The sequence below is a fragment of the Bos javanicus genome, chromosome 20 (genome assembly GCF_032452875.1).
Source record: "Bos javanicus breed banteng chromosome 20, ARS-OSU_banteng_1.0, whole genome shotgun sequence".
Classification (NCBI taxonomy): domain Eukaryota; kingdom Metazoa; phylum Chordata; class Mammalia; order Artiodactyla; family Bovidae; genus Bos; species Bos javanicus.
The window spans coordinates 37,828,238-37,892,498 of record NC_083887.1 but is presented as its reverse complement, the minus strand read 5'-3'; the positions used below and the strand labels follow the sequence as shown (position 1 = coordinate 37,892,498).

The 64,261-nt window shown below is 38.0% G+C and overlaps 1 protein-coding gene across 6 annotated transcripts; it reads right to left on the bottom strand.

Moving 5' to 3' along the window:
* Positions 1 to 5,182: 5,182 nt before the first annotated feature.
* RANBP3L (RAN binding protein 3 like) lies at positions 5,183 to 61,741 on the bottom strand. Of its 6 annotated transcripts, XM_061393724.1 has the most exons (15): positions 61,426 to 61,736; positions 61,143 to 61,294; positions 34,305 to 34,363; positions 33,594 to 33,633; positions 33,016 to 33,093; positions 27,259 to 27,330; positions 26,364 to 26,503; positions 21,989 to 22,092; positions 20,815 to 20,899; positions 17,970 to 18,072; positions 17,484 to 17,614; positions 15,490 to 15,610; positions 13,513 to 13,655; positions 9,574 to 9,763; positions 5,183 to 7,528 (listed from the first exon to the last, which is right to left on the bottom strand). In XM_061393724.1, exons 2-15 carry the CDS (start codon positions 61,222 to 61,224, stop codon positions 7,485 to 7,487), a joined length of 1,392 nt encoding a protein of 463 aa, XP_061249708.1. In that variant the 5' UTR covers positions 61,225 to 61,294; positions 61,426 to 61,736; the 3' UTR covers positions 5,183 to 7,484. The 6 variants fall into 6 exon arrangements, with proteins under 6 accessions (XP_061249708.1, XP_061249707.1, XP_061249710.1 ...); XM_061393723.1 differs by having other exon boundaries at positions 61,143 to 61,736; XM_061393725.1 differs by lacking the exon at positions 5,183 to 7,528 and adding an exon at positions 7,706 to 7,881 and having other exon boundaries at positions 61,143 to 61,737.
* Positions 61,742 to 64,261: the final 2,520 nt, after the last annotated feature.

Sequence of the window (64,261 nt, the reverse complement as noted above, 5' to 3'; positions counted from 1 at the left end):
TGCGGCCGCAACTCCTTGCTCTGGATTCTGTTTCGTTATTGCAGATAGACCCTTTGTTCCATCCTGCAGTATCGCGTGGCTAATGTGTCCGGCTCCGGGCTAGGGTCTGAGAACACCGACTCAGGAATCGCTCCCCTATTTGCGGGGCCTACTGCAGAATGAAAACGCAGAGTCCCTTGTTGAGAAATTGTTAACAATTGCAAGGGAGAAGGAGAGCAGTAAGCCGAGTACCAGGCTCGGCTAAGCATGGGCTGCGCAGGTGGCAGCTACTGCTAACCTACAAAAAAAAAAAAAAAAAAACTATAACCTCTTCCTACCCTCCCCCTGCCACCCTGGGGGCGAGGGCGGGGTTAGCCTTTGAGACAGAGGTTGATTGATAGACGAGTCTGGCCAAATGGAACATTTCTAGATGGGGAGATACGGTTGTAAAAGTAGATAGGAAAAGAGTGAAGGGTTAAGAATGTTAATAATTTGGATCTTACTCTGTAGGCAGTGAAAGGAAAGTCGCTCAGTCATGTCCGACTCTTTGAGACCCCATGGAATAGTCCATGGAATTCTCCAGCTCGGAATACTGGAGTGGGTAGTTCCCTTCTCCAGGTGATCTTCCCAACCCAGAGATGGAACCCAGGTTTCCCGCATTGCGGCGGATTCTTTACCAGGAGAGGCACCAGGAAAGCCTAGTAGGCAGTAGTTGACCTTTTGGAGGCTTTTAACTGAAAAGAAGTGAGTCCTGAGAGCATTGTTTGATGATTACTCATCTGGCTTTGGAATGTGGAACAAACTAGTAGGCAAGAGAAGGAAGGGCGACTTGGGCACTTTTGGCATAGTTACACTTAGATCCGAGCTATAGAGTAAAAGTAATGAAAATGGAAGAAAATGCCCCTATTACAAGAGGGGAATCAAGTGGCAGTGCAGACCCTAGTTTTCGTCCCTCCTGCTCTTTAGATCTATTTGTTTTGGCACCCTCTTTGCTTCTTTGTAGTCCTAGCACTATCGGTAACTAGCTCCTGGACTTTGAGCAGGTTGCTTCATCTTTCTGGGCCTCAGATTCCTCATCTTAAAATGAGGGAGTTGAGCTAGAGTGATTCCAAGGTTCTGCCAAGCACAAATTGATTCCAAATCTGTGACTTTTAGTTTTCAGCTAACCACTACCGCCAGCATTCATTCATGGATTCACCGAATACTCATTGAGTCCCTACTATGTGCCATGTAGTATATTAGACTGAGAAATACACAATGGAGTCTGATAGATGTTTGCTTTCAGTAGGTCACTTACCCCTTCTGACCAGAAGCTTTGCCTCACAGCAGCTGCTAATAGTGATTTGCAGGGCACACTTAAGCATATGTCTTAACTTCTGTAGGATGTTACTCATTTGTAACTGAACATTCTCAAGGTCCTTTCTAGTCGTACTGTTTCAATACTTTATAATTACTTAGCCATCAGGAAGAAAGAAAAGGGAGAGGTCATAGATGACACTGCAGTTTGAAGCTTGGGTGACTAGCAGAATGTCAGTCGATCCATTTGATAGAAAAAAATGAATCTAGAAAACCTCTTTTGGATCAAAATCTATGAGTTTTGTTATGCATATGCAAAATTTCAGACCCCGTCTCTTCGGATTTCACCATTAAGTACTCAAATTTTTACATCTCCCCCATTTCCAGCTACAAACTTGTCTACACTGACATCTTCTCATTTGATAGATCCTCCTCTTTGTCCATTGTTATTTTTGGATCCCATCTTCTTCCACCTGCTCAAAAATAATACTCCATCAAGTTATCACCTTTATTATACCTTTATCTTTCTCTATTGGACTTTCCTCTTCACTATTTAAACATACTCATGTCTCAGACATCTTAAAATTAAAAAAACAAACAAACAGCCATCTAAGCCCTAGCTCTTTATATATTGCTGGTGGCTCAGGTGGTAAAAAAATTTGTCTGTAGTGTGGGAAACCTGGGTTCAATCCCCAGGTTGGAAACATCCCCTGGAGAAGGGAATGGCAACCCATTCCAGTACTCTTGCCTGGACAATCCCCATGGACAGAGAATCCTGGTGTGCTACAGTCCATGGAGTCACAAAGAGTCAAACACGATTGAGTGACTTTCACACACGTGTCTTCTCTTTATAGCTAAGATTCTTAGAGTCAAACACGATTGAGTGACTTTCACACACGTGTCTTCTCTTTATAGCTAAGATTCTTGAACGAGTCATTGGTTCATTATTGGTCAGCATCCCTGCCTCCTACTCATCCATCATTCTGTTGTAATCTGGTTTCTCCCAACCACTTTACTAATTACTGCTATTTCCAAGGTGACCAAATATCTGTTTGTAAACTTGTAAGACATTTATCAGCCTTTAAATGACTTGGTCCTTCTCCATTTGAAATGGTTATCATTTTCTTTAGAAATTTTTACTCTGGTTCACAATGCACCAATCCCTAATGGTGTTCTGCCCATCCCTCTGTCCTCTTTCTGAGTTCTTTCCGAGCTCATCTTTAGGATCTATCCTTCCCTTTCCTTTCCTTCCATTTTGTCTCTGTCTATCTCCTTCTCCACTCTTCTGCATGAGCTTATTTAATCTTGTGTAATGAAAAGAGCCTGGGTTTGGGATTTTAAAAGACCTTGGTTCAAATCACAGCTTTACTATTTATTACTTTTGTCAACCTTGAACTATTCCCTTAACCTTTGTGAGCCTACTTCTTCATTTACAAAATATAACAGCTTCCTTGTAAAGTTATAAATAATATGTACAAATGCCTAGCCACATGCCCCTTATGAGGTATACACTTGATAAATATTAGCTCTCTTCACCTTCCATGACTTCAGCTACTACCAGTATCTTTAGACCAGCCTCTGTCCAGAGCTTTAGATCCTTGTTTCTAGCTTCCTGTTGGATAACACTTCTTGAGTCTTATATATACAACATGTGTTAATAGAGATCAAATTATATTTGATTACCTGCTATAGGTGAGGCACCCTGCTAAGTGCTAATGATAAATAAAAGATAGTCTCTCCCCTTGAAGAACATACAGTCTGTACAATGGTAAAATTATACACAGGGTGTTATAGAAATTTGAAGGAACACAGCTTAGCTTAGCCTAAGAGGAGTTAGGGAAAGCTTTCTGGGAATGTCTCAAGCTAAGTCGTGAAGAATAAGCTAGGTATTAGGCAGAATCAGCAAGAGTAAGAAAGGAATTCCACAGAGTAAACAGTGTGTGCAAAGGTATGAAGTAATAAAATAACAATTCTGAAAACCTAGAACATTTAGAGGGAGGCAGGCAATGGTGGGAGGTGAGGCTAGAGATTTAAGACAGAGGAAAGACATTAAATGTTATATCCATGCTTAGGAACTTGACATTTATCTTCTGTATGCTAGGAAGCCATTGCAAAGATTAGGAACAAATTTATTAGAAGAAATACAAGCAGTGAGTACATATCTAAAGGATCCTCAGCCTTATTAGAAATCAGAAAAATGCAAATTAAGGTAATAGTGAAATCGTCTTTTATGTCCATCAGATTGGCAGATAGCAAGAAATTTTGGTGATCCACTGTTTGAAATTATTATATTATCAAGTGTTTATTAGGCTAAACATTTGCCAGTTATTTCAGTAACTCCTCCAAGGCTGTAGTTTCCAAATATCATCTTAGAAATTTCAACTACATTCAAGTATTCACATCTCTGAATTCCACATATGATGTCAAAAATTACCATTGTGAATTCCATGTATGATGTCAAAAATTACCAGTACTGTGGGTATAATCTGGCCATGCAAAACAAACTAAAGTGTTGGCATTTGTGGATTTAATATCAGTTTCAGCTACCCTCAAACAACTAAAATAATCTGTTTGAGTTTCGTACTCAGACCCCATCTATGACAAGGCTGGTGTTCTTTTCTAGTGAATAAATTTACCCAGTTAGCCACATCTCAAGCAAGCTGTATTGTTCTCAACGTTTTATGGGGGAGAAATTATCATTGTGATGTTCACAACTTGAAGGTTTATAAAACTTAAGATTTATGCTTCCCAATCATTACAACCCCTCCAGCTCACTTCATGTACATTCTAATTCTGAAAGATATATACCACCACCCTCTGGCTTTTTGAAACATGACATCCACATACTCTAATATAAGGTATTAGTCCCTGATAACTAAGGGTTCCTGGTTTTGGCAGTAATGGATGTAACATATTTGAGAATATTTTGCTGGTTTATAATTAAGCTGAATAACTTGGTATAAAATTACTCTTGACAGGCTTCCCTGGTGGCTCAGTGGTGAAGAGTTCACCTGCCAATGCAGGAGACATGAGTTCTAGCTCTAGTTCAGAAAGATCCCACACACCATAGCCCATGAGCCTGTCCTCCAGAGCCCGGTAGCCACAACTGCTGAGCCACACACCTAGAGCCCATGCTCCCCAACAAGAGAAGCCACTGCAGTGAGAAGCCCATGCACCTCAGCTAGAGAGTAGCCCCTGCTCCCCTCAACTAGAGAGAACCCAGGTAGCAATGAAGACCCAGCACAGCCAAAAAATTAAATAATTAAACACTACTATTGATAGATAAGAATGTTTTCTATCAGAATGTTTAGATTAAAAGAAAAGAATTTGTATTTAGAAATCTAAATTTAGAAAATTTAGAAAAGAATGTTTAGATTAAATGTATGATTGGATATCATATTAAATATATCTAGAATATATTTAGAATAATTAATATTCTAAAATATATTTATCTAAGTAATTTTTAATAAAAGCTGGTTCTATGAGAGAAGATGTGTGCTTTGGAGTCACCTACCTAATAACTTGTGAAAATAACTATCATTATATGATTGATCTCTTCACATTAAAGAGAAGGACGACAAAGGATACAGAAAAGTCAAAAAGAAGTAGGCTAGATGAAGATATCAGGGAGATCCCCCAGAGAAGGGAATGGCAACCCCCTCCAGTATTCTTGCCTGAAGAATTCCATGGACAGAGGAGCCTGGTGGGCTATGGTCCATAGGGTTGCAAAGAGTCAGACAGGACTGAGTGACTGACACTTTCACAGAGCAGAGATGAAGATATAGGACAAGGAGAAACTATAAGATGTCCCTATTTCTATTATCACTCCAAAATATTACTAAATATATGCATAGAGAGTATCAGGAGGAATAGCAGAGTGGAAATGGGTTGAAAATCATAAGGTAAATATGTTTCTACTTTTAATAGCCATGCCATAATCCTCAGATAAAACATTTGAAGCATTGAGAAAGTTCCTCTTTACACTAAACACGGGGCAAGGAAGAACATGTCAGGAAGGTAAAGAAAATCTGTTTCTCTGCTTTACTTCAACAATTTAGTATAATCCTAGTGTTCCCATACCAGCTAAGGTCTTAGAACCAATTCTTTAATATCTTCTCAGATGTCTCCCAATTTATGTTATGCTTCTAAAGAAAAATTTCCTCTGAATTTGTTCTGCATCAGAGTCACTCTTTTAGAATTAAAAAAAAAACAACTTAAAATTCCTGATTTTCCATTCTTTTGACTTTTCCTTCATGTTAGAGCTCTTCTTTATTGTTTTTTTCCTTCTCTAGACATTTTCTCTCTTCCTCTCTCTCATTAACTTCTCTTCAGTTCCTGAGTCATTGCTTAATTTAGAAGTAAAGGATTTTATTTACTGTATTTCTTCTATAGTCACTGGAAGAATAAATGAAAGTTAGATACTCTTAGTAGTTACAGAGTTACAGGGAAAAAGTAAAACTTGCAACAGTTGTAACATACTACCTAAATTATAGTCTAAAAGAGTAATTCAACTTTCATATGCTAAGCTTTCGAGCCTGAGTTCAGATTTGACAATAAATGCACATATATAATTGCTTTTACTATTATATATGGTACTATAATAAAATAATGTCGCTTTTTTTTAAAAGTATATTCAAATGTATATTTCCAAATGAATATTATTCTCCAACAAAGAAATGAAACTGTAATGTTATGCCAAATATGTTTGTTTAGAACTTTTTAAGAAATAATTTTGTAAGTGTGAGTTATTCCTTATTATGGACTAAATGTTTGTGTTCTTTCAAAATTCATCTGTTGAAGGCTACTTACAATGTGGTGATATTTGGAGATGGGGCTTTAGGAGGTAATTAGGGTTAGAAGAGATTATGAGGCCCTGGTCTAATGTGATCACTGTTCTTGTAAAAAAAAGACACCAAATAACTTGCTCTCTTTTTCTCCCCACTCACTCCCTGTGCTCCCACAACAAAGAGGTCATGTCAGGTGGTAGACCCTACAAGCCAAGAGAAGAGGTCTCAGGATGAAACCAACCTGTCAGCATCTTGATTTTAGACTTCCCAGCCTCTAAAACAGTGAAAAATAAATTTCTGTTGTCTAAGTCACCCAATTTGGTATTTTGTTATGGCAGCCTGAGTAGATTAAGATGCCTTTAAAGGAATATTGTTTAAGGGAGATAATCAGAAGTCATTTTGCCATGGGGTGATCATACTGGATTGAAAAGTAACATGTGGCCATAAGTAGTGATACTGATTTTCCTGTGTAACTCCTGAAGTATCTCTGAAGCACATCTCAAAGGAGAAGCATCAAAATTCTGTTGTGTGCAATTATTGAAATTACTGTGGCTTACCTTAATAATGGCATTTAAGAAAAAAATTAATTTGGCTACATATGATATATTTGTTTTTTAAAAGGTCTTTGTACAGCCACACCTACTAGAATATTAATGGAAATTTAATTATATAAGTAAAGCAAAGAACACATTAACATATTTCACTTTTTGTATACTTACTATTTTAATATATAGGTAATGTATTTTGCTCATTCCTTCAACAAAAATTGGATACTGACCTTGAACCAAGCATATATCAAAGTGCAATAGACATAAATGCAATAATAGATATTCTCTTTAAAAGAATTTACACCGTGAATAAATAATCTTTTAGAATTAGGGAATCCAAAGGTTAAACAAAAACATACATTTCCCAGAAGAAAAAACATGATAGAACATGTTATCATGCAGTTATAATGTTTTTCAAAGAAATGACTCTGGAACTTTTGTAAAATATGTTTTATGGCCAGACAAAATATGACTGAAAAATAAATACCTTAGTGAGATATTTATCAAATCACAATTTACTGTATTAACTATTGTATCCATCAATGTGATGAACAGCCCAAATTAGTAATCAAATCTTATTCTAAATTAACTTCTTTTAAAATAATAAATTTTGAACTTTCATAGGCCATGTGTTTCTTAAAGTCTGTCATTTTCTTCACAATAATCAAAATACAAAACCTCAGAATTATTATACTACATCAGAGAAACATTTTAATTGCAACAAATTATATTTCTTAAATTTTTCTGTTAAATTGTTCAAGGAATGAATAGGATCTTCTCATTTAGTGATTAGGATGGTCTAGTTTTTTTCAGTAAAGTGATTTTTTTCAATGAGGTGTTTTCTTTGTAGATGTTGTCATGTTCATAGCAGTATTCATGAACAGGCAACAGACTGTCTGTGGGTCCACCTATAAGAATCTGTGATATAAATGTAAAATTGAATACAATTGAACATGAATATTCATGAATATGCATGCTATCAAGGAAATGAAACATATAGAATCTATATTTTTAAGTAATATTTGGAAATGTTCCTAATTATAAACATAATATTTTCATATAATTAAACCTTCCCTTAATTCACAGGCAACAAAGTTTAAAAAGTCAGACATTTTATTGCTTCCATTACATTTAGCATTTATGTGCAACACTCCTGGAGAAAGTGCTAGAAAAGTTAGCAAGAAAAGATGGGTTCATATGATTGACATTTACTTTCCCTTATTCCCACTGTTTCTCATTTTGTTTGAAGATAGTCACATATCACCCCTTTCCTGAAATGAAATATGGTAGAATACAGGATCTATTCATGAACATGACATTTGTTGATGAAATAATTTTGCAACTTAATCTTAATTACAAGTTAACATTTTTAATGGATCAGTTCAATCGTTCAGCCATGTCCAACTCTTTGCAACCCAATGGACTACAACATGCCGGGCTCTGTCCACCACCAACTCCCAAATCATGCTCAAACTCATGTCCATCGAGTTAGTGATGCCATCCAACCATCTCACCCTCTATCATCCCCTTCTCCTGCCTTCAGTCTTTCCTACCATCAGGGTCTTTTCCAATGTGTCAGTTCTTTGCATCAGGTGGCCAAAGTTTTGGAGTTTAGCTTCAGCATCAGTCCTTCCAATGAATATTTAGGACTGATTTCCTTTAGGATGGGCTTCCCTGGTAGCTCACCTGGTAAAGAATCTGCCTGCAATGCAGGAGACCCCAGTTCAGTTCCTGGGTCGGGAAGATCCCCCTGGAGAAATGAATAGCTACCCACTCCAGTATTCTTGCCTGGAGAATTCCATGGACAGAGGAGCATGGCAGGTTACAATCCATGGGATCACAATTGGATATGACTGAGTGATTTTCACTTTCACTTTTAATGGATACCAGCTCATTTTCTAAAAGACCTCATTCTATTGTTGACAATATAAATGTTATAATGATTTTAATTTATAAATTTCATGCAGTTAAAAAATAATTAAACCTTTTATTTGATAGTAACAAGAAAAGTCATATTTGCTTAGGTCTCTGGCTCACTGAGTCTAGCAGTTTATGATCCTGCTCTGCATGTTTCGTGTATTCTTCCTTTTGATTACATTTTTAGTACTAGGCCAAGGAAGCTATTTCATCAAGTTTTGCACATGTTCTTTGATAGATTCTTAAATTATGTATGATTAAAATAGCTTTAAGATTTAAATGATCAAAAATTGGGGAAATGCCTGCTAATACACTATTTTTGTAAGTCCTTTGTCAGTCCTCCTTAAAGCAAAATTCAGGGCTAAATGAAACTATTACTGAAAATACTCGGATGACTTTATTGGAATAGCTATATCTGTATAATAAAGCTGGGCTTATTGTTTCCTTGACAAGGTTTTTCTCCAAATATAATGATGGATTTTAGTTTTAAATTCACTCATCAGGACAAGCACTAAAACCTAAAAATCCATTAATCAGTGGTTCCACTGCTTGTTCAATTTACCAATCCTGATGTAATAAAAGAAACAGCACTTTTTGCCCTAAGTAAAGAAGGTCTTTGAAAGAGAATAAACAGGGTTTATCTGTCTTTCAAACCAGATTTGCCTGTTGGCTCCATTACTAGTATTTATAATTTCTCTTATAATGGCCAATAATAGGAGAATGAGAACAAGTGAAGAGAAATATGAATATATGATTAGTTTCAGTGTAGCAATGAATACTTTACATTGTAAATATGGTTTTTTATGAGATGTATATGCAGATGATATGCAGGTATTGCAATAAGCCTGACTTTTGGTGAAATCCCAAAACAGGCCTCTGTAGAAGTCTGATTTTCAGACCTGCTTCTCAGATCCAAACATCTAGGGCTCTAACCCCCACCCACTTTGAGCAGACAAGTTCCACTTTCTAAAAATCTGTTTCCTATAAAGGGTTGTGAATAAGATCTCCTTCTTAAACCTCAAACCAACAGAAGAAAAGTCCTTTACCTGATCTAGCTTTAGTAGCTTGGATGAGATCCTCTTCATCCTCATCACAGCTATCATAGTTACACTGTTGGAGGACTGTCTCTGACTGGCTTTCAGTTTGATTTGCATCTGTCCGCTTGTTGAAGCTTCGAAGCGCAACAACACGGTGATGGATGGCTGCGTGCATACGTCCTGTGTCTTTGGCACTGGCCTACAAGAGGTAAATTAAATTTGTTAAGAATATAAGTAACTCAGTGATAGCCACACTTTACAAATTTGTAATCTTTCACTTTTAATAAGGAAAGAATTATATGACACAAATCTAGAATGTAAATAAGCCTAGAAACAAAAGGGTAAAGAGCCAATTCATCTTGAACCAAATTGAATCCTAACATAGATAATTTGATAAGAGGTCCCAATCTGTGCCTTTTAAACTGAGAAAATGCAATTTTGTGATTTGAAGTTTATATTTGAGTTTGTTTATTAAGACCATTCTTCCTCCAAACTATGTTATGGTGTATAAAATTAGAGAGTTAGCTGGGGAAAAAAAGACTTTCATTTCCTTTACATCACTTGCTTAGACAGCCCTGAAAGCTGCATTTGGTGGTTTAGTCACTAAGTCGCCCACCAGGCTCTTCTGTCCATGGGGTTTTCCAGTCAAGAATACTGGAGTGGGTTGTCATTTTCTTCTCCGGGGTACACAGGGGATCTTCCTGACCCAGGGTTGGGACCAGAGTCTCCTGCATTGCAGGCAGATTCTTTACTGACTGAGCCCCCAGGGAAGCAAGCTGCATAGCTCTGCAGAAAGGTCATTCAAATGGTCTATGATGTTGTACCATAAATACATCAGAGGTCGTTGCTTTCTATACTTTTCTATTTTTCCTTTTCAATACTTTTTCTATTTTTACTTTTGCTATTAATATAAAAAATAACAGTGAGAATAACATTGGTATAACATTCGCTGTTGTTATATTTTTATTTTTTTCAATCCTTATAATAAAACTGTAGGTTAATTATTTAACAATAATTTATTTGCTAATTTTTATATTAATGAAAGCATATAGTACAGATATTAAATAAATACTTGTTTTGCTTTCCCTTTACAGATAAGAAAATTATGGCTCAGAAATGCACAGCTTGTCTGAGTCTACACAGCTAGTTGACGGATTGGCTGGGACTTGGTTTTCGTCATCAAAGTCAGCACTCCTTAAGTTAACATGTCAGTGGCTTACATTTTTGGATCTTTTCACAGTTTCAAAGAAAATCTGGGAAAAGTTTTCTCTTTGCTAATCTTTCGAAGAGCTACCAAATATTTCAAATCCAAGAACTGAGGAATGAACCAACTACATGCCAACTTTTTGGGAGAAGAGTCTTAAATATAGTTTTTTGTTAGTATGTTGCTAAGCTGCCTTAATTATTTTTAGGGAAAAAGTACAAATGAAATAAAATACTTTTGTGTCTCATATTGTATTAGATATATAGCAGGTGTTGAGTAAATATTTGTTGACTTTTCACTAATTTAATTTTTTGTATTATGTGAAGTGAAAGTCGCTCAGTCGTGTCTGACTCTTTGCAACCCCATGGACTATACAGTTCATGGAATTCTCTAGGCCAGAATACTGGAATGGGTAGCCTTTCCCTTCCCCAGGGGATCTTCCCAACACAGGGATGGAACCCAGGTCTCCCTCACTGCAGGTGGCTTCTTTACCAGCTGAGCCACAAGGGAAGCCAAAGGTATAATTTTTCTTCAGTAAATTAATTAACAAAAAATATTGACAGAGTATTTGTAATTGAAACATAAATACTGTCCTGCTGCCTTGATTTTTTTTTTACATTAAAATTTAAATATGTCTTTCACTGGTGTAGAGTGTATATATACATATATATGCATATTGCCAAATTTATTCATGTATTTTCATTCAAGAAATTCAAAACAAGAAGTAAAAGCACAATGATATATATTTTTTGAACAAATCTCCAAAGCTTAAAAAATTTTTCCAGGAAGTATCATAAGAAAATGCTAGTGAGAATGAAAATTGGTTAAGTCTTTATAGAGATAAATTTGTTAAGACAGTCAAAACCTTTTCCCAAGAAAAATAACATGTATGTACATAGAGGATTCTTTGCAGAATTTATAATAATGAACACATTGAATTACCTAAGTATTTAACAAAGTGGAATTAGTGGAAAAAATTATGGCATATAATAGAACAAATTATTTTCACCTATAAAAGAATTCTTGAATGGACTACAATTTAATAACAGAAAACACTCATTTTCATTGATAAGTGAAAAGGTTACATATGTGTATTTCACAATCAAATGTTAGCTATTTAATCTTCTCCATCAGTTTATCAAGTACATTGTCTTCCATTGGCAGATGAGTAAAATCAGGTTGAGGAAGGTTAAATTACTTGTCTGAAAGTCATACAGTATGTACAATATGGTACACGTGTATATAAACGTATCGACACATATATATATTATAACATAAATATATATTATAAAACTAAAATATAAGACCAAAATGTTAATAGTGACCATCTCTAGGAGTGGAATTTGGGGTGATTTTTATTGCATTTTGTTTGCTAATATCTAAAAATTACCCTACAGTTTAAAAAGTCAGAATGAGCCAGATATTGAGCAGCAGAATCTAGTCATAGTTTAATCTAATCTAATCATAGTATCAGACTTGGTCTCAGGCAGGGTGCTTTAGCCACTCAAAGCCAGGGGCATCTGGTCTAGCAGAGTATCCAATATTATCTGCCTAAATGGTAAACAGGATTTAGGCATTTTACTCTAAGATTTTAATACTCAACATCACTTATGCCTAACACTGCACTAAAATCGTTAGTTTTTCACCAGTGGCCTCTTGCCAACTTTTTTTACCATTATTATGTGGAAGCCAGTTTACTTGTATTATCGTCTTCTACCTGAGTCACTTGGATACTCAGGCTTCTCACATCTTCTGATTCTCAGCATGTGGGGGATATCCAGCCTTTTTTCTCACCTGACTCATGTCAGCTTTGTCTCTTTTGCCTGGATCTTATATTTGAGGTCAAGCATTCCTGCTGCCAGGATAGCTAAAGCTGTTGTGAACCTGTTACCTTGGAGATTGACTCAAGTCCAGAATTGGAAATTGCTATTGGACTGGTTCTTTTAACTTGCTAGCCCTGTGTTTTTCCACTTCTCACTGGTTCCTTTCCAGTGATCTCAAAGCCTCAATTTCAGCACACAGTGTAAGCACTGGGGTGTGGATTGTGCTGGCCTCCTAGGAGCCAATCCTGACGGTAGTATCTCTGGTAATTTAGTAAGATTCCTGACATAATTTTAACAGTAAAGAAAAATGGAGACATTTGAAAGCATATACCAATACAGCTGTCTTAAGACTAGTACCAACTGACTACTTTAAATTGGTGTTAATCTCTAAACTTCATATCAAATTTAGGTCTGGTATAGACTGGCATGCTGCAGTCCATGGGGTCGCAAAGAGTCGGACACGACTGAGCAACTGAACTGAACTGAATTGAACTGATTAGACTATGCTATGCTATGCTAAGTCACTTCAGTCGTGTCCGACTCTGTGCGACCCCATAGACGGCAGCCCACCAGGCTCCCCTGTCCCTGGGATTCTCCAGGCAAGAACACTGGAGTGGGCTGCCATTTCCTTCTCCAATGCACGAAAGTGAAAAGTGAAAGGGAAGTCGCTCAGTCGTGTCCAACTCTTAGTGACCCCATGGACTGCAGCCTAACAGGCTCCTCCGTCCATGGGATTTTCCAAGCAAGAGTACTGGAGTGGGGTGCCGTTGCCTTCTCTGGATTAGACTATAAACAACCATAATAAATGGCTGATTTTTTGCCAGTGGTACAGGTTAGTACAATAAAATGGAAAAAAAATTAGTGACTGCAGAAATCTATAAATAGTAGGATAATCCTCTATCACTGAAATTTGTCACTTACCTGAATTAAAAACACTTTGATGTTACAGTCTTCTAAATCAGTAGCTGTTATTTGTAAATTTTTGTGATTTGCTCTTTGAATCTCCATCTGAGCCCAGAGTTTGCTGTTGAGAATCAGCCTCAGGCTGCCTTGATTGCGCATAACTAAAATAGGAAGGTGAATTTATCAGGCTTTAGAACAGTTGATTCCTTAGCCTTTCAGAGGAATTTGCCATTATGAAAGCAAATAAATCTGGTAGTTGTTTTTCAGACTCTGTTTTCACTACTAAATTGACATTTAATTGACTAGATTATAATTTGGTTTCCAAACTGAGCTTTTATTTTGTTGGAAGACTCTTTAGCTTAAGTGCTAAAAATGCAATATTCTTTCACTGTAATATTTTAAAATGGTTAAATTTTAGAATTCCATTGAGGACCTAATGGTGAGAAGAATATTTACCCAAGAATTGCTCACAATGGACAAAACTGAAACAAAAGCTTGAAGCATTCAAAAAATGAAATTACTTAAATGATGGTACAGCTATTGAAGATATTATGACCTCATTAAGAATACTGAAAAAAGGTAATTATTAATGTGGAAAGATGACCATGGTATACTATATAAAAGAAAAAAATCAGATTAGAGAGGAATATAAACACCATGTATCACAAATTTTTCAATGTTGTGTATAGATTAGTAGTAGTGTTAGGCACTCAGTTGTGTCCAACTCTTTGTGACTCCATGGACTGCAGCCTGCCAGGCTCCTCTCTCCCTGGAATTCTCCAGGCAGAATACTGGAGTGGATTGTCATGTCCTTCTCCAGGGGATCTTCCCAACTCAGGGATCGAACCCAGGTCCCCTGCATTGCAGGCAGATTTTTTACCATTTGAGCTACCCAGGGAGCCCCACATTCATTGTATACAAAGTCCTTAAGAATATATTTTGTTAGCAAAGGCTAGCTACTACAGGAAGACAGGCCTATGAGTAATTTAATTTTTTTTTCCTTTTTGTCAGTCTATATTTTCTGTCTTCTGTAATGGACATGTATTCCCTGTATAGTTTTTTTAAAAAGGTGTTTTGTCCATTTTTTGGCAGGTAGTGGAAAGACAGAAATTAAACCAGAGTAGAAAACAACTAATACCTGCCTTGGGAATTATACTTAGGTCATTTAGAAACCTGTTTCCCCATGATCCTACTCTCTTAGTCTGAATTCTATTCCTTACTCCCTTCTTGAGCTTGCTATCTGAAACTCAACAAATATCCATTTACCAGCTTCTGCTTGTAGTCTCCCCCACAAGCTTTGACTGTTTAATATTGACCAGTAAACCCATCCCTGCCCAGATCTCTGCCTGTGCTCACTTTCAGTCTGGACCTCTGAACAATGCCCAGTGTGTCTCTTGGATGCCAGAAACCTCCTCAACCTTGCAGTTTGGCTGACCAGATTCTGACCAACACTCTGCCTACAGGATTCGATAACCACACACCTTTATTTACTTAGAAATTGACCTTTCATCCCAACCCACATTCTGCACTTAGAATGCCAAGAATGAATTACAGGACAAATACTCTCTTTAGAAAAACTATTCCACTTCAAAACTAAATCCATCATATTCCTTTAAATAATAATGGGATCACTATTTAGGTGTGTGCTGGGCTGGTCAAAGGTGCTTTATATGCATTTTCTCACTGAATTCTCACACTCACTCACTAATTCATGGACTTGCTGTTATCTGCATTTTTAACTGATGCAACTAGAGTAGAAGGAGATTAAGTAATTTATCCAAGGTCACTAGTTAGTAATGGAGCCAGACCTGGAAACTGTGTGGTCTGACGCCAGAGCCTCCTTTAAACAGGAAGCTCCTATAGTACCTTAAAAATAATATTGTGTTCAGCAGTCTAATCTATTGACACATAACACACCTCTAGAAAATGATGTGTATCTATATTGGGAAATCTTCCCTGAAAATTAGTGACTTGCTTTACAAAATGATTCCTTACTTAATCTTGACTGGAATGTTCCGCAATCACTGCGTGCTGTGTCATTCAGTCTCAAAGCTCCTCTGCCCCTTTCAGTCCAGGACTGTGTTGTTTTGTTGAATCTAAAAAGCTTGCAGTTGATCTAAAGGAAATTTTTTTTTAATGTCAAAATATGAAACATTTTTCAAAGTGATTTCTTTCCTTTGCTATAACACTTTTGTCTGATATCTTATCAGGATAGCCTTTGTTAATGATTTCTAAACCAGCTTGAAAATTTTATTTAGTTTCTAAAACAATACAATTTTTGAATAGTTCAAACATTAAAAAGCAAAAAGATGTACAAAGTGAAAAGTAGCTCCACCAATACTAGTTCCCATCTACCAATTTTCACGCCCTACAACAGTTGATCACTGTTGCTAAATATTTTGTTTATCTAATATCTAGATATTAGATATTATATTAGATAAATTAGAAAAATTAGATAAATATTATCTAAATATTTCTAGAGATATTTGTATGTATATACATGTCAATATATATATATTTTCCTGTTTTTTTTTCTATAAATGGTAGAATACATATGTCTGCATGTTGCTTTTTCACTTAACGATTTATCTATGTATACCAACTTTTAAAATAAACAGTGTTATTTGAATCAGGTAATTTATCTGAAAATTAAGAAATCATGGAACTATTTGTGTGCTTTAAAAATTTTAATAAATATAGCATCAGAACTAGAATGTGATACCACAGAGTACCATACTATAATTTAATGCTTACCAGTGGCTCTCAAATACTACTGCGTACAAGAATCCCCTAGATGACTTGTTAAAAATATAACATGTCAGGGCCTCACCCCTAGTGACTACCTCAGTGAATCTGGGATTAATCTGATCTGAGAGTTATGCTGTGAGACACATTTGTACAGTAAATGTATCAGTAGATCAAGGGGGAAGAAAACAGGAATGAAGAGAGTTTGGGGTAAAGCAGATGGAGAAAGCCTAAGGGAAATCTGTGCTTTGTTGAACATGATTGAGGTGTAGTAATTACATTTCATATGCGGAGACTGATAGCTACGCCACTCATTGTTCAAATCCTATGCTGCTGCTACTAAGTTGCTTCAGTCGTGTCCAACTCTGTGCAACCCCATAGACGGCTCCAGGCTCCCGCGTCCCTGGGGTTCTCCAGGCAAGAACACTGGAGTGGGTTGCCATTTCCTTCTCCAATGCATGAAAGTGAAAAGTGAAAGTGAAGTCACTCAGTCATGTCCGACTCTTAGCGACCCCATGGACTGCAGCCTACCAGGCTCCTCCATCCATGGGGTTTTCCAGGTAAGAGTACCGGAGTGGATTGCCATTGCCATATTCTATGTGTGATACTATATACCACATCTTTGAAATTCTTGATTCATGTGCAATTCAAAACTTACTTAAAAGAACTTTTAGGATAAACAAGGTCCTACTATATAGCACAGAAAGAACTATAGTAAATATCCTGAGATAAACTATAATAGAAAATAATATAAAAAAGAAAGTATATATATGTATGAGTCACTTTTCTATACAGCAGAAATTACCTCAACATCGTAAATCAACTTTACTTCAATTTAAAAAAAGAGCTTTTAAAGGAAAAAGAAAATTTTTATTATCTTGAACTGAAATCAGTTTATCTCTCTGCATTTTTAATGTTCAGTGTAAATAGAATTTTAAGCCATTTGATAATAACTGATAATAAAGCTGACATGAAAAGTATAAAATATAGGTCTGGAGTTACTTTAAGACTGAGTCCTTGGCTGTCTTCTTTCTAAGGGACTAACATGAATGTGAAGCCTGTAATCCATTTTCCTGCAAATTACACACACAAATGTAAGAATACAACAAAATGTTGGTTTAATATTTGAAAGCCTCAAACATTTTGCCAGGTCTTTATGAAAACTATACTTCTGCCTTTATCTTTAAAGTTGTCTCTGTTGAGCGTAACTTTATTCCAGAAAGAGCAATACACAATATACAGACCTCTAACACATTGTGTTCTGCCTCCTCCCCTGTTATAATATCAATTTTCTCCAGCAAACATTTTGGTGATGGTTTAAAAGAGAAAGCAGTAGCTGATTCAATTAGGGATATATTTTCAATAGTGTCTGTTCCTAAGAGAAAATAGGGGGAAAGAACATGTAAAATGCCCCATTTTATCCACTGTGAAAGTTCTTTTTTGCCCCTGTTAACATGCACGTCTCCTTAGCTTTTTATAACAATGACTGTTTCCAAAAAATCAAACTGCTCGTGTTTAGGCATATCTCTTCAATGATCCCCCATATCATGAAGTCCAAAAATTATGCAGGCTTTTATATCATGTAACCAAATTTATATGCTTTAATCTTCACTAAAGATTTTAAACAATGGATTTTGGCTTTTGTATTTTACAGATATTAAACAAATGACATGGAAAAACAAGAAATATACTAGTTGAATCAGATGTTTTACAAATGAAATAATTCTTACTTGAGTTTGGAGAGTTGATAGGAATTTTTAGAGTGAATTTGAATGGTTTTTCCTTGATGTATAAATCACTTTCAAGTTGAGGCTGAGTGAGTTTTTGAGTACCCTACGTGGAAGAAAAAGATGTCTTGCTTAATTTTATTTCCATATATTTGCAGTAACCCAAGAGATACTTTTGTTCTTCTGTCTCAATGTGGCAAACAAACCCAACAGCTCTGTTTTTGTTTTGGGATCCTCTTGTGCTGAATGGGAACTCCTCCCCATTGTTAGAAAACCTTGGTTCTGATCTAAGGAAACAATCTAGTCACCACCAGCCTACTTCAGGTGGCATCTAGTTCCAGGGACAATGGGAAACCTTTCAGAGACACACAGGGAGGTAGCAGCTGTTCCAAGCTACCACTACAACAACCTAATGCCTTGAAGGAAGTGCAACTGATGTCACTTTTTCAAATTATTTCAGTATTCCCAACAGTCCATTCTTTCTATCCTTTTAATGTAAAAAATTAAAAAGTTGTCCAAAGAACCCACTAGCTATCTCATCAGATCATTATTACAGAATGAATCCTAACTTTTCCTCTGACACAGCAATGGCTTTTAAGGCTGCACACCTGGGGCTTTTGCACATGTGCTGTAATCGACACCTGTATGAAAAAAAAGACCAAGTAATTGCCAGAATATTTACAACCTCCCACACAGTGCTTGTATAGCTCCCTGCAGAACAGGGAGAATTGAAGGATACTTCAGAGCTTAGTTTTATATCTTTTCCCTTATGAATCAAGATTCTTTCATTTTATTTAACTGGGCCTCAGGATAATCTGTTAAAATTGGTAGAGATGGGTATAATTATTTCCATTTTAAGAAAACAGAAACTAAAGCACAGAAAGTCTAATGACTCACTCTAAAAGCACATAACCAGCAAACAAATCAGGAGGCATCATGGCCTTCAAATCATAGGGCCACAGGATTACAGGATTAACTAAAGGACAAACACAGGTGATCTCTTATAGCTCCTGCCATCCTAGAATGTTATCCACTTAAGAAGACAGGAAGCTCAGGTTCCTTTGTAAGCCAGCCTTGAAGTGCTCATAGGAAATGCACACAGGTACCTACCTCCTCACGCCAAATCTATAATCCCCATCGTCGTTCATTTGTACTGGTATCTCTCTCTCTCCGTTCTAGACTGTAGACAACTCTAGAGGACAAGGTCTTCTTTAGCTTTGTGTAACCGGATGGTTTTCAATCCTGTCTGTACGTTCAAATCACTTGACATCTGACCTTACCCACAGAGATCCTGATCTAATCGGTTTGGGGAGATGACCAGGCATAAAAAGTCCTCTGAAGGCTCACCAGATGATTGTAATATGCCACCAAACTTGAGACCAGTGCCAATGCTTTATGTACCATAAAAACACAGATGGTGTGTTAACCATGTGTTAAGTGAGTCAAATGTTAAAGTTGATCCCATGAGGTTTGAAGAGTATTGTATTTGTGACTGTGACATCTTACAGAAGCTATGACTAATCTAGAATAAATGTGCTTAAACATACTGCCTGCAACTTCACTTGGAAGTTGGTCCATTCTGGTTCAAATCCAAAGATGTGGGTCAACAGCTCTAGGATTGCTGGAGCCGACCTTCATCTTGGGAGTGACAGAAAGGCACTGCTAAGCTGAAGAACTGTGATGCTTCTCTTGGAATTGGCGTTGAGCCTGAGGCAGGTGTAGAATAAGCGAGATCTTAAAAGTGACTGGTTTGATTAAAATCTTGGAATAAACAGACCTCAGGAGTTGGTCCTTTTGTTATTCTGAGTCATAGCACAGGTTTTAAAATCTGTGCATCTTCCATGGGATTCTTCATGTAGCTAAAGCCCTAAGACAAGATAGCATCCTTGTCTTATCTCAGCTAAGATTCTGGTCTGGATGAAAGTGCAAAGAGTATTAAGATGTGTTGGGCCAAATAAAACCATGGGCATGCTTGCTCCACAGCTTCCATTTGACTATATAATTCTCCACTCTACATCTTGCTCTGTTTTAGAAACACACCCTGCGGAGGACAAAGCAGCAACTGCCTCACACAGGAGGATTGTTGTTTAGTCGCTCAGTCGTGTCTGACTCTGCTGTCAGACTCTGCTGACCCCATGTACTGGAGCCTGCCAGGCTCCTCTGTCCTTGGAAATTTCCAGGCAAGAATACTGGAGTAGGTTGCCATTTCCTCCTCCAGGGGATCTTCCTGTCCCAGGGATCAAACTCATGTCTCCTGCATTAGTAGGTGGATTCTTTACCACATGGGATGCCCCATGTAGGAGGATGCTTAAGGAAGATGGTAATAATAGTCAGGTTCCACTTGGCAAGTATATTCCCATAAGCAAGTAAAATACTATGATTCCCTCCTATAGCTAGCAAGAAAAACATCTGTCAGTGTAAAAACTTGACAGGGGAAGTTTGTGATTAATGAGAAAAAATGCAAATCATTTTAAATCCATCTTGTTATGAAAATGCTATTGAAAAACTACATTAAAATATCATGACCAATTGAGCTTACTTAACCATTGCATATAATTCTAGGATTTCCTTGGTTTCCTTTGATTTAATGCAAATCAAAGAAGTATTTAATATTTCTCATCAGTAATAATGTTATAATTAGACAATTCCCTTCCTCTGTGGGCTCTTGTCTATTATTCTAACAACTAGAACTTGCTTCCCAGGAGAATCTCTCCAGTTAAAGATAGGAAAATGTGCCTTTGAACTCAGTAGTTAAAAAGTATGCTCCAGTTTAACATTGTTTTAATTAATTTGCCTTTAGAAGTGACAGCTCTCTATATAGTAATAGAAACATTTGCCAAAATCTTACCAAAACTCTTTCTACCATGTTTTCTCCAAAAACAAAATCAGAACTGCAGCTTTTCATAGAATATTTATCTTCACTTGGTTGACATCTGTGGAAAAGAAATAAGCATTTGCTATTTTAAATGTAGTAGCAATGGATATAGCCATATTAAACCTTAGTGAAATGATCAGATGATTTAATAGATTTATGTAAAGCATAAAAACATCTGCTAACTTTTGTTTATCTGAAGTTAATGAGAAATGAAGAAAAAGATGAAATAGGTACTTCTGATGATGAAAGTCAAAATATCTGACAGCTGTTACAACACTGGCCAAGACCAGTGCAGAGAGGCTGTGTGATCAGCCGGGGAGCTGCCCAGTCATTATCTTTGTGCTTTTTCAGCGCTGACTCTCTGGTCTCCAGTCTCCACTCTCCTTTTCCCCAACTGGCCAGTGCTTTTAGCCATGCAAGGTCTAAGGGCAACAGCAAAGCCCATCTCTTTTCTCGGTTACACTTGAGTGTGCAGTGGTTTAGTTTAATTTTTACCTTCCAGAAACTTGAATGTTTAAAGTGTTTTGCATAGCGACAAACTCAAAGACATGCAGCCCTCTGTTGGCAGACATGCTTCAGGATCCCTACTGCACCCACAGCATGCACAGTAGGTAAGTGCTGAGGTACCTGTATGGGCTCCGGTCATGAGACCAGTATGTCCACAGCTAGTTGCATTCCTCTCTCAGATCAAACATGCCCCCATCACTGGCAATGCTAATAAATATTCACTTTCACTTTGCATATTTCTACTGCTTTCTTTGTTGTCTGTCCGATTTATGTTAATACATTATAATGCCAGAAATAATTTAAAAGAGGGAAAGAAAGAATACCAGGGAAGAGGAGGAAAGGCTAATTGAGTAGCCAGATATTTAATGCCTAACTAAATAAAAAGTTTAGCTCTACCTAATTTAAACATTCTTACCCAAGTCAATGAAACAGTAGGGACAATCCAGTACCAGGATGATAATATACAAATATTAGAGACATTTTTAAAAGCATTTTAAACTTGTATTTTATAAAATCTCCTCTCAAGCAGAAATCTTAGCAATTTGTCTGTACAATGTCAGAAAATTATTTTCCGTAAATAATTTTATTGACAAAAGAAAGAAAATGAAAGAACATTTCCGTTTTCTCGTCGTTAACTTACCGTAGTGATGTAGTACCTAAAGCATTCTGATTAGTAGACAGCTGGATTGAAATTCTGGCATTTGGTAAGTTTTCACTTAGCAAATAGGAGTTCCCCTCATAAATCTGAAAGAAAAAAAGTCCATCAAAAAGTTCATTTAAACTGCCTTACTATATATAAGAGTATTAGACAAGGAAACAATAGCTATAGTTAAATTCTGTAGGCAAGAATCCTGGAGTGGGTTGCCATTTTCTTCTCCAGGGGATCTTCCCATCCCAGGGATTGAACCCAGCTCTCCTGCACTGCAGGCAGATGCTTTAACCTCTGAGCCACCAGGGAAGCCTTAGCTATAGTTAAATGAATAGAAAACTTACTATGTTCAAGTACAGTCCTAAACATATTCTATACACTATCTCATATACTCCTCAAAACAACTCTCTACACTTTGTACTTCTATTATCCACACTTCAGGTGAGCAGACTGACCTAATAAGCTTAAATAATGGTCAGAACTGGGCAATCAGAAGAGGGCTGACATTCAAACATCGGTCTGCCTAAAACCAAGGATTGTGCACTAGCATTCAGAAATCCCACCTTCTTTTGTTACTTTTACCTTTTTAGGCAGCGGACTTAAATCTCATTTCTAGACTAGTAAATATGTGTTTCAGGACTATTTAGCCCATGGAAACCCCTAAGAGCTTCACCATCATTGCCACCCAATTGTGAGGGGAAATTCCTTCTCTTCCTCTAGAAACTTTTGTGATCTAATCAGTCATTCCGTCTGCTGTGTATATACATATGCACCTTATCTGCATTAATGTGTAAATGAAGGAGTGTGCAGTTTTAGAACTGGAAGGAACCCAGTTATCTGATGTGGTGTCCTCAATGATTGTGGACATATCCCTTCCTCCACCAGGAATTTTCAAAGATGTTGCAAGGACGCCTAGTCTTTAAATAGGGTTGTTTCCACTTTAATTTTATATCAATCAAAAATAATTTTGAGTAGTTTTCCATATATAACAGAATTTGAGAGCTGAGAAATGTGTGTCAAGAGAGTATGTGTCATCGGTTAGCAACGAGCAAAGTACATGCTTATGACTCAGTCACTCAGATGATTTATCTGTCAACCAAAATGGTAGTTTTAAACTCTTTAGGTTGCTTGGAATAGTTTATTAGGAATTTGTTATCTACAACAAGTAACCACTGATTAATGACAGAATGAAAGAAAATTGCTCTAATTTTGATGTACAAATTTGAAAGGAACATAAAAATAAGGATTCTGTAAACTTTACCTGGAGATCATTTTCACTGTATCTATACATTATATCATTGTGTCAGAATTCTGACATAGTGTCTTATACATAGCTTACCTTTAGATCTTCAAAAATCATTATTAAACAGAGAAAATTCAATGATGGGCATATCCAATTAGACTTTTCACCAATTAGGAATAAATTCTATTCATGCCCTAAATAAGTTATTTGAAAATAAATTTTTGCAAATGATAGTCTAGTAATTTCTCTTATGTTTTATTATTGAGGAAGAAAATACAAGAAATATATTAATAAATTTTATTTTAAAACCATGCAATGCAAGATCTTAAAAAATCATGCCAAGGAATAAATATTAATCAGCTTTTGATATAATGTGTAAGTAAAAATTTTCATCTGTAATTTATAGAACATGCTATTCCAAAATCAAATTCAATATAACATTTCAGAAATTAGTCAACACATCATAGTTTTTCTTATACACTTTAAAACAAATTAAACAACATGCATCACTTTTAAAATAGGTAAATAATTTATATAATATGGTGATTATTATACTTAAATGAAAATATTTAATAATATACTGATTTGACATTTTTAAATATTTTAATTTAAAATCACATATATAACATAAATGATTAAATGATTTTTTATTTTTTATTAATTTATTTATTTTAATTGGAGGCTAAATACTTTATAATATTGTAGTGGTTTTTGCCATACATTGACGTGAGTCAGCCATAGGTTTACATGTGTTCCCATCCTGAACCCCCTCCCACCTCCCTCCCCATCCCATCCCTCTGGGTCATCCCTGTGCACCAGCCCTGAGCACCCTGTTTCATGCATCAAACCTGGACTGGCGATCTGTTTCACATATGATATTATACATGTTTCAATGCCATTCTCCCAAACCATCCCACCCTCTCCCTCTCCCACAGGGTCCAAAAGACTGTTCTATACATCTCTGTCTCTTTTGCTGTCTCGCATACAGGGTTATTGTTATCATCTTTCTAAATTCCATATATATGCATTAGTATACTGTATTGGTGTTTTTCGTTCTGGCTTACTTCACTCTGTATAATAGGCTCCAGTTTCATCTACCTCATTAGAACTGATTCAAATGTATTCTTTTTAATGGCTGAGTAATACTCCATTGTGTATATGTACCACAGCTTTCTTTATCCATTCGTCTGCTGATGAACATCTAGGTTGCTTCCATGTCCTGGCTATTATAAACAGTGCTGTGATGAACATTGGGGTACACGCGTCTCTTTCAATTCTGGTTTCCTTGGTGTATATGCCTAGCAGTGGGATTGCTGGGTCATATGGCAGTTCTATTTCCAGTTTTTTAAGGAATCTCCACACTGTTCTCCATGGTGGCTGTACTAGTGTGCATTCCCACCAACATTGTAAGAGGGTTCCCTTTTCTCCACACCCTCTCCAGCTTTTATTGCTTGTAGACTTTTGGATAGCAGCCATTCTGACTGGCGTGAAATGGTACCTCATTATGGTCTTGATTTGCATTTCTCTGATAATGAGTGATGTTGAGCATCTTTTCATGTGTTTGTTAGCCATCTGTATGTCTTCTTTGAAGAACTGTCTGTTTAGTTCTTTGGCCCATTTTTTGATTGGGTCATTTATTTTTCTGGAATTGAGCTGCAGGAGTTACTTGTATATTTTTGAGATTAATTCTTTGTCAGTTGCTTCATTTGCTATTATTTCCCCCCATCCTGAAGGCTGTCTTTTCACTTTGCTTATAGTTTCCTTCCTTGTGCAAAAGGTTTTAAGTTTAATTAGGTCCCATTTGTTTATTTTTGCTTTTATTTCCATTACTCTGGGAAGTGGGTCATAGAGGATCCTGCTGTGATTTATGTTGGAGAATGTTTTGCCTATGTTTTCCGCTAGGAGTTTTATAGTTTCTGGCCTTATGTTTAGATCTTTAATCCATTTTGAGTTTATTTTTGTGTATGATGTTAGAAAGTGTTCTAGTCTCATTCTTTTACAAGTGGTTGACCAGTTTTCCCAGCACCACTTGTTAAAGAGATTATCTTTTCTCCATTATATATTCTTGCCTCCTTTGTCAAGGATTTTATATATGTGATTTTAAATTAAAATATTTTAAAATGTCAAATCAGTATATTATTAAATATTTTCATTTAAGTATAATAATCACCTTAAGATAAGGTGTCCATAGGTGAAATGATTTTTAAAATTCACAATGAGTCTCATGAAATCATAGCTTACAAATAAAAAGAACTGGAAATATAAAAATGTTGGCAAATGCTGACCAGATTCAACTCCCTCACTTCACAGATGAAAAACAGAAGGTTGGGAGCTTTGTCTAAGAATGTAAACACAGTAGATAGTGGTAGAGGTAGAATTAGTACTGATCTGATTTTTTTCAATGACTTGACTAAATGATTGGTATTTTAACACTTCCAGCTTAAAATGAGAACACTGTTCTCATGTTCAGTCCAGGAAAACAAAACCAAACTTGATCAGCCCTCAATAGTTTAGCTGGAAACAACTGACTGGTGGAATAATTCAAATTCCAACCTATCTATCTGGCATCCCCTTCCTCTCAAGTATCTACTTCTGGAAGACACAGAACTATAGCAACAGAATATCCCCATACCCTTATCTGTATGGTGTTAGTAAAATGAGTGTCTCCTTGGAAAGGCCCACGAGGAGTGATTCAGATGGAAGAGAAATTGGTTTCTGTCTCAGGAGCTTCCCAATCCCTCCCGGTTACACTGTGGAGAAAGTTCCTTGCTTTTGATATCCATGAAGATGGGCTGGAGTGGATCCATGCTGTAATCTAAACTGGCAAGGCCACACCAGCATGTCTACCAGTTGAGGATACAAAAAAAAAAAAATTCTTTTCCTTTTTCTGATTTCTGACTTCTGGCCCTGCCACCTCAGAGACCCCAAGACTTGCTCCTGGGAACAGCCCTCCAATTAAGTACAGTCACTGAGGGCTCTTGGCTATCTTGTCTAGCTTTTTTTCCAGCCTGTTAGCTGCTTCAGCATCAGGTAGCCCCAAATTCTGGATGTGGGGACCCACAACAATTTATCAAAAGAAGGATGGGAAATTGAGATCAGTCCTACCATAGGAGGTTTTCTTACCTTACTTTTGTTTTTTTCTTTAACCTTACAGGATTCCAACACATGGTCTCCAAATGATTTTCTCACTTTTATATACCCTTGAGCTTGAGGTGGCTGCAAAATAGCAGGTCTTAGAACAAGCTCAGAATGTTTCACAGGACCTTAAAAGAACAGAATTAAAGGGTCAATATATCTTTAGTAAAATAATTTTCCTCTCAATTTCTTACTAATTTAATGCTTACTTTCTAAAGTCATAATTAAATGAAGGGTTAATGTCAACTGCCGATGTTGCTGCTAAGTCGCTTCAGTCATGTCCGACTCTTGCAACCCCGTACACGGCAGACCATCAGGCTCCTCTGTCTCTGGGATTCTCCAGGCAAGAATACTGGAGTGGGTTGCCATTTCCTTCTCCAATGCACGCATGCATGCTAAGTCGCTTCAGTCGTGTCTGACTCTGTATGACCCTATGGACAGCAGCCCACCAGGCTCTTCTGTCCATGGGATTCTCTAGGCAAGAATACTGGAGTGGGTTGCCATTTCCTTCTCCATAATGTCAACTAATCAAAGTCAAAATAGCCAGTGAGTTGCCTACTACTGTCTTGCTGCCTAGCTTTTACCCAATAGACCTGGTTCAATCCCTGAGTTGGGAAGATCCCCTGGAGAAGGGAAAGGCTACCCACTCCAGTATTCTGGCCTGGAACATTCCATGGGCCACAGTCCATAGGGTTGCAGAGTCAGACACGACAGAGCAACTTGTACGTTCACTTTCAATTTGATCATGGGACTTTGCTTACTAAATACATTCCTTCATGTTTTGTCACTCAACCCTACCACCATGCACGCACATACACAGTAAGACATGGATGGTAAAACATAAAATTTCTTCAAGTTTCACGTAATAAAGGAAGCTACATACATTGTTCTGCACTGTTCAGATCGGCATTCCTTTGCACAGAGTTTGATGTCATAAAAACATTGTTTTTCTTCACTGTAAAAAATATTTAGAAAATTTTAAACATGTCAGTTTCTACTGTTTTCACAGTATTGTACTGAACTCACCAGTAGATGTCGCTGTTGGCACTAATCATGCAAGTGCTGATTCTACTAAAAAGTGTAAAAGCAAAATGAGTTTTGCTACGATTTTTACTCTCAGAAAATAAGTGAAAATTAGATCACTAATGAAAGAGTTTTCTTCAGAATCATGAAATCGAGTATTGAGAGAAATTCTACAGATAATAAAATCTGAATTGATAGTGAACCATCTATGTGCATTAATATATATTTCTTATAGAATGTTACAAAACTGTTAATAAATTCTGTTCCTTCCCCACTCTTTAATGATACCTGAAGAGAAAAGTAAAGATGACCATTATGCTACGTTATCAACGTGAACTGATGGGTTAAGACTGTGGTCTTGGCTGCAAGAATAGAATTATAGGCATACCAAAGAGATGTTGCTGATTGTGTTCCAGACCACTGTGATAAAGTGACTGTCAGTAAATTGAGTCAGACACTCACTTCATTGGTTTCCCAGCGCATATAAAAGTTACATTTACACTATACCGTAGTCTATTAAGTGTGCAATAGCAATATATGTAATTTAATTTAAAATACTTTATTGCTATGAAAAACAATATACCTACATTTAAAAATGCCTTATCACTGAAAATGCTAAACGTCATCTGAGCCTTCAGCAAGTCATAATGTTTCTGCTGGTGGAGAGTCTTGCTTTGATGTCAATGGCTGCTGATTGATCTGGGTGGTGATTGCTGAAGGCTGGGGTGGCTGTGGCAGCTTCTTAAAATAACAATGAAGTTTTCATCATCAATTGACTTTTCCTTTCATGAATGATTTCACTGTAGCATGCAGTGCTGGTTGATAAAATTTTACTCACAGAACTTCTTTCAAAATTAGAGTCAATCCTCTCAAGCCCTCCTGCCTTATGAATATTACGTTTATGTAACATTCTAAAGCCCTTGTGTCATTTCAACAGTCTTTACATCACCTTCACCAGTAGATTCTGTCTCAGGTAACAACTTTCTTTACTCGTCCATAAGAAGCAACTCCTCATCTGTCAGGTTTCATCCTGAGATAGCAGCAATTCAGTCACATATTCAGGCTCCGCTTCTAATTCTAGTCCTCTTTCTATTTCCACCACATCTGCAGTTACTTCCTTCGCTAAAGTCCTGAACACCTCAAACTCATCTGTAAGGACTGTAATCAACTTCTTTTAAATTCCTGTTAATGTTGATATTTTGACCTCTTTCCATGAATCGTAAATGTTCTTAGTGGTGTCGAGAATGGTGAATCCTTTCCAGGTTTTCAAGTGCCTTTGTCCAGGTCCATCAGAGGAATCACTCTCTATGGCAGCTAAAAGCTTACAAAATGTACTTATTAAATAATTAGACTTGAAAGTCAAAATGAATCCTTGATCCATGGGCTGCAGAATAAATGTTGTGTTCTGTCTCTGTCTATGCTCAGTTGATCAGACATGTCCACTCTTAGGGACCCCATGGACTGTAGCTTGCCAGGTTTCTCTGTCCGTGGGATTTCCCAGGCAAGAATACTGGGGTGGGTTGCCATTTCCTCCTCCAGGAGATCTTCCCAATCCAGGGACTGAACCTGCATCTCCTATGTCTCCTGTATTGGCAGGCAGATTCTTTACTGACCACTGAGCTACCTGGGAAGGTCAAATGTTGTGTTAGCCGGCATGAAAACAACCTTAATCTCACTGTACATCTCCATCAGAACTCTTGGGTGACCAGATACATTGTCGATGAACAGTAATATTTTGAAAGAAATCTTTTTCTGAGCAGTGGCTTGCAATGGTGGGGTTAAAGTACTCATCAAATCATGTTGTAAACAGATGTGCTAACATCCAGGCTTTGTAGTTCCCTTTATAGAGCACACAGAGTAGATTTATCATAATTCTTAGTGGCCCTAAATTTTCAGAATGGCAAATAAGCACTGGCTTCTATTCAGTCTCCAGCTGCATTAGTCCCTAACAAGAGAGTCAGCATATCCTTTGAAACTTTGAAGTCAAGCATTGACTTCTCCTTTCTAGCTATGAAAGTGCTAGATGGCATCTTCTTTCAGTATAAGGTTGTTCCATCTACGTTGAAAATCTGTGGTTTAGCTTAGCCACCTTCTTTAGTGATCTTAGCTAGATCATCTGGATAACTTGCCACAGCGTCTACTTGCTGCTTCTCCTTGTACTATGATGTCATAGAGACAGCTTCTTTCCTTAAACAGCATGAACCAGCCTCTGCTAGCTTCAGACTTTTCTTCTGCAGCTTCATCACCTCTCTCAGCCTTGAAAAGAGTCAAGGCCTTGCTCTGGATTAGGCTTTGGCTTGAGGAAATATTGTGGCTTGTTTGATCTTCTATCCTGACCACTAGATCTTCCTTCATATCAGCAATAAGTCTGTTTCACCTTCTTATCATTCATGTGTTCAGTGGAGTAGCATTTTCAATGTCCTTTGGGGAGTTTTCCTTGGCATTTACATGTTTGCTAACCGTTTGGTGCAGGAGCCCTAGCTTTTGACCTATCTTGGCTTTAGACATTCTTTCTTCACTAAACTTAATCATTTCTAACTTTTGATTTAAAGTGAGAGACATGCAACTCTTTCTTTCACTTGAATACTTAGAGGCCACTGTAAGGCTATTGATTGGCCTAATTTCAGTATTGTTTTATCTTATAGAATAAGGAGTCCTGAAGACAGTGAGAGAGATGGGGGAAGGGACTAACTGGTAGAGCAGTCAGAACACACACATTTATTAAATTTGCCATCCTACATGAGAGCAGTTTAAAGTGCCCCCCAAATTACTATTACAATAGTAACATCTAAGATCACTGATCACAGATCACCATAGAAAGTATAATAATACTGAAAAATTTGAAATATTTCAAGAATTACCAAAATGTGACACAGAGACACAAAGTGAGCAAATGCTTTTAAAAAATGAAGCCCATAGATTTGCTTGAGGTGTGGTTGCCACAAACTTTCAACTTGTAAAAAATGTAATATCTGTGAAGCTCAATAAAACAAGCTATGCCTGTACTACAAATCTCAAAGAGATCACCTCTTGGAGGCAAATTGCAAAGATAGCAGCCTTTGAGAATTGGATTAATGGAGATGAAAAAAGAATAAGAATTGCTTTTTTGAAGTGTTATAACATTATACATGTTGGGGTACAATTGCTTCTCTAATTCACAGTTCTGTTACATGGTTTTTATGATCTTTATTGCTTCCCAGGTGGCTCAGTAGTGAAGAATCCACCTATCAGTGCAGGAGACCCAGGAGACATGAGTTTAATCCCTGGGTCAGAAAGATCCCCTGGAGAAGGAAATGGCAACCCACTCCAGCATTCTTCCCTGAAAAATCCCAATGAAGGCCTCCCTGGGAGGCTACAGTCCATGGGGTCACAAAGAATCGGATGTAACTGAGCGACTGAGCACACACACACACACGCATGATCTTTATAAGTGGAAAATAACACTGAATGAACCATTTAATTATACCATTTGTCTCCTTCCAACACCACCAACATTCTGCACAACATAGAATGTGACGGTGCTTGGTAATATTTTATTCATCCTTTTCATATGTGTGTCTGATTTTTAGAAAATGAATTGAAGCGATTATCCAGATAATTTAAAGTCATCTCTTTGCTTTATGCACAAATAACACCAAAACAAATCCTCTGGTATTAGAACCCCTGTTCCTCTTAATGTCTATAACTTGTCAGGCAGGTACAGATGGGGCTTATTGAACTAGGACTTATCTCTTCTATATCTGAAGGGTGTCTGACATATTGATTCCCAGTCACACTTGGCATTGTTAATAAGAATATAAATTCATTAGTTTCACATGATTCCTGGGTAGAATCCATTAAAAGAAAGTGAATAGTTCACATTTTCTATTTCTTGTGGGTAAGCTTAACTTGGAAAAAGCAGTTTGTTGTTCAGTAAAAACAAAAATATGCAAGACTACAAATCATATTTCTTTTGGAACTAATGACAAAGAGACTTTAATTTTTCATTTTATACCTTCAGGTGCTATTTGAATTTGTTACTAAGGGTGGTTTTTTTTTAAATGTAAAGATTAAATAGGTTGTAGAAAAATGTGAATATACTTAATGCTTCTGAACTGCATACTTTCAAAAAAAGACACACAAAAAAATCATAATCTTGACATAGAGCATGTTTCAATCATTTCAAATATTTTATTATGATAAAATAGTTTTACTTAGCAAAGCATTAACATTTAAATAAAAAGAAGTAATATTTTAATTAGTGAAAAATTCAAAAGGAATGATATCCTAAACTTTAGAATATAAATTTAAAGCATAAAATTTAGAATGAGAATCTAAGCATCATTATATATTTGAGTACTACAAATATTATAAACCATATAGATGGACAATAATAAGAAAAATAAAGCAAGTTATTTTATAGGGCTGTATTATATAAAAGAATGCTATCATAGACATGAAATCCTAAAGAACATTATAAAGTTTAAATTTTCTACCAAAATAAACAGATCTACTGTGTGGATTTGTGGGGCTAGAATTCAGATGTCTTTGACAAGTGGCTTTGAAAAAAAATTATATACAAATTCTGAAATTGTACAGAGAATGTTTTTGGACGCATCCATGCATACTTTGCTAAGACCCCTATTTTATTTGCCACTAAAATGTCAATGTTTTACAGTAGCTGAAAAAGAAAGCCTATCATGAATGAGAATGGATCTTGAAAAGTCAGAGTGTCAGACTTGAGGTTCTAAGAAGTTCTTTATTATCTGGCCCAGAAGGAGGGAAGGCTGGGAGGTCCGTGAAGGATGACAATGTTAGTCACTTCTGGGACAAGGATGATGCTAAAAACAGATTGCAAACTGAAGTCAATAGGGTTTTGTTTATCTTTTCATTTGGATTTTTGCTGTTTTGGCAAATTTTCTTTGTCATCAGTTTAGAAAAATCTTTGCATCTTTATTGATTAAAAATAGTGTGCCTCTGGTGAGGATGATATCAGTTTAGTAAATATTTGCATGCTCATCATGTATGAGACCCTCTGTCAGGCATGAAGATGACCTCAAGGAGCTCTCAGTGGAGGAGACAGACATGCGTATAAACAGCTGCATGGCAAGAAGAGGGCCTGTGATCCATCATAAAAGGAGTCACCAGAATGCTTCGAGTGTAGAGAGGCAAATTGAGTTACTGATTTATTCAAAACACAGCATATGATAAAGCTCTTAGAAAAAGTGTCTTTTTAAAAGGCAGACATATGTTTAAGGAGAGGCTTACTTAGAAGGAAATAGCAGATTGCCCTAATTGTAAAGCTAATTCTGTAGCTAGTTTCTGTAATGCAGAAACTTTGGGAACACAGCAAAATACAAAGGGAGGGGGTGTTCAAATAACTTGTAATCCCATTTTATCTAAGATAACCAGTTAACACTGTGGCTTATGTCCTTTTGGTTTTTTTTCCAATGTTGATAAGTTAAATTTTAAATCATAACTCACTGTATTCTATAGACTGCTGTTTTCACATAACAATATATTAGAAACACCATCCAATGGATATATTTTTAAACATTACCTGTCTGAAAATTTCCTAGTAGTATCACACTCAGAGTACACATAGCAGTGAACACTCAACAGCCCAGACTATACCTACCTCCTTGGTTCTGAGAATCTGTAGTATGCCAAGTAAAAGATGAAGCCCGGACACGCTTTCTTGAAAACTCATTGCATTCTGTAAGAAATTCAATGTGAAGGGTAAAATTGATTGCAATAACAAATTAGTTTCAATCCATGATATGAGAGGAGAAATATAATTTTCTTTTCTCTAGATATATCATTGTTTGACAATATGTTAATTCCTGAAGCTCAGTTTTAAATATTGGGGTTAATAGCTTGGTCATTATAAACTGACAGGCATATCATCCTGCTGTGAAACAGTTAGAAACAAGTTGCTTTGACAAAAAATTACATATAAATTCTGAAATTGTATAGAGAATGTTTTTGGAAGGTTGGAGGACAAGCAGTGGAGAGTCATAGGCTTTTAGTATTGCTAACATAATATTCTCAGGGACCTATATGTCATCTTTCAAAACAAAAGCCAGTCTATCTGTGTGCTTAAAAACAAGAAAAATGATTAGATTTGATATAGTCTGTGCCACATGCCAAAATGTTTTTGCCTACTTGTTTCTTGATAAAAAGATTGCTTTTGAAATATAGGATACAAGTCATTACCACGTTCTGCTGCTTCATATAGGATGTCATCTGCAGGTCTCTGGAAGGAAACAAAGCTGCCAATGAGAGCTGAGTGTTTGCTATTTTCAAATCACATTTCCACCCTGTCACTTCATAAGAGAGTTCTCAAAAGCCAGGTCTTTTCAGCTAGGCTAGGAAAAGCGGCTCACTAAGGGTTGGGTTTTTCTTTAGTTTTGGGGGTTAGCAGGATAAGTTGTCTCCATAAGCAATAATGAGTAACAAGAAAATACTAGTTAAGCTACTAATACTATCATGTCTTTCAAAGCAAGTGCTTTTAGTATGAGGCTGAAAAAAGCAAATGGAGTCCTTAAGATTTCTTTTGAATCATTATTGCAGTTTAGAACTTATTTTATATCCATTTTAAGCTAGGTCAATGGTCAGGACCCATCATGAGCCCTAACTCTTCTAATCTCTTTCAGTCCCTCCCCCTTCCCAGTCACTCCAAAAAAACAGATAATTTTGGTAAATATTATGTTATCCATAGTTTCAGGATAAGGTCTCTGGCTTCCCATTTCAGCCAAATTGCTACTAGTAAATCCCTACTATGTCAATATTCTCAGTTACAACTCTTGCTATGTGAAAAAGAATAAATTTATGCAGCATTGATATAATTTAGTACAGCTAGCTTCTCAAAATACAGTCTTCTTTGTCAAAGTAAAAATCAAACAAAGAAAAGTAACTTGACCTTACCTTAAAAGTTTGTTCTCTCTTTTCAAAAACAAATATTGGTTGAGCAATGACAGATTTTTCTGTAAAAGAAAAAGAACATGCAAGAAATCAAACAACACACCGACATTTCTAACACCAACTAAAAATACTTGAAGATATTTTGGTTTTGTATTTTTCCCTGCCTTTGGGTAAACTCCAAACTGTTTTATATGAATGGTTTAATTGGCATATTTACAAATGATTTTAACAGTTAATTACAGAAGGAAATACTTGGGGAAAGTAATATGTTTCCATAAATAGATCACTCCATTAAAAGAACATCCTTTAAGTGTTTAAGGAAAACAAAATATAATTACCTGCATTTAGAACTCATCATGACACAGTGACTGACACTTTTTCAAAATAAACAATGAAATAAAAAAAATTTTTAACTTTTTAAATAAAAAATTTCAAAGGATGAAAAATCACGTGTGAAAATAGTGCTTCTACTTGGGTTGGATCTCAAATATAAATGGTATCAGAGATCAGATCAGATCAGTCTCTCAGTCATGTCCAACTCTTTGCGACCCCATGAATTGCAGCACGCCAGGCCTCCCTGTCCATCACCAACTCCCAGAGTTCACTCAGACTCACGTCCATCGAGTCAGCGATGCCATCCAGCCATCTCATCCTCTGTCGTCCCCTTCTCCTCCTGCCCCCAATCCCTCCCAGCATCAGAGTCTTTTCCAATGAGTCAACTCTTCGCATGAGGTGGCCAAAGTACTGGAGTTTCAGCTTTAGCATCATTCCTTCCAAAGAAATCCCAGGGCTGTTCTCCTTCAGAATGGACTGGTTGGATCTCCCTGCAGTCCAAGGGACTCTCAAGAGTCTTCTCCAACACCACAGTTCAAATTCATAAATGGTATAGATATACTTAAATGATCCAGAATTAACTCATATTTCCTTGACTAGAGTAGATATATACTAAGTCATGTTTTCAATATTTAGACTAAGAATCAGTTTTAAACAGTGTTGTAAAGTAAGTATTTTGTCTTCAGCCCTTCCAACCTTATTAATCTTTCGTATTTTCCTATCTTAGGTAATGCTAGAAAGGAACTCATTCACTCTAGGGCATAAATGAGTGATGACTGCATTAAATATCAGCACTCTAAAATTCATAGGGAAGATTATATAGTTGTAAAAAGCTTGGGCTCTGGAGTTAGGGAAGAATGTGTTGAAATATAATTTCCACATGTAATTGACAATATACTTTTGGAAAAAATATGCCTGTACCTTTAGTTTTTCCCTCCCCTCATCCCCCCAAAAAAAGATTATAACAGTACTTATGTGAAAATTAAATGGATTTTTAGATATAATTACTTAGATTTTGACGAGACCCAAAAAAACCTGAAAAAAAGGATATTCAATACCTGGCGTGACACCAATCCTGATTCCAAAACTCACAGCTGACAGGCTAACTTATGACTGCACTTTCTGGATAAGCCTAAATATGATCTCAGAAGTTTTCTCATTTTAGACTTCCCGCAGCCATTACTGATGTGTTGTCCCGGTATAGAAGCTGAGGTAATTTTTCATCACTGGCTGAATAAATAGAAGTCTAGCTGAAGAACTTCGAGGAACTACCAGATAATTATATCTTTTATATGCCAGAAAGGGACTCTCCAGTTACCCACAATCTTATCCCATAATAGTGTGTCAAAACTCTGCCAGACCACCCACTGCCAGCTCCTGGGCCCCTGTGAACTTGGGCACCTTCTTTCAGTCCAGCGAGATAAGCTTCACCTTCTTTATACACGTGCTTCCGTGCTGTCTGCCCTTGCAGCCAAGTGAACCGCAGCAGAAAATGCTCACAACACACTGGCATTGCCATCTAGATTAAACTGTAGCTCAAGTCTTCCTTCTTTCTTAGAACAGGGTCCTTTTTCAGCCATTACATTGGATTGAAGAAGTGAGATCTCTAATGACTTTGAAAGAAAATAGTTTTTGTGAATGTGTAGTGGAATACTTATAAACTGGAATACTAAGTGGGCCTCTTCTAAATTGGACTTAGGATAGTCATCCTTAAAGTAGTATGACTTGACCTAACTCTAAACAAATAATAAGTTGACTTTTCCTCTATCCAAAAGAAAAAAAAAAAACTAAAAACAGGCAGAAGTGATCTACAGTGGCAGCATTAAGTAGGAAATTATACTGGGTTACTTGTAGTTTGGAGGGCATATGGTAAAGTAGGAAGGCAATTTTTATTCATCAGATCAACAAATATTTATTGATTATATATATATATATTTCTTTTTTTTACTAGATACACATTGTCTATCTGAAAGGTTATTAGCCTTACTGTAGCCATCTTCTCTCCCTAACACTGTCCAGCTCATTAGTTAGAAAGCAGGTTAGTTACCTGTTAGAAAGTTACCTGTTAGTTAGTTATCTATTAGTTAGAAAGGAGGTTAATTATCTCCTCTCCCATCTAGATTCTCTTCCCCTCTCCCAAGGCAGTCCTTTGACTCCAAAGACAAAGTTAAAAGTAAACACTTATCAAGCTGTTAGATTCACAGCAATTTTCTAAACTGACCCAATAGGAAAACTTGAAAATAAGATCACGGTCCTTAAAGTGGTATATTTTAAATTGTATCCTTTTTTATTTCTAATGTGTTCATTGATCACTTGTTCATTAATCCACTTATTCAAGACACTTTGCAAGGCAAGAGAGAGAGGACACTGGTATAAGATGAGTCTGAAGATGAAAATGGAATTTTGAAAAGCCTTGCAGTTTGTGCCAAGGAGTTTTGTTTTTATTCCAAGAAAGACAGAAAGCCAATAAGAGATTTTAAGTGGGGGAGTGATTCACTCTGATATATATTTTGTTTTTGAAGATCACTCTGCCTGCTGTGTAGAAAATGGCTCAGAGGGGGAAGGGAGTGAGGGAGAGGAATAAGGAATCTAGGAGGCTAGTCCAAATTCTAGAGGAGAACTGACAAGATTGCTCTTTATCTCTTTCTTAATCTCACATCCATGATTTTTTCAGGAAAATAGAATAAAAGTTTAAAATACAGTCTTCTGTTAAAGAGAATGAAAATAAGGAGATGGGGAAGAAAAATTTTAAAGATTTAACAAAATTTTGTTTTGCCTGTTTTAAGGTTCATGTAGCATTTAAAGAATGCCTATATTCGTTGTTGTTTTCTAAAATGCTTCATTAAGAGAAGACATTCATTCATCCCACAAATGTTGTACTAAGTACTGGTAATGCAGAAGTGTGATGGTTTAGTCCCAAAGTTGTCTCCATCCCCTTGCGATCCCATGAGCTGTGTAGTCTGCCAGGCTCCTCTGTCCATGAAATTCTCCAGGCAAGAATACTGGAGTGGGTTGCCACTTCCTGCTCCAAGGGATCTTCCTGACTCAGGGATCGAACCCACATCTCCTGCTTGGCAGGCAGATTCTTTATCACTGAGCCCTCTGGGAAGCCTGTTACATTCAGGAGGGGCACAGAAAGTACCATCTATGTAACTTAGTCAATCTCAGTTCAATTGTATTTCTGCTCCACAATGGAGGAATACTGTGGCCTAGCACGTTTATCTGTCACCTTGTCTAAATTAATTCTTTAAATTTATTTATGGATTAAATGTGATTTCTACCATGTTTCCAGATACTTTCAGATGAAGAAACTGAGGTTCCGTTAAGCCACTTGCTCAAAGTCACACTAGTAGTAAGTGAGAAAAGGCTTTAAACCCAGAGCGCCCTCCCATAAATCCATTTTCTTAGCTCTCACAGGTCATACTAACATACCTACAACTCTACCAACACAATGTTATGTTCTCAGTGTATAATACATACCATCCAGTACCACACCAGGGAAAAATCAGTATAAAATCATAGCACTTACATTTTTTTAACCTTGTCAATGTTGACTGATCATGCATATGTATCTCTACTATGTCAGAAATCACAATGAAACAATAATAAAGGCTTGGGTAATTTTTTTTGGTTGGGGAACCAGAGAGCAGGGAGGAGAGGTACCACAAAGACAAGGAAAACTGAAGGCAAATAATAGTGACAGAATTTTGGAAGCTATAAAGTAGAAGAATAAGTGATACCCTTAAGCCAGCTGTGGGACTACTAAAGAAGCAAGCTGGCGGAGTCCCCACAGAGCCACCAAAAGTCCAAGGATGGGTATCATTGAATATTTCTGGAAGCAGAAGTGAAAATTGGCTGAAAATAGGAAGTAGTTTTGTCTATTTGAGAACCAAGCAACTGTCTCCCTCTCACTCAAGCAGAAGACTCAGGGGTTCCTCCCTAGAAAAGATGAAACAGCAGACAAAGCTTAAAGTGGAGGTTCTATAATGAAAAGATGGGCATTAGGTGAAAGTTTACATACTCTGTTAGTTTCCTGCTGTTGCTATAGCAAATTAGGACACTCCTAGTTCTTGAAAACAATACAAATTTATAATCTTAAAGTTCTGGAGGCCAGAAGTCTACACTGGGCCAGCAGGTTTGTGTTCCTTCTGTTCGGGAAAGTTCGGGAAAGACTCCATGTCCTTTCCTTTTCTAGCTTCTAGAGGCCGCCTCATATCTTGACCTGTGGCCCTGCATCACTCCAACGTCTGCTTCTACTGTCGTATCTCCTTCTGTGACTCTGACAGTCACCTCCTTCTTTGTCCTATGATGACCTTTGTGATGGCAGTGTGCCTATGCAAATCATCTAAGATAATCCCCCCATCTCAGATCCTTAACATCCACTGGGTTTCTTTTGCCATATAAGGTACACATTTATAGGTTCTGGGCATTAGGATATTGACATCTTTAGAGGGCTGTTATTCTGCCTATCATGCATACAAAATATTAAAGTTCTGAGTACTCTCTACTCATCTCACAGAACGGTAGCAGCCAGGTTTACTTCCTTTAGTCAGGAAATTATAAGATTCTTCTCTGGAGGGTCTGACTAACCCCAAAGAAGAGGAACAAAAGATACTGACAAGGGGGTTTATTGGTGAAAGATCAAACCAGATGATGAGTCCCCAATTCAAGTGCACATAGCCACCAATGAGCTTTTTAGTGAGCGCCCCTTTCTTAAATACAAGCAGGTAATCAAGCATCACCAGACACAAAAATTCAGTGATTGAGTGAACAGGAGGAAAGGAAATTGGAGGGAAAAGACTAGACAGAGAGCTTAAGGTATATTTTATAAAATTATATGTATATAATTTATTTTCATACATAATATATATTTTAAAATTATAGGTGTAATATGCATATAATTAATATTTTCACAAATGTGAAACATCCATGAAGCAAAATCAGAATACTATTTTTTTAGAAAAAGCAACACAGAGCAAGAATAAGCTTTTAGAAATTTAGACTTTAAAATATGTATCAAAAGAATCAATACCGACTTTAAAAATCAATAGATTTGGAGAATATAATTGTGTAAATACCCCAGATCGCAGAGCACAAGAACAGAAATGAAAAATATGAGAATATATAAGAAAACTCAGATGATCAATCCAAGAACCACTTCAATACCTAATAGAAGCTCTAGAGAAAGAGAATAGAGGAAAAAGATGGGATGAAATCATCAACAAATAAATCATTAAAATTCCCCCAAATCAAAAGACCTAAGTTTCCAGTTTGAAAGAGCCAATACAATACTTAGAACAATACATGAAGACAGAACAATACCTATGAAATCTTAGAACACTACAAAGAGAAGGTCTTATTGGCATGGAGAAGGGAGTAAAGTCACATACAAAGAGTCAGGTGTGAGAATGACTTTCGGAGTCACAACAACAATCCTGTAAAAAATTGGTATCGATGATTTTATTTACAAAGCAGAAATAGAGACACAGATGTAGGAATATGTATGAATACCAAAGGGAAAAGGCAGGAGGATGGGAGGAACTGGTCGACTGGATTGACATATAAACGCTTGGCAGTAGCGGTGTTAGTCGCTAGTCATGTCCGACTCTTTGTGACCCCGAGGACTGTAGCCCCCAGGCCCCTCTGTCCAGGGGATTCTCCAGGCAAGAATACTGGAGTGGGTTGCCATTCTTTTCTCCAGAGAAACACTTGATACTATGTATAAAATAGGTAACTAGTGAGAACCTACTATGAAGCACAGGGAACTCTACTCAGTGCTCTGTGGTGACCTAAATGGGAAGGAAATTTTAAAAGCAGGGGATATATGTAGATGCACAGCTGATTCACTTTGCTGTACAGCAGAAACTAACACAACATTGTAAAGCAACTATATTCCAATAAAAAATTTTAAAATAAGAAACCAAAGGAGCAATGCTTTTAACACTCTGAAAAGATTTCCAATCTAAAACTATGTACTAATACAAAGTATTGATTAAGTGTAATGACATGATAAAAACATTTCCAACAGTAAGCTCTCAAAATATGTATTCCATATACACCCGGTCTCCAAAGGAGATGCCTCCAAAGGAGGTGCTTTACCAGAAAGAGCTGGTAAACTAAGGAACCAAGAAACAGGGGCACCAACTCAAAAAGAGATGAAGGCAACCGCTAGGAAAATGGCGAGAGGATAGCCCAGAACGACCACAGTACACCAATGGCAGAGAAAAATCAGTCCACCTCAGGGACCTCAGGGGGAGGTCCCTGAAGCAATGCTAGAAAAGAAGTCTCCAAAAAGATGGAGCTAAAAGCAATTGAATATCTCAAGTAACTGAATATTTTGAAATGATATTTATATCATTTGAAGAAAGTTTGCGGATTGACTGGCAACTAGTACGTGGAGAACTAAGAAAACAAAACAAAATGATGACACAATTATTAAATCCAGAGAAAACAAAAAGTTGAGCAGTAAAATAAAAGTAATCAAAATATATTACACGGTTACAGTGATGTGAATACTGAATATTGATGTAATCAAACTTCTAATATAATGATTTTGGGAAGATGGGGGAATGAAAAGTGTACATGTGTTGGTGGTAGTAGTTGAAGGGGTCAGAGAAATCTATGAAAGGAACCTAAATTCTTCCATAGTTTCAAACCACTAGCACTTAAACATAAATATAAAGAGGTATTAAAATTTTAAAAAGAGGTATTAAAAATAGATGTATAAATATAAAGAGGTAGAACTAAATGCCTGGTACTTGGTTATAGGCCAGAATACTGGAGTGGGTAGCCTTTCCCTTCTCCAGGGGATCTTCCCAACCCAGGGATCAAACCCATGTCTCCCACCTTGCGGGCAGATTCTTTACCAGTTGAGCCACAAGGGAAGCCCAAGAATACTAGAATGGGTAGCCTATGCCTTCTCCAGGGTATCTTCCCAACCCAGGAATTGAACTGGGGTCTCCTGCATTGCAGGCAGATTCTCTACCAACGGAGTTATCAGAAAAGCCCTGGTTATATGGAGGTTAATACAAAAGATGGCTGTGAGTTGGATGCTGTTACTTCGGGGACCCAGAAAAAAGGCAGAGAAAGGAGCAAGGAGGAGATTGCAATTTTTTTTTCTAGAAAAGTCTTGTAGGACTATTTGGTTCCTTAAACCACATGAATATATATATATAACTTTGGAAAAAGAAAAACTAAATTTAAAAATAATTTTTTTCTACCATAGTGTCAAACACCCATGATTGAAGGACAATTCTCAAGCTCCTGACCAATGATAGAATTCTTATTGAGTTATATTGCTTAACAAGCATCCAGTATCTTATTTCTTGGATCTAACTGTTCTTTGCATAGAAATATATGGAAATAAAGGTGTGAGCAAGACGGATTCACTGGGTTCAGAGTGCAATAAAAACCTCTGAATGACTAAAGATCTGCTCTTCATAAAGCTGTCTAATCTATTGAAAGGTATTTTATGTATTTGTCCTTCACCTCCGTTCAAAACACTCCTTCACATCTCCAAACAAGAATGCAATCTTGTGCATGATGCCTAATGAGGGAACTTTGTTCTTCAGGATTCTAAGGTAATATATGGTGAGTGTTAACAGTAAATATACATTCCTTTTCTCCCCATTCTAATGTGTACCATCATTTTCCCCAAAATTTTGGGTGAGTTGTAAGGTCTTCTTTCTACATTTTTCCCCCCAATATATTTAATTAGCACTCAGTCTCTGACATGGAGAAGGAAATAGCAACCTACTCCAGTGTTCTTGCCTGGAGAATCACAGGGACGGTGGAGCCTGGTGGGCTGCCATCTACAGGGTCGCACAGAATTGGACACGACTGAAGTGACTTAGCAGCAGCAGCAGTCTCTGACAAAAGGGCTTCTCTGGTGGCTCAGAGGTTAAAGCGTCTGCCTCCAATGCGGGAGACCTGGCTTCGATCCCTGGGTTGGGAAGATCCCCTGGAAAAGGAAATGGCAACCCACTCCAGTGGGTTCTGGAGAATCCCATGGACGGAGGAGCCTGGTAGGCTACAGTCCATGGGGTTGAAAAGAGTCAGGCACGACTGAGCGACTCTGACAAAGCTATTTCATGTAGAAAAGTAAGTGGAGGATTTTCAGTCATCTCGAAGAAGGAGGTTTAAAAGTATCCACTGAGCCAAAAGCAGATCTGAAAGAGAAGGAAGAGGCAGAACAGAGTGCCTTTGGCTGAGAATCCCAGTGGGCACGGGGGCAGGCAGCTCCAGGGGCCCCAGGTTTCTGCTATATAGCTTCACCCACCTAGAATCTGGCAGACTGCTTCATCTTGCTTGGTAGTTTAGAATAGTTAAGGTGAAAATTCAGTTTTCCAGATTGGATGCTGCTGCTGCTGCTGCTGCTAAGTCGCTTCAGTCGTGCCCAACTCTGTGCGACCCCATAGACGGCAGCCCACCAGGCTCCCCCATCCCTGGGATTCTCTAGGCAAGAACACTGGAGTGGGTTGCCATTTCCTCCTCCAATGCATGGAAGTGAAAAGAGAGAGTGAAGTTGCTCAGTTCGTGTCCGACTCATAGTTCGTGTCTGACTCGTAGCTATCCCATCTACTGCAGCCTACCAGGCTCCTCCGTCCATGGGATTTTCCAGGCAAGAGTACTGGAGTGGGGTGCCAATAGAACCAGGCTAATGCAACTAGGGCCGAAAAGGTTGTGGAAACAATTTTGGCAGGAAAGACAGTGGCAACAATACCCCTGGGAGGACTGGGCATTGCCAAATAGGTCACCACTAATTGCTACTAGGGGAATTATCCACTTGGACTGGGGCCCTGCATTTTCCTCTCCTTTTCTTCCTGGATCTTCCCATGTGTCTCTGCCACATCCTCTTTTCTCATTTCTTCTCCTGTGCACAGTCTCACCCCAAGCTCCAGTACTATCTTTTATGTCACTGTCTTCTTCTCCTCTTTTACTCATGTCTGGCTCTCTCAACTGCTCAAAGCATGGATTTTGGAGTTATGAAGTCAGATAATCCTAGAGATGTGCTTTAAAAAAAAGGACTTCCCTGGTGGCTCAGATGGTAAAAGCATCTGCCTACAATGCAGAAGACCAGGGTTCAATCCCTGGGTCGGGAAGGTCCCCTGGAGAAGAAAATGGCAACCCACTCCAGTGCTCTTGCCTTGAAAATCCCATGGGTGGAGGAGCCTGGTAGGCTACAGTCCATGGGGTCGCAAAGAGTTGGACATGACTGAACGACTTCACTTTCACACGGCTTAGCTCTCTCATCTCTCTTGGTATATATTTTCAAAGGGTTGTTATGAATGAAGAGTGAAGCAATGTGTGCCTGTGTGACTACCTGGAACAGCTTCTTCAAACCTTTTTGGAGCAAGGCAGAATTTCTGTCCATCCATCTGCCATATACACACACATCTCTACACATATCTGCTTCCCTGGTGGCTCAGTCAGTAAAGAATCCGCCTGCAAAGCAGGAGATTCGGATTAGATCCCTAGGTTGGGAGGATCCCTGGGAGAAGGAAATGGCAACCCACTCCAGTATTTTTGCCTGGGAAATCCCATGAACAGAGGAGCCTGGCAGACTACAGTCTGTGAAGTCGCAAGAGTCGGACATGACTGAGCGACTAAACCACCTACACATACCCAAGTGTATACATCCATATGTATACAGGCATGCCTAAACATATGGTAATGTGTCAGAGCACAGATTGCACAGAAGACACTCAAGGTTAGCTTCCCTGCCCTCCTCCCCTCCAGTCCTATGACACTGCCGTCACCTAGCTACCCTGTTAGCTCTGGGGAAATTTTCTCATTGTTCCTCAAAGTTCTTTCCTTTTCCTTTCACTTATTACCTTATTCTTATCCCTGGTTTTCTTCTCACTTCTCCTTGTTGCACTCCAATTGTTTTTTTTTAATATCAGGAAGTTTCAGAATTTAGGCCATGGTCGTGGTCCATAGTTTTAGAGGTCCTTGCTCGTCACAGTGTGGGCCATACAGACAGCAACATTGGCCGGGGACTTGTTAGAAATGCGGGCTCTTGGGCCCCATTCCAGACCTCCTGCCTCAGAATCTGCATTTTTACAAAATCCACAGCTGGTTTGTGCTCATGTTTGAAGAAAAGTCCTCTTGAGCACCTCTAGGTGTCTGCCCACTGAGACCAAATCTAGGAAGATGGAAGTGGAGACTCTTGGGAGTCTACAAGTCCTACAAGAGGTTTAGTGACTAAAGCTCCAGACATTTTGAATAACCTGACAATGAATGAGAAAATAATTACTACTCAAACCACATACTATGATTATTTTGATTCAGTGTAAGATGAAGTCAAGGGCTACTCTGAAGACCTAAAAAGAAATGTCTGTAGTTAGGATATTGAAATCGGTCATTCAGATATTCTGCTTGAAACAATAAATGATTTCCTCTCTGATGCATTTTCTCTCTTCTGTTTTAATAATATGTCTGAAATCTGAGTAAACGAAATTTTTGTTTAGAAAATATTTTGGCTTGGGTTTATTAAATGTCCCAAATGTTAAAATGCTTATTTCTGCAAAGAAAAAATTTAGCCTGAAAGCATCAGATCAGATCAGTCGCTCAGTCATGTCCGACTCTTCACGACCCCATGAATCGCAGCACGCCAGGCCTCCCTGTCCATCACCAACTCCCAGAGTTCACCCAGACTCATGTCCATCGAGTCAGTGATGCCATCCAGCCATCTCATCCTGTCGTCCCCTTCTTCTCTTGCCCCCAGTCCCTCCCAGCATCAGAGTCTTTTCCAATGAGTCAACTCTTTGCATGAAGTGGCCAAAGTACTGGAGTTTCAGCTTTAGCATCATTCCCTCCAAAGAAACCCCAGGGCTGATCTCCTTTAGAATGGACTGGTTAGATCTCCTTGCAGTCCAAGGGACTCTCAAGAGTCTTCTCCAACACCACAGTTCAAAAGCATCAATTCTTTGGCGCTCAGCCTTCTTCACAGTCCAACTCTCACATCCATACATGACTACAGGAAAAACCATAGCCTTGACTAGATGAACCTTTGTTGGCAAAGTAATGTCTCTGCTTTTGAATATGCTATCTAGGTTGGTCATAACTTTCCTTCCAAGGAGTAAGCGTCTTTTAATTTCATGGCTGCAGTCACCATCTGCAGTGATTTTGGAGCCCCCAAAAATAAAGTCTGACACTGTTTCCACTGTTTCCCCATCTATTTCCCATGAAGTGATGGGACCGGATGCCATGATCTTCGTTTTCTGAATGTTGAGCTTTAAGCCAACTTTTTCACTCTCCACTTTCACCTTCATCAAGAGGCTTTTGAGTTCCTCTTCACTTTCTGCCATAAGGGTAAACTACATTAAAATCATTTTGTCAAAGATTTTTCAACAGGAATTTAAAACATCTAAAGTCTCAACTATAAAAATATCTTGTAGAATAAAGATAAATTATGGCAGGTGATCTTAATCTCTGTATGGAACCTCAGGAAGAAGAGGTGTAGAAAGTCTGAATCACAATCTTGATTTTAAAAAAGCTTCAAATCTATAAATATTAAATAAATTATTATAAGATAGTTTGAACAAATGACAACTTACAGCCTCAAAAGAAAAAGGAATCTGTGCCAATTCACAATGAAACTTTGTCATGAGACATTCTGTACTTACCTCTAGCTATCTACGGAGGAACTCTGTAAAAATGCAAAAGCCATGAACTGAATAACAAATTACCTAGCAAAATATTTTTTAAAATATGTCTTTACAAAAGGGGATGGTAAAGCCACAGTCATTGTTAACTATGATAGGACACTCTTGATTCTTCTTTATCAGATGCTTTGTACTGACTGACTTGAAGGTAAAATAATCAGGACCCCAGAGGGAAACAGGCGGTTCATACCCGAAATTGCCAAGCCAAACCTCACAAAGCACCAGCTCAACTTGAGACGCAAGAGAAATGGATGCTATTGAAACAATTCCAGCCTGGTCGTCCCTGCTAAAGTCATAATCAATTGTGTACTATGAATGCAAGCATGTTGTAATAAATACAGTATGTGAAGTAAAAGGGAGCTTCCCTGGTGGCTCAGTTGGTAAAGAATCCACCTGCAATGCAGGAAACCCAGGTTTGATCCCTGGGTACGGAAGAGCCTCTTTAGAAGGAAATGGCTACCTACTCCAATATTCTTGCCTGGAGAATCCATCAACAGAGGAGCCTGGCAGGCTACAGTCTGTGGGGTCACAAAGAGTCAGACATGACTAAACATCTGAGTATATTATTATATCAAGTAAAAGGAAAAAATACTGGCTCTTTTCAACCCAGTTGTGAATTTTTTGAACTATTCTAGATTTTTGTTGGAAATGGAGTTATAAACTGCCTGCTCTAAGAAATCTAACACTTTTTGATTCATTGTGAGCACACACTTGAGAAAAAGGAATAAAACAAAGGAAGCTATTCTTTTTCTCATCAATACCACGCTGATGAATGACTCATTTTCAGAATGGGGCATTCTAAAAAGGACATTGGAGAAGAAGATGAGAAAACTCTCTCTCAACCCACTGAAAACAACCATTACCACCAAGAACTTTGTCAAATCCATCCCATTTTCTTAATTCATCTGCTTTTATGCTGCTAATCTTCAAGAGATTCATTCATTGTAAATTCCAAAGACTTTAGACTCTTTTCTCCACTGGTTTGTGTTGTTGCCGTTGTTCAGTCACTAAGTCATGTTTGACTTTTTGCGACCCCATGGACTGCAGCACGCTAGGCTTTCCTGTCCTTCACTATCTCCCGGAGTTTGTTCAAACTCATGTCCACTGTGTTGGTGGTGCTATCTAACCATCTCATCCTCTGCTGCCCCATTCTCCTGTTGCCTGGTTTGTATGTTGGTCTAAATATAGACACAGATCGGTTTTGAAAAACCAAGACATAAAAATAAAGTATCTGATATGAGCCAGAACCAAAAAGAACCAGAGATTGTATCACACAGAGACCTTACTACCCTTCTGGAGGTAGGCCCAAGGCCCTGAAACACCTCACCCCAACCTCAACACCAAATCATTCTGCTTAGTTTATAATCCAGTTATATGTGACAGTGGGCTATGGCCAGCAACTTGGTTTCATTTGCATTTTAGAATATGGAGATTTGCAGCAGAAACAATTCAGTTGAAGGCAAATTCTCATTTCTTAAAATCATTTACTTCACTATTGTCATTATAAGGCTTCCCTGGTAAAGGATCCATCTGCAGTGCAGAAGATGTGGGAGACACAAGACCCATCCCTGGGTCGGAAGATCCCCTGGAGAAGGAAATGGCAAACCACTCCAGAATTCTTGCCTGGACAGAGGATCCTGGCAGGTTATAGTCCATTGGGTCACAAAGACTTGGACACAACTGAGCATGCATGCATAATGTCATTATAAATATGGAAGTTCACAGATTTTAAAAAACAGAGAACATTCATTAGGTCATTTGATACAGAGCATCTGGCAATATCACTGTTGATCAAAATACAGTGATGACGGAGGAAACTGGCTTTACATTTTTGAGGGTTCTGTAATGGATCCCAAAAGACATGGTCGTCATGTGCAGTGTGCTTTATACTGGGGAGTGATCAGTGAGTTGAATGGTTGCACGAAGACCTTCTTGTTTTCCAACAGATGTTTTCAACAGCCTACACAGCATACTCCATTAAATTTTACTATTGTTTCACTGTCAAAATATGACTCTTTGAATTATTTCTTTTTCTTTCTTCTTAAAACAGTACCATATGGCATGCTTTTGCATATCATGACTATTTTTTAACCTTTTGCCTTTTGAAATATTTAGCTTTACATGACCTAAAAGTTAGACCTTGCTGATCTCCCATGGTGCTTCTTTTATGCATATGTGTAATGTGAAAATGTATGTTTGCATCACACTTCACCTGTTAAAAAACATTTTTAAGTATATTAATCTTTGGTGACTAAGTAAATGACTTCTGGTGGCAGGAAGTGTATTTTAAAAACCTAAACTTTGCCAAAAACCAGACTGAATTAAATTTCCATCTCCTCAACTAACTGTGTGAGCTAAGGCAGGTCATTTGACCCTCTGAGCCCAAATTTACTCATCTGTAATTAAATAGAGATAGTAAGACTTGACAAAGTTGTAAGGATTAAATGAGGTAATGTAGGTAAAATGCTAAGCCCAGTACCTGGCATGTGAGAAATGCTCAGTAAACTGCAGCTCTTTCATGATACAACCCTCAAGAGGTAAGTTATTAGACCCTTGGATCATGAGAGAACTAAGGTTTCAGAATTACAAAATATACACAAGGTCACACAGCTAGTACTCAGAAATCTTAGACTAAAACACATGAGTGTGTGTGCGTGCTAAGCCACTTCAGTCGTGTCCGACTCTTTGCAACCCTATGGGCTGTAGCCCACAGGCTCCTCTGTCCATGGACTTCTCCAGGCAAGAATACTGGAGTGGGTTGCCATGCCTTCTTCCAGGGAATCTTTCTGACCCAGGGATTGAACTTGGGTCTCTTATGTCTCCTGCATTGGCAGGCAAGTTCTTTACTACTAGCATCACCCAGGAAGCCCCAAAATACATGAGAGCCGACTCCAAACCTCATGGTTTTTCCTCTAAGGAAGGCTCCCTCTTGGCTTGGTTAAATGTCTGCTTCACAGTTTTCCTTCTGATGCTGTGATGTACCTGGGCGGCAGTAGCCCTCCTGCTTCTGCGGTCTTTATGCGACAGGTCGATCTATCATCCCAGACTATGTGTATCTTCCTGCACTTCTGTTTTGCCATCTGTAAACATGCAAGATGCTTCACTTACTCTTCCCATTTTCTGTTTGTATTCTGACTTTTAAAAGGTTTGTTCGAGAATATGGGCAGGCAAATGGCATGGTAAGGCTAGCAATTTAAAACCTCCATGTCAATACTTTATTTTCAGCCACTGGCAAAAATGACTCAGAAGAATACATTACTTTTGGCAAAACATACCCAATTTCTCCATAATTTGAAGGTGTTATTTTATCTATAAATATTACATAGAGAATATAGACTAAGTAAGCTTTTGTGATCAGGTTACCTGTCATCTTCAATGACGTGAATATGTTTGTCAGCAGCAAATGTGCGCCCTCTGGATTGACAAGGCCGGAAAGGGCTGCTGGCTCTTCCTCTCCACCCTTCCTTCCTTTTTGCCCTTGGGGTAATAAAGATGCAGAATGTGTCCTGCAATGTTCCTAGTCCACTCAGTGCCATTTGGAAATACATATTGCATTTGACAGCATTTATAAATCACATATTTTCCCCTCAGAATAACTTGCAGTGTGAAAATGCTTCCATATGTTAGAAGTGGGTCTCTCCATTTTACTGAGGGAGGAGGGAATGGAAATATAATCTGGGTTTCATGCCACATTGAAGATAAATACTATACAGGTTTAAAATGGTGTCTGTTAATTTTAAGTAATTCTCTAGTGTTCTCTGCACTGCTAAAATTGAATAGGTGATTTTGACACAAAATATCATATTAGTAGTAATTAAATCACTCTTTACAAAGACTACTAATAGTCAACATGGCTGAAATGCCACTGCATAGATTGAATCTAGATAAACTGAAGCTGTTCCTTTTCAGTACAGAAGCACCCTATTTTTAAATTCCCCCATGGACTCTAAGACTGGATAGAGAGGCTTGACTGCTACTTCTTACAATTCCCAAAGTCTTTTCCTTAAACGTACGTCTCTTTGCCCTGAGCCTTTGAGCTAGCAGGAGAAAAGGCTCGTTGTTTCCCGTTTCACAGGAATAAATGGATCTTATTCCACTGAGAACAAGACCTCGGAGGCCTAACAAGAAGAAAGGAGCAGAGCTGCCAGCCTGCTCACAAACCTGGAAGTCCCCGACCCCATTCTCCTCCTGGGAACTGGCAGAAGCATCCCCCGAGGTCAGCATTCACCTTCACCTTCCGCTGGTGAGAACTGAAGTGCCCTGTGACCCCTCGGGCACAGAAATGGAGCAGGGATACTGGGCTGCCTGTGGGTGGTTCAGCACTCAAGGTCTCACTGTACTGTATCAGAACAAGTTTGAGAGAAGTCAAGGCCAGGTAGCAATTTGTAAACCTTCCCAGAAACATTTGATCCTCGTGCTAAAGAAGATCACAGGAGAAAAACCTCCCACTTTTTAAATGAATATGATTTGCAAAAGTCTTAAAAAAAAAAAAAAAAACTGAGAACAATCCTTTACATGTATTCATTTTCTTTCCTTCAAGCTTTTATGATCATTGAGCTATTATGACAAGTCAAGACAAAAGGATCAGACGAAATATTATAATTATGTGACATCTTTTTTTAAAGCATTTTTATGGTGGGAAAATATACATAGCATAAATTTTACCATCTTAGTCATTTTAAATACAGTTCAGTGGCATTAGGTATTTTCAAAATATATTATTATCACCACCATACATCTCAAGAAATTTTTCAGCACCCCAAATTGAGATTCCATATCTGTTAAACGCAAAGTCCCCATTCCAGTGCCCCCACCAGCCTTTGGTAACCACTGTTCTACTTTCTGATTCTGTGGATCTGACTACACTAGGTACCTCATATAAGTGGAGTCATGCAAGCAAGGTAACGAACTACATCTTGAGCTTCAGCCTTAAAACGTGAGAAATGTTCACAATTATAGAAAGAAGTTTGCTGCATCTATTATGGTCTTTTTTGGGTAAAATTTGTTTTCTCTTTTTCTTTCCTGATCTTTAAGTTTGTTTTCCACAAATCCCTCTAAACCCATTTTGTTTCACCACAGTATCAAAACAATCACTTCTACTAATTAATTTTAGCTTACTCAATTTTCAAAAAGAAAAATGGCACATAATGCCAAAGATTGAGAATGAAGGTCCCTATAACAAAGTTGGTCTTGTGGTCTTATAGTCTGTGGCACTGGCATATGTCTCATCCATTCTCGGCTTATAAAAACACACATGCACAAATCTTTATCTGCAATTTCATCTCTTTGCAACTAAGGTTTAGCCAATTATTCCTTTTTTAGCCAATTATTCTTGGCTAATATATAGAAATACTGACTTTTCTCCTGTTATCCTGTGACCTCGTGAAGTCATTTATTCTAGTATTTTGGGGGGTAGAGGTAGATTCCCAAGGATTTTTCTACATGGACTATCACTTGTCTGTGAATAAAAAATGTTTTATCTCTTTCTTTCCAATATGTAAGCCTTTGTTTTCTTTTTAGCTTAGTACACTCTCTAGGACCTTCAGTATGATGCTGAGTAGTAGGGATTACAATGGGTATCTTTGTTTTCTTCTGGTCTTAGCAGGAAGGTGTTCAGCCTTTCTCTTAAAAGTATGATGTTAGCTGTTGGTTTTTGTAAAGTTCTTTATTTGGTTGAGAAAGTTCCTTTCCATTCCAAATCCTTTTAAAATTTTTACATGATGTTGAATTTTGATTATGTTTTTTCTGCATCTTTTTGGCACAGTGTTGTTTATAATATTCCCTTATTATCCTTCTAATATTTGAAGGACCTATAAGGACACTCCATATCATTCCTGATATGTTTTTGTCTCTTTTTTATTGGTAAATCTAGTTAGGATTTTATTAGCTGTATTAATATTTTCAAAGAAATAACTTTTGGGAAGTGGAATATTTCCCCCGAATTTTGGTTTTAGAAGTAGAAAAATGAGTTGGTTTTTTTCGTTTGTTTATTTTTACTTGCTTTTTTTTTTTTAAGTCTAACTTCAGAAATGTAATTAGGGATGGCTTTGAAAAGTCATAGTTTTTAAAAAAAATTGTGGTAAAATACACATACCATAAAATGTACCATCTTAACTGGTTTTAAGTATACAGTGCAGTAGTTTTAACTTTTTTCACATTGTTGTATAAACGATCGTCAGAATTCTTTCACCTTGCAAAGCTGAGACTGTCCTTAATGATGATCAGTTCAGTTCAGTGACTTCCCACTAACCCATCCTCCTGCCACTGCCTAAGCCTCTGGCAATTCCTATTCTACTTTATGTCTTTATGAATTTAAACAACTCTACAAATCTCATATTAGTGGAATCATACAGTATTTGTCTTTTTGTGACTGGCTTATTTCACTTAGCATAATATCCTCAAGAATAATCTATGTTGTAGCAAGTATCAGAATTTGCTTCCTTTTTCAGTCTGAATAATAGTCCACAACATTATATAATAATCCACAATAACAATAATAATCCACAATAATCCAACAACACGAGAAGACTCTACACATGGACATCACCAGATAGTCAATACCAAAATCGGATTGATTATATTATTTGCAGCCAAAGATGGAGAAGCTCTATACAGTCAGCAAAAACAAGACCGGGAGCTGACTGTGGCTCAGATCATGAACTCCTTATTGCCAAATTCAGACTTAAATTGAAGAAAGTAGGGAAAACCACTAGACCACTCAGGTATGACCTAAATCAAATCCCTTATGATTATACAGTGGAAGTGACAAACAGATTCAAGGGATTAGATCTGATGGAATGCCTGAAGAACTATGAACAGAGGTTCATGACATTGTACAGGAGGCAGTGATTAAGACCATCCCCCCAAAAAAGAAATGTAAAAAGGCAAAGTAGTTTTCTGAGGAGGCCTTACAAATAGCTGAGAAAAGAAGAGAAGCGAAGGCAAGGGAGAAAAGGAAAGATATGCCCATTTGAATGCAGAGTTCCAAAGAATAGCAAGGACAGATAAGAAAGCCTTTCTCAGTGATCACTGCAAAGAAATAGAGGAAAACAACAGAATGGGAAAGACTAGAGATCTCTTCAAGAAAATTAGAGATAACAAGGGAACATTTCACGCAAAAATGGACACAATAAAGGACAGAAACTGTATGGACCTAACAGAAGCAGAAGATATTAGGAAAAGGTGGCAACAATACACAGAAGAATGATACAAAAAAGATCTTCATGACCCAGATAATCATGACATTGTGATCACTGGACTAGAGCCAGACATCCTGGAATGTGAAGTCAAATGGGCCTTAGGAAGCCTCACAATGAACAAAGCTAGGGGAGGTGATGGAATTCAAGTTGAGCTATTTCAAATCCTAAAAGATAATGCTGTGAAAGTGCTGCACTCAATATGCCAGCAAATTTGGAAAACTCAGCAGTGGCCATAGGACTGGAAAAGAAATGACATATATACCCATTTTCATTCCAATCCCAAAGAAAGGCAATGCCAAAGAATACTCAAACTACCGCACAGTTGCACTTATCTCACATGCTAGCAAAGTAATGCTCAAAATTCTCCAAGCCAGACTTCTACAGTATGTGAACCATGAACTTCCAGATGTTCAAGCTGGATTTAGAAAAGGCAGAAGAACCAGAGATCAAATTGCCAACATCAGTTGGATCATTGAAAAAGCAAGAGAGTTCCAGAAAAACATCCACTTCTGCTTTATTGACTATGCCAAAGCCTTTGACTGTGTGGATCACAAGCAGTGGAAAATTCTTCAAGAGATGGGAATACTAGACCACCTTATGTGCCTCCTGAGAAATCTGTATGCAGGTCAACAAGCAACAGTTGGAACTGGACATGGAACAACAGACTGGTTCCAAATAGGAAAAGGAATACGTCAAGCCTATATATTGTCATCCTGCTCACTTAACTTATATACAGAGTACATCATGCGAAATGCTGGACTGAAGAAGCACAAGCTGGAATCAAGATTGCCAGGAGAAATATCAATAACATCAGATACACAGATGATACCATCCTTATGCAGAAAGCGAAGAAGAACTAAAGAACCTCTTGATGAAAGTGAAAGAGGAGAGTGAAAAAGTTGGCTTAAAGCTCAACATTCAGAAAACTAAGATCATGGCAACCAGTCCCATGACTTCATGGCAAATAGATAGGGAAACAGTGGAAACAGTGGCTGACTATTTTTTGGGGCTCCAAAATCACTGCAGATGGTGACTGCAGCCATGAAATTGAAAGATGCTTCCTCCTTGGAAGAAAAGCTATGGCCAACCTGGACAGCATATTAAAAAACAGAGATATTACTTTGCCAACAAAGGGCTGTCTAGTCAAAGCAATGGTTTTTCCAGTAGTCACGTATGGATGTGAGAGTTGGACCATAAAGAAAGCTGAACACCAAAGCTTTGATGCTTTTGAACTGTGATGTTGGAGGAGACTCTTGAGAGTCCCTTGGACTGCAAGGAGATCCAACCAGTCCATCCTAAAGGAAATCAGTTGTGAATATTCTTTGGAAGGACTGATGCTGAAGCTGAAATGCCAATACTTTGGCCACCTGATGTGAAGAACTGACTCATTGGGAAAGACCCTGATGCTGGGAAAGATTGACAGTGGGAGGAGAAGGGGATGACAGAGGATGAGATGGTTGGATGGTATCACTGTCTGGATGGACATGAAATTGAGTAAGGTCCAGGAGTCGGTGATGGACAGGAAGGCCTGGCATGCTACAGTCCATGGGGTTGCAAAGAGTTGGATATGACTGAGGAACTGAACTGAATAATCCACTGTATGTATTTTGTTTATCCATTCATGTGTTGATGAACACATGGGCTGCCTATACCTTTTGGCTATTGTGTGAGCAAGTATCTGTTTGAGTCCCTGCTTTCCCATCTTTGACGTATATACCCAGAAGTAGAATTTCTGTCTCATAGGATAATTCTATTTTAAAATTTCAAGGAACTACCATACTATTGTCCACAGCAGATGCATGATTTTACTTTCCCACCAACAGAGTATAAAGGTTCTAATTTCTCCACTCTTAACCACACTATTGTTTTCTGTTTTTTCTTTTTTTTAATAATAGCCATCCTAATGTGTATTGGTGGGAAAAATGAAGTTTAAGTGACTACATTTATTTTCCAAATCCTCACATATGTGCCATCTATTAGGAAGGCTTATTATGGAAAAGATTTCTGTCCTGGGTGTGAGTTTGAACATGATAAACGAATAGAATATGAGTTTTCCCCTTTCTGATAATTTTTAAATGGTCTATATTTGTTTCTATTAATACCAGTCTGTGACTTTAAAGGCTTTGCAGATAGAACAAAATTGTCTATTTGAAGTTCCTTTTTGGTGAAAGAAAAACAGAAATGTATGGAGGTCTTCTGGAGACTGAGTTTAATAATGATCAATAATGTAATCAACCATGCCCACATTATGAAATCCTATATAAAAATTCCAGACACCAAGCTCAGTGGAGCTTCCTGGTCGTTGAACTTACTGATGTCCTGGGAGAGTGGTGCATCCATTCCTGTGCTCTGTAGTTTGAACTGTGATATTGGAGAAGACTCTTGAGAGTCCAGATTCCTGTGCTCTGGACTTTCCTAACCTTGCCCTATGTATCTCTTCATTTGGCCATTCATTTGTTGTTGTTGTTGTTGTTTTTTTGGCCGTTCATTTGTGTCCTTTATAATAACATGGCAATCATGAGTATAGAGCTCTCCTGAGTTCTGTGCATTGTTCTGCTGCTGCTGCTAAGTCACTTCAGTCGTGTCCGACTCTGTGACCCCATAGACAGCAGCCCATCAGGCTCCACCGTCCCTGGGATTCTCCAGGCAAGAACACTGGAGTGGGTTGCCATTTCCTTCTCCAATGCACGAAAGTGAAAATTGAAAGTGAAGTTGCTCAGTCGTGTCCGACTCTTAGCGACCCCATGGACTGCAGCCCACCAGGCTCCTTTGTCCGTGGGATTTTCCAGGCAAGAGTACTGGAGTGGGGTGCCAGAATTGTTCTAGCAAACTTTAAAACCTGAGAGGTTGTGAGAGACCTTGAATGTGTAGTGGGCCAGGCAGAAATGTAAGTATCTTGGAGACACCTGAAAGTTGTAACCAGTATTTGAAGGGGAGCAGTCTTGTGAGACTGAGCCCCTAACTCTTGATGTTTTTGCTAACTCTGAGTCATGTTAGAATTGAACTAAATTGTAGGACACCCTGCTGGTGTCAAAAAATTGGTATCAGAACATACAAAGAAAATCAGGAGGTATTCCAATGCCTCTTGGATCTGCAGAGGTTTTCTAATATGGACCAATGAAAAAACTTAATATTGTAATACTAGGAATTGTGGATTTTATAAGACAGCGACATAGAGCAAACAGTACATTGAACATAGCTTTTAATAACCAGGTGACCTTGGAGAAATCACTTGACTTTGAAGATTCTCAGTTTCCACATCTTTAAAAATGAGGATAATGATGCTTTCCTGTAGTAGTTAATTTTGGGTCTACTTGGCTGCACCACAATGCCAGATAGTTGGTCAGACGTTATTCCCGATGTTTCTGTGAGAGTGTTTTGAAGGAGACTTACTTTTAAACTGGTGAACTTTGAGTAAAGTAGATTGCCCTCCATAATTTTGGTGGGCCTCATCCAATCAGCTGAAAGCCTGACTAAAACAAAAGATTGACCTCTCCTGGGGAAGAGGGGATTCTGCCAGCAGACAATCTTTGGACTTCAACTGAAACATTGGTTAGATCCTCACATTGGTCTCCAACCTGCTGACCCACACAACAGACTTTTGACTTGCCAGCCTCCATAATCGTGTGAGTCAGTCCCTTAAAAATAACCTCTCTCCCTCTCTATATATCTGTGTCTTTCTATATCTACATCTACAAAAGTACAAAGTGGAAGTTGCTCAGTCATGTCCAGCTCTTTGCGACCCCATGGACTATACAGTCCATAGAATTCTCCAGGCCAAAATACTGGAGTGGGTAGCTTTTCCCTTCTCCAGGGTATCTTCCCAACCCAGGGATCAAACCCAGGTCTTTCGCATTGCAGGAGGATTCTTTACCAGCTGAGTCACCAAGGAAGCCCATCTATATCTATATCTATATCTATATCTATATCTATATCTATATCTATATACAAATTTATTGATGGGGCTTCCCTGATGGCTCAGTAAAGAACCTGCCTGCCATGCAGGAGACCCTGCAATGCAGGAATCCTTGGGTCAGGAAGATCCCCTGGAGAAGGGAAAGGCTACCCACCCCAGTATTCTGGTCTGGAGGAGTCCATTGACAGATGAGCACTGTGGGCTACAGTTTATGATGTCTCAGAGTTGGACACAACTGAGCAACCAACACACACATACATATACAAATATACACACACATATATACACATAGGGGCTTCCCCAGTGGCTGAGACAGTAAAGAATCTGCCTGCAATGTGGGAGACCTGGGTTCGATCCCTGGGTTGGGAAGATCCTCTGGAAGAGGGCAGCAACCCAGTCCAGTGTTCTTGCCTGGAGAATCCCCACGGACAGAGGAGCTTGGCGGGCTATAGTCCATGGAGTCGCAAAGAGTCGGACATGACTGAGCGACTAAGCACAGCACAGCATGTACACATAGAGTATGTATATATGTACATGCTTTGAGGTTAACAAAGTATCTTTCACAGACATTATCTCATTTAATTCTCATAATAATCAGGTGAAGTAGTATATTGGTCAAGGTTCTTCAGAGAAACAGTACAATAAGATGTATACGTACATGTGTACACACACATAGTCATACATGCCTGCATGTATACAGACACATTACATACATGTATACGCATGTTTATATATATACACGTGTGTATAATTAAATAATGTCTGTGATGCTACTCTGTGAACTTCAAAGCATTGTAAAACTTATTCCCTCTAGGACATGTAATGTGTACTGAACATTGTGTTGAGTCTTTATAGACATATAAATTACTGTCTACAAATGTGATCTCAGATGGATGTTACAGACAGATGGATCTGAACTATCTCAGAAGAAGTGACAGCAGAAAGAGTAGTTTTCTGGGCTTCCATTCTGGACTAGTATAGCACCTGTTTCCATGCAGTGGAAATAAAGTCTATGTGGACAGGAAAGCACGTGGCTTAGTTAGCTTATTTCAGCGTACTTCCCCAGCATCTGGCACAGCATTCTGCATAGTCATTGTCCAGATAACTGCTGAAGAATAGGTGACTTTATTTATGTGATCACTGAAAAAAGCATGTTTTGTGAGTGACTAGGTAGAAAGCATTAAATACCTCAGACTTAACATAAAGAACTTTAGCCTCTAGCATGGAGGATTGGAAAGTGCATATGTGTTGAATCTGTTCATGCTGCAGAAGAGTTAAAGGTCCATTAATCCTAATCTGTATGCTGGAATCTTAGTCTGGCTGGGATAGGCCAAAGCCACTCACTCAGAATACCTCAGTGAATAAATCCACAGCCAGCCCTCACTCTGAAACAAATGGCTTTGCTTACTTGGGCCTTTGCTGAACTTTGCTTAAGAACAAGGTACAAATAGAGCTTGATGGCAAAGTCAGAACCATTACACTGAATAAATGCTTATAAACTCCAGAACTATAACTGGAAGGCAAACTCTGCCCAGTGTCTGCCCAAGTGTCAACTCAGATCTCTAGAGGACATTTCTTGTAGCAGTCAATGGCCAGTCTGAATTGAACTAGCATGCTTCACAACTTTATGGATTGTGGTTTATGTGGGCAGATATTTTGAGACCCAGTTGTGGAAGAATATAGTTGCTTTCAAAATATTCTAGGCAAAACCTTTGGTCTGAGAAATAGACCAGACTTCTAATCTTGTTGATATTTTGGGAAGTATGTCATCACAGTGATATTTTCAGGCTGCTCTGGATATGGCCAGTAAGGGAGAGACCATCAAGACAAACTGCCTTAAATTAAGACAACAGTGGGATCCTATTTTCCACTTACAAAATTGGAAAAAACAACTTGAAATTAATACCCGGTATTACTGAGACTATATCTCTACACTGCTGAATAGAAGGCCATTTATCCCCTTCCAAAAAAAAATCTTTAAAAATATGCACATCATTTGACCTCAAAATTCCACTTCTGAGAATGTTTTCCAAAAGAATAATTTCATCTCAGCAACAATTTATCCATTAGTGTATGTTAAACAAGTGTTTCTTGTAATAGTGAAAAATTAGAAATCACTGAGCTATCCAGCAGTAGTGAATTACCTGAAAGAATTTACCTGTATTCATGTGAAGGAATAGTATGCAACTATTAAAAATAAGGTTGTAAAAGAATATATGATGACATGGGAATTTGTTCATACTCAATTGTTGAGTTAAAAAATAGTTTGCAAACTTTAGGTACAAAATAAGTCTATATTGCTTTTAAAAATTAAGTAAAAGAATAATCTATACATGTGCAAAGAAGAGAGGCTAGAAGACATACATTAAAATGTTAATAGCATCTGTTTAGGTGGTAATTTTTGTAGGTGATTTTTACCATCTCCTTTATGCTCCCCCTAGCAAGATTTCTGTAGTAAATATTCCATCAACAATTGTGAGAGGTGGAAGGTAGCTTTCAACATTTCAAACAAAATGAATAGCAAACAAAAAAACCTAAAATGAATTAGAATTGTCCATTAATAGAGGAGCAAGTCCATTTTACAGTGCTGTGATTAAACCCTGGCACATCCTAGGACTTTACATTCTAAGGCAGTTAGTTCAAAATGATTTATGTAAGTCATGATGGTTCATAAGGGTCTTAAAATTTTTTGCTATTTTCACTTAATATGAAGTATTTTCTACCCACCCTGTGCTAAGCCTTGGACAGCATGAAGTCCAGAGACTGAAGCAGGGAGGTAGCTTGACACATTCACATGAATGCTAGCACACAGATGCCACCTTACAAATGGGAAGTTTCAGCCCTTCAGACAACACACTCCATGCTACTGAAATCTAAAACTGTGTCTGTAGAAAAAGAAAGAGCTTGTAGCCAGATCCGTTTGCCTGTGAGGGTATTGAGAAGTTAGAAATGTCTGGGGTAAATCCTTAACATCTGGAGGGTGATGTCATCCATGACATCCAGCCTTTTCTACAACTGTCCCTGGTGTCCCTGACGGAATGGACTGAGGGATCATCCTGTCTATTCATATCAACCATCTGCTGCTAATTGATGCAGCTGGCTGAGCAGTGGATCTGAAGTTTTAAGACCGATGGTGAAAATGGCTGCAAGGTAGACAGTTCAGTCTGAATGAGTGCCCATCTTGTGAAATGTGACACTTTCCCCTGTCTGTCTCCATTTGTTCCAGAGCCATAAGAGGGAAAGACCCAAGAATGTATTTTTTTCGCCCATAAATGAATGAGCCAGAGATTTAGACAAGATTGGGCTCTAAATCCAAAAGGGTACCAGTCGTGGTCGGACAAGGGAAAATGTCCAGACTAACTTAAAGCCATTCTTAGCAAATTCCCCCTGTAGATGATTCAGCCTTGCCTAGATAGGTGTTTTGAATTACACAAAATCCAGAATACTCTAGAAAAATGACAGTGGCTAGAAATGTAACCACATAAGTTTCAGAATGACAACTCCAAGGACTAGGCATTTTCTATGGTCTTCTGTAGCCCTTTAAAAACCAACAGTGAATGCAAGTAAACTCACCCTTAGGCGTCACTGTTATGTCTATTCTCAAAATTTAAAAATGAAAGATTGCAAAGCATTTCACAACAGGTACTTCCCCAGCCCACCATCCTTCCAAGAATCCAAATGGACAGGAGGTCACAAAACACACCACCCATTAGCTTGACTGACTCACCTTGATGTTGCTGCTCCTGAGGAAGCTTCAGTCTACAGGTGTGCACACTGTTGAACAGGTGGCTACTGCCTTTTCTTTGCATGGTAGACAGGGTACTGGCAGTATGGCTGTGGATCCAGGATAGTAGGGTATCCCTTCTCTTGGCCTGTCACCTAGAACGGTGTCACACGTTACCCAGAACTACAGAGGTACAAGCAGATCCTGTCCTTGCCTGGAAAAACATTTACTTCTCTAATACATTTCCAAGTGCTTCCTAGTCATGATTCTTGAAATAAATATTTACCAACTTGTAGCTTCTCCTACACATGAAGATTAAAAGTACAACTAATTCTTCTTTTATTTCAAAGCACATTGAAACTTCCCCTCTTACAGTGTAAAATCCTGTGAAGTAACCCTTTTTCTAACAGATTATAGTTTTGCAATTATTGACTCCTTCTGTGGATGTGAATCTAATGTCCTGAGTATTTAGAGATGACTGCAGAGTAACCCATACACAAAGGAAAGAAAAAGTGCTACTGAGTTAAATCAAGAGATTTCTAAGCCTGGTCTGAGTTTCCCTCCGTGACCGCTGAAAGTGAACAGTTCTTAAGGGAGGCTGGAAGAAGGAGGAGCCGAGTGGGCTAGGCTGATTAGCATAAAGAGGCAGGCGAAAATGGCATTTAGAGTTGCTTTGAATGATAGTGACCAAAGCAGGATTCTGAAAAGATGCCCTGATGTTGCAGTAATCACATATCTGACTTCTGCTGTTTTGTTTGTAATTAAAAGGAAAGCTTAAAGCAGGAGTTTTTACAGCATGGCTATTCACTTGTGTACGTGAAATCTAAGAGAACTGCTAATGAGCTCATGGAAATGTACTGCTAGAACTTTTAACTTCTGTAAACACCTCTGAGTCTTCAGAAGGGGGCAGCTTTAGAGCCACCTGCCAAAGCAATTATTTGGAATTCGGGAAGAAAAATAAACACAGAAAACATTATCTTTCCACGGATCTGTTTCCCCTTAGATACTATTTTCAGATCATAAGACAAAGCTATTTACAGTGTTTTCTTGTGCTGAAATAGCACACTTTACTGAAATGTTGAAAATCGTTTATATTATAGCATATAATAGCATATTTCATTACAGCTTGAAAACAAATCCTGAACACCCTTCATGGAACTTGGGAACTGCTACCCCTGAAATTTTAATGAATGCTGGTAGATCCTGCCCTTCAAGACTCACAGGTCTTACATATTCAGAAATGAGGTTGTGGGCCAGGACAAAGGGAAAGGCAGAGCTGTTTAGCCACAGAGTCTGGAACCTGCATCTTCCAGGGCACATTTGGAAACTGGTGCTAACAGCTCGGGTATCTAGTTGACACCCTAACTAGAAGTTTACCTCGTAGTCAGATCTTGGTGGGAATCCTCATTTTACTTTGAGGTACCTAAGAGCTTCCCAAGAGTACTCTGAGCTATGAAAGCTCTTACAGAATGCGTGATTGCTCTTTCATAATTCTTACTATTTTTATCAAGCTGCTTTTACTATGTATATATATAATTTCAATATATAATTCATCTATTGCAGTTTTTTAAGTAACTCAGAGTGTAACAGCTTATAGAAGTGCTTAGCTACACTGAAATAAAAGGATTCCACTGAAATAAAAGAATCCTTTTATTTACTAGAGAACCATAGTTTCTGCTTTAAATGGCTGGTATTTATTTCCTGCTTCACAATGATCATGGTAGGGGACTGAGGTATTGTTTTGCTGAGTTACATAAAGCTATTGATATTCTATCAGATTATGGGTCTCACTAAACCTATTATTATATAAGTAAATCAAATTCCCCACAAAACTACAAGCAAGCCCTTGGGAAAAATTGACATTTTTAAAAGTGTTTTATAACGAGAAATATTTTACCTACCTATCTATCTGAATAAGAAAAAAGAATATAGCATAATAAGTCCTGTGCACTCATTGGTTAGAGTTAGTCATTAGTAGCTTATGCATAATCTTGTTGCAAATCTGTGTTTCATCACAACCCCTTTCCGCCTCACTCCACCACTTGAAGCATCCCAGACATCATTGCATTCATACATATTTCAACATGTCTTCCTAAAATGCTAGGACTTTGAAAAATGGAACCATAATAAAAGTGTCACCCCTTTAATAATTAAGCATGATTCCTTAGTGTAATTAAATATCCAGGTGTTATTTTGTTCAAATTGGGACCCAAAAGTCCACACATTGTATTTGGTCGCTATGTCTCTTAAATGTTTTTCATTCTGTAGGTTTCTCGCTGAGAAATGTTGCTTGGAGACTAGGATCTACATTTATCCTAATGTAAGGTCTAGTGTTTCAACGAAGCCCGCTTGATGCCTCCATCATTCTTACTCATGAATGGATGTGAAGCTGGAAAAAAGACAAGAAAAGGAATGCTCAGCTGACCATAGAGGCTATCAGCCAGCTTTCTAGCCCTAGAGCTTGTATTGTGTAACCTTGAACCTGGTTTCTCTGTGTCCAACTGTCATGCATCATTGAGTGAGTCCTGGGCAGTGGCCCTGCAATTGAGTCAAGAGCATGCTCTTACGCTGCCTGTTTAGTTACACTTCTGCTCTCAGAGGACTGTGTTTTGACTCTCCAATTTCCATTGGAAATAAGCCAGTGTAGCTGAAAGGAGCATGTCATAGGAGTACATGAAATAACGTCAGCTGTATCAGCCATATGCCAGACACACCACCAGGTTAGTAATTCATAATGGGCATGTTGTACTTTGCTTTTTGCTTATAAGAAAAAGCAAGAAGTCAGAATGCAAAAGGTGAAATCTGGTTGGGTCAAGAAACAGGTGAATAATATTTGGCATTTTTGCTCGCAGATTGTTTAAAAATGAATTAGAATCCTCTGAAAGCCAAGCTTCTTCATTTATCAGCTCCCTCTGATGCCACAATGGTGTTACCAGTTTCCTTGATTTAGGTTCTTCTCTCCCATATCCTTTCTGCCTATCCTGTGGCTTTGTACTCCCAGAAGAATAGAGTAGAATGGCATGTCACACTTAGACAGTTGATCTTGTCAGTCTTATCAGACAGTTGATCTTATTGCTTTGGGGTGATACGGGAAAAATTGATATTTTATGATTAGAATTCTC

What these genes read in the sequence shown, in the direction of transcription:
- RANBP3L (XM_061393723.1), bottom strand. Translation starts at nt 61,224, where the DNA reads ATGCAAAGAAAAGGCAGTAGCCACCTGTTCAACAGTGTGCACACCTGT. An exon ending in AGAGAGAACAAACTTTTAAG is followed by an intron (nt 33,634 to 34,304) that starts GTAAGGTCAAGT and finishes GTTTCCTTCCAG; the next exon opens with AGACCTGCAGATGACATCCT. An exon ending in TCTGAACAGTGCAGAACAAT is followed by an intron (nt 26,504 to 27,258) that starts GTATGTAGCTTC and finishes TGTTCTTTTAAG; the next exon opens with GTCCTGTGAAACATTCTGAG.